Source organism: Pezoporus flaviventris, unplaced genomic scaffold (genome assembly GCF_033815535.1).
Source record: "Pezoporus flaviventris isolate CSIRO_AGI_PZ_B2104156 unplaced genomic scaffold, CSIRO_AGI_Pfla_v1 ptg000077l, whole genome shotgun sequence".
Classification (NCBI taxonomy): domain Eukaryota; kingdom Metazoa; phylum Chordata; class Aves; order Psittaciformes; family Psittacidae; genus Pezoporus; species Pezoporus flaviventris.
The window spans coordinates 842,210-914,298 of record NW_026892625.1 but is presented as its reverse complement, the minus strand read 5'-3'; the positions used below and the strand labels follow the sequence as shown (position 1 = coordinate 914,298).

The 72,089-nt window shown below is 43.3% G+C and overlaps 1 protein-coding gene across 1 annotated transcript; it reads right to left on the bottom strand.

The window, feature by feature from the left end:
* Positions 1-17,071: 17,071 nt before the first annotated feature.
* LOC133279432 (CKLF-like MARVEL transmembrane domain-containing protein 4) lies at positions 17,072-63,148 on the bottom strand. The gene is made up of 4 exons (XM_061473140.1): positions 63,143-63,148; positions 61,588-61,764; positions 18,842-18,940; positions 17,072-17,904 (listed from the first exon to the last, which is right to left on the bottom strand). The coding sequence occupies exons 1-4, from the start codon at positions 63,146-63,148 to the stop codon at positions 17,731-17,733; spliced, it is 456 nt and encodes a 151-aa protein (XP_061329124.1). The 3' UTR covers positions 17,072-17,730.
* Between the last annotated feature and the right edge of the window lie 8,941 nt (positions 63,149-72,089).

Below are 72,089 nucleotides of genomic sequence, written 5' to 3'. Positions count from 1 at the left end.
GGGACCCGGGATACAGGGCCCCGGTTTAACGGGGACCCGGGATACAGGGCCCCGGTCGACGGGGACCCGGAACGGCGAGTGAGCGGCGCCGGCGGCAGCGGCCGGGAAGCGCGGGCAATGCTGCTGCGGTGGCGTGACGGACCCGGGTGCTTCGACTAACCGAAAGAATCCGCCGCTGGGGCTAACCAGACACTGCTGCGTCGGGAGGCCGATCCGGAGACCGAGGTTACAGGACGACCCAGAAGAAGACGATCCGGAAAAGGCTGGCCATGAAAATGAACCGAGAGGTAGCCCTGGACTTATTACAGTGCTTCTTATAAAAGCGGGGAACTGAGCCCTGAACTTTTTACAGTGCTTTTTATAAAAGCGGGGAATTGAGCCTGAGACTCTAAAGCAGCTAGCAGGTCTAGTGGCTAGGGAAGGCTAAGAGATTTTTTTTGCAGATCCTAATACAATATTTGAGGAGAGTTAGTGGCGAAAGTTTGGTGGTGAACTATTTGACTCAGTGCTTAATGATTATAAAAAGGCAAAGAAACTCGGTAAACCACGGAGGGAAGTAATGAACTGTATAAAAAGATACAAGGCAGAAAAGAAAACTGTCGCGGTAGCAACGGAGAAACTAGGAACAGACGTCCCCGGTCGGTTGAAACCGGGGGAAGATTACAACTCGTTTCCCCCAACTCGCGGGAGCACAGGGTTTCCCGCACACCCCCCCCCCCCTTCCTTTTCTCCCCCTCCATCAGAAGGTGCCGCGGAGGAGGTGTAACCCCCTGCTCCCCCACCACCCCAGTTCCGAAAGTAGGGACTTTGAAAAGGACAGAGAAAGTATATTAGAAGGTATACGCATGATAAATGTCGAGAAATCCGAAAGAAAAAAGGCGGTGCCTCGGCGCCGGATCGATTGCGGCGCCATTGTGAAGCACGCAGTAGAAAATAGGGATCATGCGCGAGCGGGAGATTTAAAGGAACCGCGAGCCTTTCCAACCCACTATGCCTTAGAGTGAAAAAAATTTTAACTCAGTCACGGAGGAGCCAGGTCTGCAGATGGCTACATACCGAACGAGATACATCTGATAAGAAAGACACAGCTGCGAGCAACGGAGACCCCGAGTTCGGCGCAGGATCAGCCCCCGAATCCCCGGAATCCGAGCCAGATTTGTATCGTCTGCTTCCAGACCCTGACTCTTTTGTCTCCCGGGTGGGTCTGCTCAGACTTACTGGCCCTGGAGACGCTCAGTTGTAACAATGGGTAACCAAATATGTGATCATTACCGGGGAATTTTCTGCAATGGGCATCTTTGCATATCCTGTGTTTACTACACAGCAGGGGGCTAAAGAGTGGGAAGCTCTTGATCTCAAAATAGTTAAGGAGGCCTGACAAACAGTGACCACGTATGCGTTAAAATCCTCTTATACTCAAGCTGTATATGTTATGATTTTTTCTTGCAATTGACAGGGGGAGCCCATACAGTTTCTCTGTGATACTCATGTATTAGAAGTTGGTAAATATAAGTATGTCCAGGTTTCTATCAACCCTTGGAGACCTCTGTAGATACTGCTGGCCACTTCTTCCAGCACAGGCTGGCCACCTGTGTCGGAATGAGTGTGCATTTTGGTCAGTATAAAAGCCCAAGCCTCATGCGATGTGGGGGAGGCAGAGCCTCTGCGGGGATGCCTGCTAAGGTTGAGCCTGCCACCTCGCACTGCAATGATGCTTCTCGGAGCTGGTTTGCTGTTAGTCTCCACAAGGTCCTTGTGTCATGGTCTGTACGTGGCACTGTAGTGGGAGTAATGATGGCTTTTGCATAGACTTTAAAAAAAAAAAAAAAGAGGGAGAGAGAGTAATGATGTTACATTTAACTTTAACCTGTCTACTTCTCAAGAACTGATAACCTGGGGGAGGGGGTATATTTGTGTCCTCCTGCCTACAGGTCCATGGTGACTGTCTGCAAAGTTTGTGAAGCCCTGCCATGAGCTGGACAGACGAATGGATAAACCTGATGCCTCAGTTACAGGAGCTGACCGTGATTACCCCAAGCAGAATGAGATAGAGGAAGAGAAAGAACAAATAACTGCAAAACATCACTTGGGGACAACTGAAAAGTAACATCCTGAATATGTGTGCTTGTAAAGTAGCTATTTTAGAGGTTGTGATTTTGTGTATAAAACCACCTGTATTTACTAGCTAGTTGCTAATAAGAAACTGCATCTTGTATTGTATAGATTTGTCACTTGTAAAAGAGATGTTAGAGTATGGAAATTTGCAGTAGCTGCTAGAAAATGCTAAGGCAAAAGCTAGAAAAATTTTAATACAATGGTAGTGTTATAAAGCAGGTGATGGAACAAATTAAGAGGGGGGGAGAATTCCACTGGTAAGAAATTTCTTTGGCTAGTCCTTCACTGCCATCAGCATCTTCAACATGCTGCTGCACCCTGTAATAGTTACTCTGCTAATGTAAATGTGTGTGTGCCTTGCTGTAGTAGCGACTTGTTACTGGATAAAACAAAAGGGGAGAGATGTGGAGACAGTGTTCTCACAGGAGAATGCATAATTGGTACATAAACTTTGAATAGTCCTGAAAGATACAGCAAGGCTATGAGAGGCCTGAAGAAGCTTAAGCAAGCAAGATAAGAGGCTGGAATTCACCAAGTTAATGAGAACTGTGGACTGTTGGCAAGCTTTCAAGGTTGAGTTCTCACACCTGTGTTTAACCAATTATATGTTAGTCACTAAGGGTCTTCAAGACATGTATCCAATCATAATATGCCAAATCACTGTAAGTGCTTCAGCTGGGGCCTTGGCTCAACTAAGCAGACTGGGTTGCTGAGTTGCTAAGCATTCAGTTCTACATCGAAGGCAATTCCTGATTTGTTTTAATGTTGACTCTGTGAGACATGCAACACTGCAGAACCTTTTGTTGTTGGAACAGGGACATGGTTGTGAAGAGTTTGATGGAATGTGTTGATTAGTCTGATTATGCTAATTTGATGCACTCACAGCTGAGAACCCTGGCTCAGCTTACCCAGCAATAGTAAATGAGCAATATCCTAAGAATAACTAGATGGTTGTCTTCATGGGGCATTACAGGTTGAGTCAAACACTGTTGTTTGAAGTATTGCACTTATGTATCATTGTTAGATTAATCATCGTAGCTATTAGACTTGTTTATAGTTGTGTGATAAAACAGGTGAACAGAATAACCCATAATGCCTTGCTTGCACAAAGAAAAAGGGGGGAATTGTTGCAGAATGACTCTGAGAGCAGAACCATAGAGTTCTGGAGGACTGTGCAAGCAAGGCAGGGGGTGGCCCCCACAGGTGGCCGGAGACCGGACCTGGGAGGAGAATGTGGAGGAAGCTGTGGGGGCTAACCAATACTGTTATGCCAAGAAGGAGTGGCTGACTACCACTCCTATATATGTGTGAACTGCGTCACAAATAAAGTAGAAGTTGCTTATCACCCATATTGGGTTGGCCTGTCTGCTTCTCCTCGCCGCTTACAAGAGGTATCATTCCTTACTGCATGGACCAATCTTTATAAAGCTGCTGAGTTCATCCGGTCCATGAAGTTGGGCTCCACTTCTTGTAACAGTCTTTCAGAGCAGGAGAGAGTGTTGCCTGCTGATGACACCACGGAACTCGCCTGCTCACAGCTGAGCTCATCTGGTTTCATTAAAATTCATTTTTGTTGCAATAATGCTCGGAGGCAACACAGGGAGAGTCACTGGTAATCGGAAGCCATCAAGTTGGTGGGCTATAGAAGTGCTACATAGCAGGCAACAGCATATAATTGAGTTCATTGGCTGTTTTCCCCTAAAATCAACTACTCTTGAGGTACACATCAGACTTCCACATTTTCCTGCATGACCCACCAAGCATATCCCGCTCCCTGTGCAAAAGCAATCCTACAAGTGGGTTTGCCTTTGCCTGAAGCAGGAATAACCCAGACTGTCTTCCCCAGCAAATTCTTTATGTGCACCACAGGAACTTTATCCCCTTCTACAGTATGTAAAAGTTGTGACTGGGCTGGGCCAGTCCTGTTGGCAGATTCTCTGGTGTTGAACAACCAGGTGGCTTTTGGTCAATGTGTATCCCAATGTTTGAAAGTCCCACCACACGGTGCTCTCAGTGTAGTTTTTAACAGCCCGTTGTACTGTTCGATTTTCCCAGAGGCTGGTGCACGGTAGGTGATGTGATATACTCAGTGCCATGCTCTTTGGCCCAAGTGTCTATAAGGTTGCTCCAGAAATAAGTCCCATTGTCTAACTAGATTTCCTCTGCGGTGCCGCACCACAAAATCTGTTTCTTAAGGCCCAGGATAGTGTTCTGGGCAGTGGCGTGGTGCACAGCATATGTTGCTAGCCTTCCGGTGGTTGCTTCCACCATGGTAAGCACATAGCGCTTGCCTTGGCGGGTTGGTGGGAGTGTGATTGGTGGGAGTGATCATTCTGCCAGGCCTCCCCGTATTTTTACTTCAGCCATCGTCCTCCATACCAAAGAGGGTTTACACGTTTGGCTTGCTTAATTGCAGCACGTTTCACATTCATGAATAACATACATGGGCAATACTGTCCATTGTTAAATCCACCCCTCGATCACAGGCGCATCTGTACGTTGCATCTCTCCCCTGATGGCCTGAAGTGTCATGGGCTCAGTGGCCCAACTCTTGGGTACATGACCATCTACATGGTGTACCTTCACCACCAGGTTCTGCACCCAGGCAGCGATATCTTGCCACAGGGCAGCAGGCCAGACGGGTTTCCCTTTGCGTTGCCAGTTGCTCTGCTTCCATTGCTGCAACCACCCCATCAGGGCATCTGCCACCATCCATGAGTCAGGAGAGAGATAAAGTACTGGCCACTTCTCTCATTCAGCAATGTTCAAGGCCAGCTGGATGGCTTTCACCTCGGCAAACTGACTTGATACACCGGCTCCTTCAGCAGTTTCTGCAACTTGTCTTTGGGGACTCCATACAGCTGCCTTCCATCTCCAATGCTTTCCCACAATACGGCAAGAGCCATCAGTAAACAAGGCATACTGCTTTTCACTTTCTGACAGTTTATTATATGGTGGGGCCTCTTCAGCATGCATCACCTCCTCCTATGGTGACATTCCAAAATTTTTGCCATCTGGCCAGTCCATGATGATTTCTAGAATGCCTGGATGAATGGGATTTCCTATTCAAGCTCATTGTGTAATTAATGCAGCTCACTTACTCCATGTAGCATTGGTCGCATGATGTGTAGAGGACACGCTGAGTTTGAACATCCAGCCCAGCACAGGCAACCGGGCTGCCAGGAAGAGCTGTGCTTCAGTGCCAATCACTTCCAAAACAGCTCAAACACTGTCATAGGCTGCCAGTATGTCTTTCTCAGTTGGGGTATAGCTGGCCTCAGATCCTTTGTATCCCCAACTCCAAAAGCCAAGGGGTCGAACTCGAGTCTCCCCTGGAGCTTTCTGCCAGAGGCTCCAGGTAGGATCATTCTCCCCGGCTGCAGTGTAGAGTACACTTTTTACATCTGGCCCGGTCCGGACTGGTCCAAGGGCTACTGCATGAACTATCTCGCGTTTAATTTGCTCAAAGGCTTGTTGTTGCTCAGGGCCCCATTTAAAATCATTCTTCTTCCGGGTCACATGATAGAGAGGGCTTACAATCAGACTGTAATTTGTGATGTGCATTCTCCAGAACCCCACACTACCCAGGAAAGCTTGTGATTCTTTCTTATTGGTTATTGGAGACATTGCTGTTATCTTGTTGATCACATCTGTGGGGATCTGGTGACATCCATCTTGCCATTTTATTCCCAAAAATTGAATCTCCTGTGCAGGTCCCTTGACCTTACTCTGTTTTATGGCAAAACCAGCTTTCAGCGGGATTTAGATTATTTCCCTCCCTTTCTCAAAGACTTCCTCCGCTGTATCACCCCACACAATAATGTCATCAATGTATTGCAGGTGTTCTGGAGCTTGCCCCTGTTCCAGTGCAGTCTGGATCAGTCCATGGCAAATGGTAGGGCTGTGTTTCCACATCTGGGGCATTCAGTTCCAAGTGTAGTGGACACCCCTCCAAGTAGAAAAGAACTCTGCTGCCAAAGGAATTGAGAAAAATGCATTGGCAATATCAGTGGTGGCATATCACTTGTCTGCCTTTGACTCCAGTTCATACTGAAGTCATATCAGGTCCAGTATGGCAGCACTCAATGGTGGTATGACTTCATTCAGGCCACGATATTCTTCTGTAAGTATTCACTCTCCATTAGACTTTTGCAATGGTCATATGGGGCTATTAAAGGGTGAGCAGGCCCTACTGATCACTCCTTGGCTCTCCAGTCTACGGATCAGTTTATTAATGGGAATCAGGGAGTCCAGGTTGGTGCAATATTGCCACTGTTGTGGTCGTGATTGGCACTTGTTGTTCTTCGACCCTCAGCAACTCCACAACAGAAGGATCTTCTGAGAGACCAGGCAAGGTGGACAGCTGCTCAATTTCTTCTGTCTTCAAAACAGCAATACCAAAAGTCCATTGGTACCCTTTTGGGTCTTTGAAGCACCCTCTCCTGAGGTAGTCTATGCCAAGAATGCATGGAGCCTCTGGACCCGTCACAATGGGGTGCTTTTGCCATTTCTTCACAGTCAACTGATCTCAGCCTCCAGCACAGTCAACTCTTGGGATCCTCCTGTCATTTCAGAAATATAAATGGGTTCCACCCCTTGACAGCTTGATGGCATCAGGGTACACTGTGCACCGGTATCTACTAGAGCTTTATACTTCTGTGGGACTGATGTGCCAGGCCATCTGATCCACACAGTCCAGTAAATTCGATTGTCCCCTACCTCCACCGGGCTGGAGGTAGTGCCCCTCTAATAGTTGTCACAACGTCAGTCACTTACATCTTGTAAAAAGGGCTTATTTTCTTTATCACAGGAGCTGTAGTAAGATCAGCTCTACCACTCCTTCTGGGAACCTGCTCACCAGAGACTGAAGCCGCAGCTTTCATGGGATGGTCAACCTTGACCTTTGTTCTTCTCTTCAATTCACGCAACCGCTCCTCTAGATCTGAGGTAAGTTTTCCATCACACTTTGTCATGTCTTCTCCGTGATCCCACAGGTAAAACCATAGGGTGGCCTATGGTATGTACCTCCTGTACCTTCTCTCTTGGCCGGTAGGGCGCCTTTTGTTAGTAGCTGAGCTGTGGCTTGGTACATGTGGGGAGCTGGGTAGATCTGATAGATCATCTCTCTGTTGTTTGAACTACTGTGACAGCAGTTTTTCCACAGCTGAGATGATGGAAGGGGTGAGATTGTCTTCAAACTCCTGGAGTTGATGAACCACTTCATCCACTGTTGGTGGTACTATGTCATCCCAGGTTATCGCTGCCAATGAGTGGCCATATGATGATAGCAAGCTCCTCATATATTTCCACCATATGGGTCATGTACATTCAACTTCATCTGGAGCTATGGGTCCTTTCTCGGCATCTGGCCTGTGATAGATCATCTCTACAATGGCTGATTCCCTCAGAGACTGGATGCCTTTCTCTAGCGTAGTCCACTTGGCTGAATGACTCAGAACATCATCCTTGGATGGAAACCTTTCTTTCACAGCTGCCAAGAGCCGCCTCCAAAGCCTGAGGGACCATTTCTCTTTTGCAATTGATTTTTCAATTCCCCCTTCCCTAGCAAGTGATCCCAAATGCTTAGCTTCCTTACCTTCTAGTTCATGACCGTCGGTCCCATTGTCCCAGCATCGAAGCAACCAGGTGATGATGTGCTCCCCTGGTTGATGGGTAAAATCTTTTCGCATATTCCATAGCTTGGTTGAGGTACGGGATCGAGAAGTCACCTCTTCTTCCTCTTCTTCCTCTGATTCACATAATAATAACTCCTGATCAGATGCTGTCCAGTGCAGTAAGTGCATTGTTTGTTCATCTTTCTTCTCTGTACAGGTTGCTTTCTGTGCCTTTTTTGCTTTTCCCCTTTCGTACAGGGGCAACGGATACTGGCACAAATTGCTCCTCTGTTTTAGCTTCAGTGATTATCACTGTGGTTGGAGTGGCTGCAGTATCTGTTGTTGGGATTGGTGCAGCCACTGTGCTTGGGGCTTGAGTAGCACCAGAAGCTGCGCTGTTTGGGTAGCTGCTGTACTTGTCTCTGGTGTTGGTGTAGTTGCTGTGCTTGGAATTAGATTAGCTGCGTTGTCTGTTGTAGTCAGAGGTTGGATAGCTGCTGTATTTGTCACTGGGGCTTGTGTAGCTGCTGTGCTTGGAGAAGGAGTAGCTGCACTGTCTGTTGTGGTCGGAGTTTGAGTAGCTGCTGTACTTGTCACTAGGGTTGGTATAGCTGCTGTTTTTGGAGTTTGAGTAGCTGAGTTGTCTGTTACTTTGCCACCAGAGGCATTTTTCTCCTTTTGAAGGTGCTGGATAGTGTTGAACAAGGCCCTGTAGGAATAGGCCAAGCCCCAGCACGTTGCATGATTGGTCCTTCTCTGGTATGACCAGGATGACAACACACCGCATTTAAGTGTTTTACTATTTTTTCTGGATTTTGCACTTGTTCATTGGTGAAGTTCCAAAGCACTGGAGGGGCCCACTGGATTAGATACTTGCCCATACTATCCCACACACCCTGCCACTCATGTCTGTCCAGCCAAGGAAAAATCTCTTGGTCCTCCTATATCATCATCTAACCCTAGACAACACCCAAACCCATCTCTGCTTAACTTTCAAGATCAGATGAAATGGTTGCGGGTAAAACACACTCTGTATGGGCGCCAACATGATGTTCCCCATCACAATCAGCAGGCAGGTCTCAAGGGTATCCAAAGGCCATTCAAAACGTTCAGAACTCTCAAATAATGCTGTAAATAGTCTGGTGGGGGAGCTGGGAAGGTAAGGGAATGTCTCCTTCCCAGGCTGACCACCCGAGGAGGGGAAAAAAGATGTGTAATTGCTAAACACTTCCATTATATACCTCCCAAAGTATAGAGGTTATCACCATGCTGAGAATGCAAGCCAGACCAGTTTCATGATCAATGAGTATTGTATTACCAGTCATTACCATAAAGTACAGAGAAACAAGAACCTTAGCCCAAGCTTCTCAGCCGATAAACACTAAAACAGCAAATACCGGCTGTATGTAAGGTACAACATGCTGAGATCAAGATCAACAACTTTGAGAGCCAATAAATCAGCATTGTGATGAGTAACTATTAATCAAAAAAAAAAATGCTTATCACAAATGTGATTAGACACACTCTGGTCATATATGTCTTTATCTCAACCTTCTGTGCCCCACATTGGGTGCTACAAAGAACTGTCAGCCCCCTGTTGTGACTGGTCCAGAGTCTTCATGTATCCTTGGCATAGACTATCTCAGGAGAGGGTACTTCCAAGACCCAAAAGCTACACACGGTCTCTCCTGCTCTGAAGGACTGTTACAAGAGATGGAGCACATCATGGACTGGATGAACTCAGCAGCTTTATGAGGATGGGTCCACGGACTAAGAAATGATATCTATCTCTTTGTGTGTGTGTATCTATACTTATATATATATGAGATAAGAGTGATGGTATATTGAAAAATGTGGGATCTGAGCATGATGTGAATGGTATGGAATAAGGGGTGGATACTGTCCTGGGTTCAGCTGTAGCAGTCATTTTTCTCCTTAGTAGCTTGTGCAGTGCTGTGTTTTTGACTTTCAGCCTGGGAACAACGCTGATAACACCAATGTTTTTAGTTGTTGCTAAGTAATGTTTACTCTGACCAAGGACTTTCTCACTCTCATGATCTGCCAGGAAGGAGGGGAACCCGGGAGAAAGCAGAGACAGGACACCTGACCCAAACTAGCCAAAGCGGTATTCCATACCACAGCACGTCATGCCAATTATATAAACTGTGGGCAGTTACCTGGAAGGCCTGGATCACTGTTCAGGTTGGGCTGGGTATTGGTCAGTGGGTGGTGAGCGGTTGTATTCTCTTCCCTCGTCATTTCCCTTATCATTATTGGCATTGGTGGTAGCAGTAGTGGTTTTTGTGTTATACGTTAGTTACTGGGCTGTTCTTATCTCAACTCTTGGGAGTCACATCCTTTCGATTCTCCTCCCCATCCCTTCAGGAGCAGGGAGAGGAAAGGGGGGGGGGGTGGGGGTGTCAGGGAGGGAGCAAGCAGCTGTGTGGTTCTGAGTTACCAATGGGGCTTAAATCACTACAGATCTTTGTGAGTTTTGGGTATAGCTGCCTTGGAGACACAACAAATTAAGCAGTTGTCCACTTTGCCTGGTCTCTCAGAGGATCCTTCTTTTGTGGAGCTGCTGAAGGTCGAAGAACAACAAGTGCCAATCGCGACCACAACAGTGCACCGGTAGTAATATTGTAGCATCCATATTCCCATCCGTAAGGTGATCCGTACACTGGAGAGCCAAGGAAGAATCAGTAGAACCCACTCACCCTTCAATAGACCCATATGGCCATTGCAAAAGTCTAACCGAGAGTGGATACTTACAGTAGACTATCGTGGCCTGAATGAAGTCACACCACCATTGAGTGCTGCCGTACCAGACATGCTAGTACTTCAGTATGAACTGAAGTCAAAGGCAGACAAGTGGTAGGACAGGTGATATTGCCAATGCATTTTTCTTGATTCCTTTGGCAGCAGTGTGCGGGCCTCAATTTGCTTTTATTTGGAGAGGCATCCAGTACACTTGGAACCAAATGCGCCAGGGATGGAAAAACAGCCCTACCATCTGCCATGGGCTGATCCAGACTGCACTGGAACAGGGGCAAGCTCCTGAAAACTTGCAATACATTGATGACATTATTGTGTGGGGCGATACAGCGGAAGAAGTCTTTGAGAAAGGGAGGAAAATAATCTAAAACCTTCTGAAGGCTGGGTTTTCCAATAAAATGGAGTAAGGTCAAGGGACCAGCACAGGAGATTCTATTTCTGGGAATAAAATGGCAAGATGGATGTCACCAGATCACCACAGATGTGATCAGCAAGATAACAGCAATGTCTCCACCACATAATAAGAAGGAAACATGAGCTTTCTTAGGTGTTTTGGGGTTCTGGAGAATGCAAATCCCAAATTACAGTCTGATTGTAAGCCCTCCATCACATGGCCTGGAAGAACTATGATTTCAAATAGGACCCTGAGCAACAACAAGCCTTTGAAGAAATTAAACAAGAAACAGTTCTTGCAGTAGCCCTTGGACCAGTCCAGACCAGGCAAGATGTGACAGCTATACTACCACTGAGAAAGAGATACTGGCAGCCTATGAAGGGGTTCGAGATGCTTCAGAAGTGACTGGCACTGCAGCACAGCTCCTCCTGGCACCCCTGGCTGGATGTTCAAACTCAGCGTGTCCTCTACACATCATGCAACCAATGCTACATGGACTAAGTGGGCTGCATTAATTACACAACGAGCTTGAACAGGAAATCCCAGTCGTCCAGGAATTCTAGAAGTCATCATGGACTGGCCAGAGGGCAAAAATTTTGGAATGTCACCATAGGAGGAGGTGATGCGTGCTGAAGAAGCCCCGCTATATTATAAACTGTCAGAAAGTGAAAAGCAATATTCTTTGTTTACTGATGGGTCCTGCCGTATTGTGGGAAAGCATCAGAGATGGAAGGCAGCTGTATGGAGTCCTGGACGACAAGTTGCAGAAACTGCTGCAGGAGACGGTGTATCAAGTCAGTTTGCAGAGGTGAAAGCCATCCAACTGGGCTGCTGCAAAGCGGCAATATATTGCTGCCCTGGTGCAGAACCTGGTGGTGAAGGTACTCCACATAGATGCTCATGTACAGAAGAGTTGGGCCACTGAGAAACACCAGAACAACCAACAAGTGGATAAAGCTGCTAAGATTGAAGTGGCTCAAATGGACTTAGATTGGCAACATAAGAGTAAATTAGTTTTGGTCCAGTGGGCCCATGACACCTCAGGCAATCAAGGAAGAGATGCAACATACAGATGGGATCATGACTGAGGGGAGGACTTAACAATGGACGCTATCACCCATGTTATTCATGAATGTGAAACGTGCTGCAATTAAGCAAGCCAAGCGGTTAAAGACTCTTAGGACAATGGCTGAAGTACAAATACGGGGAGGCCTGTCAGATTGACTATATCACACTCCCACCAACATTTTCTTACCCTGGTAGAAGCAACCACCAAGATGGCTGGAAACATATGCTGTTCACCACGCCACTGCCCGGAATACTATCCTGGGCCTTGAGAAACAAGTCTTGTGGTGACATGGCACCCCAGAAAGAACTGTTTTGTACCTATTTTTTTAAATTTTTCCGTTTGTTGCCATTAAAATTCATACATGACATTTCTGTCTTCACAGGCATTCTGACCTTTGCTGGCCCTCTAAACGATCCATTATTTTATGCTGTAAACAGCAAGATCTAAGTACCCAGTTTTCAGAAGTGCTGTTTGATGCCTCTACTCATTTCATTGGGGCTGAGCAGAAATTAGGCTGAAACTGCACTTTCTTCTAGACACATAAAGCCCTTCTGGTGCAGCATTTGTTTCCTGCAGGTCTCTGTGAACCAACTATCACACTTCAGCTGAGCAGAAGTTATTTGATAATCACACCAATTTGTCAACATACCTCAGCTTTTAAGATACACCATTATCAACATTGGTGTAGAATCTCTCCAACCGTATTACACAGCCAGCACTGCTCCAGAGTTAAGAACAGAAACACTTCTACATATACGTTTACTACTGATTCAAGGCGAGTGTCTCTTCTCTACGAAGCGCAGAAGCAATCTCTCCTTCTGTGGTTGGGGATTATAAATGTTCCTGTATCATTATGAAAGCACTGGATTACTAATGATCAAATTTGGGTTTCTCTCTCCTTCCCACCTTTTCATCACATCAAATTTATGATCAGATTTTGCCTGCCTTTTTATTTACCTGAAATATCTGCTGAAAATATTTGGCTCCAGAGCCTTCAGCATAAACCCTGTTCTTTATGCTCTGATTTTCACATACAAAGCTGTTTAGTATCTCATCTGAGTAGGAGAGAGTATGTTATTTTCTACACTACTTGAACTCTTGAATTGCTTTTTGTTTTTTTGGTGTTTTTTTTTTTTATTATTATGCCCTCAAAACAGTATTCTTACTTATGTTGGATTGGTCTCCACCTCCCCAAAAAACCAACCAACCAAAAAAAAACCAACAACCAAGTAGGAATGTTTACAAAGTTGTCATGAGAGAAGAAAATAATACAGAACAAAGACTAAGGAAGAGGGGGGGGAGGAGGGTTATATTAATAAAATCACATATTAGATAAGCATTTGCTGTACTTGCACATTCCCAAAATGGCACGAGGGTGACAGTTATAAAATTTATTTAGGGACCTTAAAGTTAATGGAAAACTAGTGGTTAATTCACTCGTAACAGTCCACATGCAGCTTGTGGCAGATCAAATCTCCTGATGTGTTCCGCAGCACTTTATGAAGCAGTAAGTCTGCTTCATTAGGAAGAGGTGAACATCATATGGTACAAAATAATTCACAGTGAAGGAAGACTGAAAAACTTTCCCCATCTTTCCCCTCTTCTTTCTAGAATCAACAATGAAACGGATTAAAAAATTATAGATTGTATCATGAGATGCACAGTGAAACACATGCCAGAGACTATGAAGCAGCATCCCACCTTAGTGATTTTATTTAAGTGAACATGTAAGAGACATAAGCAGAAGATAAGAAGCTGCTTCCAAGGCACAGCTCATTGCTCATGCCATGCTTCTGAATACAAAGACCATGATGAACAGCACAGAGAGAAAAATAGGCATCAAATCTCTGAAGTCTGTACCTTCTTTTTCAAAAAAGGCAGAAGCAGACAATCTTTAATCCTCTCAATCTCTAAACATGAGGCTCCTACCCAAAAGCTCACAGAAGCACGTGCAGTATGCCAGCTAGCTTCCAAAGTCCCAGGAGAAAAAATAACATTTCTCCCAGCACATCCAGCCCAAACATCATAAGCTATCATAAAAGAGTTCTATAATCAAAAGGACAGAGTACTATCTTCCATCTGTTGAAGCAGACACTATGCAGATCAATGAAGGCTTAAAAAAAGAAATATTAAAACATAAGGTAGATGAGGCATGAATATACAAAATGAAAGGAACAAATGGAGAGAAAACAAAGGAATCAACTTCACGAAGAAGCAGTTAAAACTGTCAAATCAGTTAATTATGGGGTTTAGAAATTCCTATTGTAGGCACTTTGCACATCATTACAGGAACATATGATAAATTTGAACCAAGGCTGACAAAACTGATCATACACAGCATAAAGAGGAAGACATTTTCTTACAACACTATAAAAGAATTATTATGCTGTTGCTCCAATCATCTTATTGTTTAATCATTTGATGTCTGTGCATAGGTTGCACAATTTAGTTGTTTCTATGCACAGAAATACACAGAGATTGCATATCTGAGGGTTTAGTTTGAAGAGGACATATCAGAACCATTACAGTTTTGAGCATCCTGTTCCTACAAGTTTCAACTGTTTAGCTTTAATTTAGTTTTATTAACAGTGGGTTTTGAGTCCCTTTATGGAACTAAACAGCACTCTTAAGGACTGAAAGAAATTGTCTCTCTCTGTTCAGGAATTACAAGACAGACTAACTGGCTGGGAGAAGCAATTTAATGTCACTTTTCTAAGCAAGCTTCAAATGAAAAAAAAACACAAAAACAAAACCAAAACTTTCTACCCTATTTTCTTCCTTCAAAGTTTTTTTTATGATGACTGCAGTTTGTATAAGAGTCTTAAAATATTACCTCTTCAATACACCACGTAAAATCAAGTCTGGGGGAGGAACCAACTGAGTATATATCATATGATCTTAATGCTTCAAATTTAGTTGTCTCTCACAGCTATTTAATTTTCCCTTTTCTATAATCCAAACAGTAAACAATGTCTCCGTAGAGTAATAAATGCTTAACTTAGATTTATAGAAAGTACATACCATACAACACTAAAATCATCTTTGGTCCCCAAAATAAGGAAATTACAAATTTACATCTGTTTTTGGTTTACAAAGTATATCAGATAGCCTTTTCTTAATTAATATTCTCTGAATTCTCCCCAAAAGCTGTGATAAGCTCAGGTCATAATGCAAGTAATAAATAATGGCCTTCTGTTCTCAGCTCAAGGAAACATTTCACATGTAAAAGCACTCAGGGTCATTCAGGTACATTATATTACACAATGAAGTATTATACTGTATTAGAAGTATAACTATCACTCTGAATTTGTCATTCCAGCTAACAGGTAACAAAAGCTTTTCATGATCTCACTCCAGAAAAAGCTGGGTGAAGTTATCCTTTTGCTGGGTAAGGAAAGGTGTAAGGATTCGAAAGACAATAAATTCATAAGCTTATAGATGCATGAGACTTTCCACACCTCTGAAAAAAACCAGAATCAGCACAGGGAGTACAGGAAGGAAACAGGGCATCCTCTTACGTATGCACCATTTCAATCCTTGTTGTTAACCAGCAAACAGGATACACTCCTAATGAAAAGCCTTTGCTATGCATCACCTGACTTCTGGTTTTTGATTTCAGATGAGGATTCCACACTAAAAAGCATGGATCTTGTGGAGGACAACATTCTGAATGGTTCTTGTAAAACACTGACATTGTCCATGAACTCTCATTGCAAACTTTGCTGATATTAGGCAGAGTGCTTATAAACAGCAGGGCTGTAACATCTGTACTGCCAATAATAAACTTTGTTAATTCATACCACACTGAACATGCAACTGTCAATTACTTTTCTGTAGTGCATAGTATCTTGGTGAGACACCATCTCAGTAAAATGACTGTTCTAAACCCAACACCTGAGGTTGGCTTATACGGTTCCATCTTTTTTTAAACTGGTGTTCCCTTTGGCATTAACTTTCAAGAAGCAAAATAAAATGTTCCTATAATAACTGGTAAACCATTAGTCCTTAAGAAAATGTAAGCTTTCTTTAACCTCATTAGTAACTCCTTCTGAATTTTGATCTCTATCTTAGCCACTAAGGTGAAATGCACTATAGACATAAGTAAACTGAAAACGAGAAGACATCAGTTTTGTCACTGTTTTTTCACACATCAAAATAATTCCCTGTTGCTCAAACATTCGATTCAAACATTGTATCATTACGTTCACACCTGTTGCTATTCCAGTTCCCTCAGGTATTAAAAAGCCCAGGCACTTCTATTGACCTACTGTTTGGTATAACCTGTTTTTCATGTTTATAAATGACCCATCTGCCACATACTGCCATTTGTTCTTAAGACTCCAGTTAACTGCATTCATCCACTTAAGAATACAGATACACAAGAACACAATGCAAAAAGTGTTCAAGTCAAATGTGAGATAAATTCAGGCAGACAGGACACAGTTCTGCTAATCTTAGAGATTTCAGCAGCTTATACCAGAAAGGAATTCAGCTCTAGAGATCTTCTCTCCCACATATATTCTTCCTGTAACATGCCCACATGCATATACCAAATAACACACTACACAGATAAAAACACCTATCAAATAAAGCCCAGAAAAATATCAAGGGACATCTTTCTAATAATGTTATGATTTTGTCTGACTGCAGAATTTGAGTTTTGAGTAGACAAAATATCCTTCTCTTCACTGGAAGTACAATTAAAATAAGAAACCTACAGTTAGGTAAAACTACTTCTAAAGAAATCAATACAACCATATTATCCTCCAATTAACTATTTTTTCCAAAGAAGTATTAGGGGAAAAAATTGCAGAAACACACAATAAAAAAAAAAACAACAACCAAACAAAAACCCAAAAAATTTTAAAAATTCAGTTTTACCTACTACCAAGTTTTAATTTTAGAAGATGCACCCAACCTTCCAAAAAGAACAATATTTATCTTGCATGAATCACAATATTGCAACCTTAGGAACACTTTATAAGCCCATCATAATTTGTTGCTAGTTCTTGCTTACCACATACTTGCACTTGATGCATTATGGTGACCATTCAAGGGAACATGCATGAATTTGTGCAGTTAGCATGAACTGAATATGGCAATTCCAGAGTAACCCATAGAGTAACTACCTCAACACTACATCCATCAAACAAAAAATGGGAGACAGTTGTCCATTTCAGCTATATAAGTGCACCAACAGTGAAACTGCAGGAGATCTTGCAGACAAAAATTGACCTGTACTGCTGAGGCTGCATGAGGATAGACACAGAGAGTTTGTTGGACATAACAACATGGCTAAAGTTATTGCTATTTGCCCCTCACTTCCTTTTTGCATTTATTAAATTTCCTTTAGGTGCTTTTCTTATATTAACTGACCAATGCAGCACTGGTCTTAGTGTTTTCCAATAGGTGAAGAAACAGTGGCAGAACAAGTATATTCAGAACTTGCACTTGGGAGAGGAAAGTACTGTGCAGTTAATCCAAAACAATAACATACTTCAGAGCATATACATATATTATATAAGCTATATATGTGTATATATAGGTGGACATGTTAAACGGATCTTGCTTTTGAATGACCAACATTTACTGCCTTCATGACAACAGCTTCCGACTCAATACACCTCTGAACATATGCAGGGCTCGGCATTCTTTGCCACCATCTTATCTTCCTTTTCTTCCTCAAATAAAGACAAACCCCTTTATTCCATGAGGGAGTTAAGCATGTCTTTTCCCTTTGCAGTCCCATGTGAATGTCACTTTCATGCATCCAGACGCTGAATCTCAGGGTGATGATCCACTTCTCTGGACTCTGTCCGAGCACATATGGAATCACTGGTCTGCCCACTATTTTGTTGTCTGCTGTTCACTCGCCACTTTTTAATAGCTAAATATGTGTTCACAGCATACATTGCCATTGCCAAGAAACCAAATATCTACAAAAGTAGAAAGAATTGTCAAAGATAATTTTTGAAAACAAGAACAAGAGTAGTTTTGTGACAAATTCCTCAGAAGCCTAGTTTTCTACCTTATTTTCACTGACAAATCACCATGGTCTGTAAAAATTTATGTTTTTATTCAACAAACTAGAAAATCTTCAAAAATGACCAAGATCAATGATCCCAGAAAACAAAGCTCTTTGTCTACAAAAAGAAATATTCAACAATGTACAACAAATATACAAAGAACACAGCTCTTCATCTAACAGTTCATTCCACAGGGTGAACATAACAGTGAATGAATGACAAGAGAACAGACGACCAGTCCAGACCATCAGCCTGGAGAGGGAGCTAATTTGCAAATTTTTTTTTTTTTTTTTTTTTTTTGCAATTTTTCCTATACACTTTTGCAGGACTGTGGTGGGATTTTCAACATCCAGGTTTGAAAAGGGGTGGGGGTGGGGGGTGGGGAGAGGGAATAAAAATGTTGCCAACTCAAGCACAAAATTAATTTGCTTGAGCTTACTGGTCTAGATTTAAAATCTTGAAGTACTACTATACTCACTCCACAGAACACAAAAGGTCTGTAGTGAGCAAGAAGAATTCAGCAAATTGTGTGAAAGGAGCTCCAATTTCTTGTGAACTTTTGGCTCTATCTTTTCCATAGGCTTGCAATATAGAGCAGTATCATCTAAGCTAGCTATAAAGAAGGCAAGCTCAACCGCTAAAGTGTTCCCTACAAGTCATTTTTCTGTTTGTTCTTGCCTCAAGCCTTAAGACAAACAACTCAAAGGATGTCAGTACTTTTCAAATCAGAACTGTAAAATTAGAAGTAAATTGTGATGGCAAAGGCAACGGGTGTATTCAATGAACATGAGGAAGTTATTCTTAGTTTTAATAGATGAGTCATATATAAAGAAGTTCAAATTCTTACCACAGCAGCAATTTCTGCTCCAGTTTTATGGTTTAAAGTAGCAAGTACTACAGAGGCAATGAAAAAGAAGAAAGTGCTGAGTCCAGTGTTGACCAGATCCTAAAAAAATAAATTTATTAGCATTACTAAAGAATGATTATTTGCTTGCTTTTATTAGAAGTGATGAAACAGAAGGCAGTTAGAACAAGAACTATAGGAATATTTTCCCACTTTCTATGCAGTTTATCACTCACACAAAAGAAGGCAAAGATTATTACACAGGAAATGTAGCATGTGTGCACATTAGTCTGTGAATTGCAGTCATATAGCATGTACACATAAAGCACCAGTGCAGATTGTGGATGAGTTACCTCAATTTCTACTGGGTTTGTTAGAAAAGTACTGTGAGCATAAATGAGTAAAGCTGTTCTAACTCAGCTGACACTGAAGTAACCTCAATATCAAACTTCAGCACTCCAGGAACCCTTTGTTCTCATTCACATCACAATAGTGCTACATGCACTGCCCAGATAACCATCAGGAATTTTTCTACCGGGTCTTTGAGGCATTCATTGTAGAAGACTGCATGTCATACACCATTTCTATGAATAACAGATGCTCGGATTGTGAAAATACACAAATTTTTTACATATTTATTGCCTAAGATTAATGTTTCAAGCAGATATGTTAGAACATAAGCACAGCAACACCCCATGGCACCTATGCTCAGGGAAAATCTTTGCTTTGCTCCAAGGACAGAAAAATGACAGGCAACATCCAATTCAGCTATACATATGCTGCACATGTCAGTGTTCAGATGATTGCGCTGCTGTAGCTTACATAAAGCAGGGTCATTAACATATCACTGGAATATAAACAAAAATTCTGAGTGTCAGTGGTGCAACTTAAAGTTTTGAGTTAAAGAAGAAAAAAAAAAACCCACAACAAAACCACACTGAACATGCCAACTCCCACCATTAAAAACAAAATCCCATCACAACTCTACTTAGAATTCAAGGATAAATTTAGTCTACTTGATTCTCTTCTTTCACATGCAAGCCAGGCTCACTTCCTGTTCCTGCTCCTCCACTTACTACAAGCAGGATTTATTTTCCTGTTTTATTTTATTTTTCCTCAAAGTGCATCTTGTAAAGCTCTGTAAGAAGTGAGGCTCAGAAAATTGAAGATACAAACTTAAACTTATTCCCTGGGTATGAATCCTATGATTATGTTCCAGCTACACAGCACAAAAACTTTGAAAGACCACTGTCATCTAGCCACCCCCAAAACATCTGATTTTTGTGCCATGACTGTATAATGCTTGTCCTGGGTTCAGCAGTAGCAGTCATGTTTCTCCTCCTTGGTAGCTGGTGCAGTGCAGTGTTTTGACTTTCGGCTCGGGAACAGAGCTGATAGAGATGTTTTGGTTTGGCCAAGGACTTTGTGAGCCTCATGCTCTGCCAGGGAGGAGGGGAAGCCGGGAGGAAGCAGAGACAGGACACCTGACCCAAACTGACCAAAGAGCTATTCCATACCACAGCACGTCATGCCCAGGATGTAACTGGGAGTTAGCCGGAAGGGCTGGGAGACGGCAGGGTTGGAGGAGGTATCGGTCAGAGCTTGGTCGGGCTTGGGGGGCGAGTTATTGGTCGGCTGGTGCTGAGGTGTTGTATTCTCTTCCCTTGTTATTTCCTTTATCATTATTATCATTGGTGGTAGCAGTAGTGATTTGTGTTATACCTTAGTTACTAAACTGTTCTTATCTCAACCCGTGGGAGTTGCATTCTTTTGATTCTCCTCTCCGTCCTTCCGAGAGCAGGGGGGAGGGCAAGAAAGGGGGGGGAAGTGAGCGAACGAATTACCTGACTGGGTTTAAACCACGACAGTTCTTTTTGGCGCCCAACGTGGGGCACGAAGGGTTGAGATAACGGCAGATCTGACCGGATTAATAGTCATTCGTCACAATGCTGATTTATTGGGTATCAGAGTTGTTCTTGATCTCACAGCTTCAGACCGTTGTAACTTACGTAGAGCCGGTATTTGCTGTGATAGTGTTTATCAAGTGTGGGGCCTGGGCTAAGGTTCTCGTCTCACTGTGCTTTATGGCAATGGCTTGTAATACGGGCGGGCTCCAGCAGCAGGGTGGGACGGACGTGGCCGTGGACTTGTACCTGGCCGTCCGGCTGCTCTTCACCGTCCTGGCCCTCACCCTACTCTCCATCTTCGTGAGGCTGCGGGGAGCCGAGGGGGAGCGGCCCCGGGAGCCGGCGGCTGCCGAAGCGGCCCGGGAGAGCGGCCCCCGGGGCCAAGCGGCGGCGGGAGCGGGGCCGGAGGCCGTGCGGGGACGGCTGCCGGTGGAGGAGGTCGGGGAGGTCGAGGAGCAGAAGGAAGCGGCTGCCGAGCAGCGGGATAAGGCGGCGGAGGAGCCGAGCCCCGCGGAGGAGCCGAGCCCCGCGGAAGAGCCGAGCCCCGCGACGGCCGAGAGCATCCCCCGGAAGCCGCCTGCCGAGCCCCAGGAGGATGCAGGAGACCACGCAGCATTTCCCAGCAAGGCAGAGGAGGAAGAGCTGGGCTCAGGAAAAGAGAAGCTGGCGGTGGGAGAACCGGCAAGCACAGCAGCTACACCAGCCCCAGTGACAAGTACAGCAGCATCAACTGAGAGTTCTGAAGGCTCTGAATGGCCTTTGGGTATCCTTGGGACCTGCCTGCTGATTGTGATGGGGATCAGCATGTTGGCACACACACAGGCTGTGTTCTACCCACAACCATTTTGTCTGATCTCAAAAGTTAAGCAGAGTCAGGTTTGGGTCTTGTCCGGGGTTAGACGACAATATAGGGGGACCAAGAGGTTTTCTCCAAGGCTGGACAGTCATGAGTGGCAGGGTGTGTGTGACAGTATGGGCAAGTATCTAGTCCACTGGGCCCCTCCAGTGCTTTGGAAGCGTCGGAGATGGAAGGCAGATGTATGGAGTCCCCAGCAACAAGCTGCAGAAACTGCTTAAGGGGACAGTGAATTATTTTAAGCCTGGTGGGCCCATGGCACTTCAGGCCATCAGAGCAGAGATGCAACACAGAGATGGACTCATGATCGAGGGGTGGACTTAACAATGGACACTATTGCCCAGGTTATTCACGAGTGTGAACACTGCACACAGTCTCTCCTGCTCTGGAAGACTGTTACAAGAGATGGAGCCTGACATGGACCAGATGGACGCAGTAGCTTTATAGGGACTGGTCCATGCACTAAGATAAGAGTGCACCGAGATAAGAGTGATGGTATATTGAAAATGTGGGATCTGAGCATGACGTGAATGGTATGGAATAAGGGGTGGATAATGTCCTGGGTTCAGCAGTAGCAGTCATGTTTCTCCTCCTTGGTAGCTGGTGCAGTGCAGTGTTTTGACTTTCAGCTCGGGAACAGAGCTGATAGAGATGTTTTGGTTTGGCCAAGGACTTTGTGAGCCTCATGCTCTGCCAGGGAGGAGGGGAAGCCGGGAGGAAGCAGAGACAGGACACCTGACCCAAACTGACCAAAGAGCTATTCCATACCACAGCACGTCATGCCCAGGATGTAACTGGGAGTTAGCCGGAAGGGCTGGGAGACGGCAGGGTTGGAGGAGGTATCGGTCAGAGCTTGGTCGGGCTTGGGGGGCGAGTTATTGGTCGGCTGGTGCTGAGGTGTTGTATTCTCTTCCCTTGTTATTTCCTTTATCATTATTATCATTGGTGGTAGCAGTAGTGATTTGTGTTATACCTTAGTTACTAAACTGTTCTTATCTCAACCCGTGGGAGTTGCATTCTTTTGATTCTCCTCTCCGTCCTTCCGAGAGCAGGGGGGAGGGCAAGAAAGGGGGGGGAAGTGAGCGAACGAATTACCTGACTGGGTTTAAACCACGACAATGCTTTAGAAAGTAATTGTAAAAACTGAGTTTCTGGCGCTGCATTATTCAGAGGAAAAGCGATCTATTTTGAGGGTACTGACAGCTAGTTTATCAAAATTAAGTGCACCTGGCAATGAACTGTATGTATCACTGTGGCCTAATCCTCATCTAAAAGGGGGGCCTTTTCAAGAAATCTGAGAGGCTTCCATTGCTCATTGCTATTTCCACAGACATGTTCAGATTTCATGATGCCAATAATACCCAAACTGTCTTACCAAATAGTAAGGAAACAAAAGCAAATGGTGGGTCTCAAACTCCTATCATCTTTCCACCTGCCAGTGTATAATATGAGAAATCTTTTTTCTCTCTGTTCAAGGTTACCAAGATAGATATTATCTGGTACTTACAGCATTAAAAAAAAAAAAAAGGAATTTTATTAAATAGCTATAGCAGTTTTAACTATATAACTTCTTGTTTTGCAGAGATAAAGTTAAGGAATAGAGACATCAGAAAATAAATGGCATTTTACAATTTCTCCAACTATCCTTTCCAACTCTGAGTTTAACAGCTCTAACTGTGCCTCTGGGTTTGCCAACAAGAGCTGTGGTTCTCATCTGTGCAAACCTTTCCTCACTAAAGGGGAAGTCTCACTATGTATGACAACAGCCACCAGACTCAATAGTATTCAACATTATCATCAAGTCTCTAAACATATGTATATCACAAAGAATGCTGAAACTAAATAGTGAGGGCAGCTGCGCTCTTGAATAACTAAACCAAAGTAGTTCAACCCAAGGTCAAGTAATATATTGTAATACCAGAGTACATCTGTAACCTACAGGAAAGGCCTACAGAATGAAGACAACATTGTAGAAGAAAAAAATCATAACTTAGTAATTACAGTAGGTAAGCATCTCAAGATGTGATGCCATGACCAAAAAAAAAGGAAGAAAAAGCACTTATACATTCCTTTGGACATATGGACACGACAGACATAAGGTTGTAATCTTACCTGTGGCAAGAGAAACTTCAATGCCATGTCCTGTTCCAGTATCTACATGTTTAAAAATATGTTGAAAAATTGAACAGGGTACAGAGAAGAACCACAGAAGTTATTTAACAGGAGGAGGCAGTTTCTCACAGTGTGAATCAAAGAACCTAAACTGCTTTGAAAATTAATAAAATTAAGCTGTGTACACAAAGACTCCAGTGTTCAAATAAAAAAAACTAGTTGTTTTCAAAGTTCAACACAGAAAATCATAACAAAATTAACAGTATAGCAAAATTAACAGCTGCAGAGTTAAGACAAGTCATATTCAAAATTAAGTAAGTTTTAATTGTAAAGGAGCTAACCAGTAGAACAAAAATTTGCTTACTATTCCACCTTTTCACTTCTTATAATCCAGACTGGTTTTTCAGACACGCATTCTGAACTTCCTTAGTACCATACTTAAAGACTAAGTAGTTGACACACAATACTCTGTCCTGGGTTTATTTTTATTTTTCTCCTTCTTAGTAGCTGGTGCAGTGCTGTGTTTTGGCTTTAGCCTTAGAACAATGCTAACAACACACAGATTCTTTAGTTCTTGCTAAGTAATGCTTACCCTAATCAAGGACTTTTAGTCTCTTATGCTCTGCCAATGAGGAGGGGCACAAGAAGCTGAGAGGAAGCAGAGATAAGACATGTGACCCAAAGTAGCCAAAGGGGTATTCCATACCACAGCACATCATGCACAGAATATAAAATATGGGTAGTCACCCAGAAGGCCCAGACAGCCACTTGGGTCAGGCAAGGTATTAGTCAACATGTGGTGAGCAATTGCATTGTGCATCACATGCATTTATTGAGGGGGGGTTCCCACTTCCCTTTTTAGTTTTATATTCTCTCTCCTTGTTATTACCTTTACCGTTATTAGTAGTAGTAGTAATAGTAGTTTTACATTATACTTTAGTTACTGGACTGTTATCTCAAGCCATGAGGTTTACATTCTTTCAATTCTCCTTCCCATCCTGCCAGGAGAGGGGGGAGAAGGGAGTAGTGAGAAAGTGGCTGTGTGGTTCTGAGTTACCGGATGGGCTTAAACCACGACAGCTCTATGATTTATGGGGTCAGAGGTGCTTATTAATTAATTCTGCTGAGCTCTGACTTTCTAAATCCATCAGCTTGACCACCTTGCCAGAGAACAGTAGAAGCAAGACAGCATGACCTACCAACAACATGATAGACATTATCACCTATCCCCATGCTATGAATCGACTCAAAGTCTTCTTGAAAGAAGTTTGAGATACCACCAAATAGGAAATACTGCTGAAATTAGACTGCTGGTGCCTTTGTCATGATTATTCCAGGAAACCAAAGATGCAAGTACATTAGAAACTTTGTCATAATCACCTGGAATTTTATTTTGTTGTAATCTTTACAAAGAAAATTAAGTTTGTCCTTGCAAAGAAGCCAACAATTCAAAACTGAAGAACTGCAATTCCATTTTCCCTGTTTAGATCAAACCTTTTTAATGCAATTAATGATTCACATTCATACAATAAGGCTCACTTCTTAAAAAGCTACAACTAACACAAACTTTCATATCCACAGAGCTTACAACACTTATCAATAACACAGTCATACAGATATATAATGGTAAGAACAGAGACAAAATATCAGTGGAGGTTTTTAACCTGAAATTTGGTACTTTCTACTAAGAGCAGAAAGATAAGAAAAAAATACAGTGGTTTTGAACAAAGTAAGAGAAAAACAAAAAAGAGTGAACAACAGTAAGAATTCAAGAAGTAAATGACACTCCCTAAAATAATGTAGCTTTTTTTCTACATAAGAGAAAATTAATAATTGTGACAATAAAAAGAATAGACTAATTGAAAAAAGATGAGCCATTTCAAATCTGGCCACAATGTAGCCGAAGTTCAATTATATTTATAGACAAAGTAAAAACCACATCACACAGAAGAATTTCTGCTGAAATTATAACCACCTCATGAGACATTATGCTGTGCCATAAAATACTGTAAAAAGCTACCATCCATAACAGAATAAAATCTATGAGCTGAAGCAAATCCACTCTAGACTGCTGCTGCTCCCTTTCTCCTTTCCAAAAAGATTTTAAATGAAAGACTTGACTTCTGATCACTTGCTAGTTATTTGTGAGTCTTTCTATTCACTCACTAACATAGAATCATAGAATAGCTAGTGTTGGAAAGGACCTTAAGATCATCAAGTTCCAAACCCGCTGCCATGGGCAGGGACACCTCACACTAAACCGTATCACCCAAGGCCTCGTCCAACCTGGTCTTGAACACTGCCAGGGATGGAGCATTCACAACCTCCCTGGGCAACCTATTCCAGTGCCTCACCACCCTAACAGGAAAGAATTTCCTCCTTATATCCAATCTAAACTTCCCTTGTTTAAGTTTTAACCCGTTACCCCTTGACCTATCACTACAGTCTCTAATGAAGAGTCCCTCCCCAGCATCCCTATAGGCCCCCTTCAGATCCTGGAAGGCTGCTTTGAGGTCTCCATGCAGCCTTCTCTTCTCCAGGCTGAACAGCCCCACCTTTCTCAGCCTATCTTCATACGGGAGGTGTTCCAGTCCCCGATCATCCTCGTGGCCCTCCTCTGGACTTGTTCCAACAGTTCCATGTCCTTTTTACGTTGAGGACACCAGAACTGTACACAGTACTCCAAGTGAGGTCTCACGAGAGCAGAGTAGAGGGGCAAGATCACCTCCTTCGACCTTCTGGTCATGCTCCTTTTGATGCAGCCCCGGACTTTCTGGGCTTCAAGAACACACTGCTGGCTCATGTTCATTTTCTCATCAACCAACACCCCCAAGTCCTCCACAGGGCTGCTCTGGATCTCTTCCCTGCCAAACCTGTAGCTGTGCCTGCTGTTGCTCCGACTCAGGTGTAGGACCTTGCACTTGGCATGGTTAAACTTCATAAGGTTGGCATCAGCCCACCTCACAAGTGTGTCGAGGTCCCTCTGGATGGCATCCCTTCCCTCCAGCGTATCAACCGAACCACACAGCCTGGTGTCATCGGCAAACTTGCTGAGGGTGCACTCAATCCCACTGTCCATGTCACTGGCAAAGATGTTGAACGAGACTGGTCCCAACACCAATCCCTGAGAAACTCCACTCGTTACTGGTCTCCAGCTGGACATTGAGCCATTGACCCCAACTCTTTGCGTGCGGCCATCCAGCCAGTTCTTTATCCACCGAGTGGTCTATCCATCAAATTGATGTCTCTCCAATTTAGAGACAAAGATGTCATGTGGGACAATGTCAAATGCTTTGGTCAAGTCCAGGTAGATGACGTCAGCTGCTCTAACCCTGTCCATCAGTTCCATAGCCCTATCATAGATGGTCACCAAATTGGTCAAATTTGACCTCCTTTTCTACAAACTGTATCTTTATTTTTGAAACGCGCAAGCCTTGTTTTCCCAAAAAATTTCATAAAGCATCTGAGGTTTCCCTGACCTCCTTTTCTTCTACTCCAGATACTAACAGGTCATCCACATATTGTAATATTTGGGTTCCATAAGGTGCCTGGAAGTGTAACATAATTTCTTCCAAAGCTTGTCCAAATAGATTTGGGGATTCTGTAAATCCTTGGGGTAATTTTGTCCACCTTAACTGCTGTTTTCGACCTGTCTTCAGATCCTCCCTCTCAGAGGCAAATAAGTCTCTACTTTCTTCTGCCAGCGGGCAAGCTCAAAATGCATCTTTAAGATCTATGACACTAAACCACTCGTGATTGTGAGGAATTTTACTCAGTAGGGTATATGGATTTGGTACCACTGGATAATTTTAAATTTATGAAGGGCTCTTCTTTTATTTCTTCCCCCAGGAGGTAGAACCCCTGACACCCCTAGTCCTCTTGCTCATTCTGCTGGGTTTCTCTGAACACCAACATATCCCTAGCCCGCTGTGGGCATTCCCTTTTGAAATATCCTTTTCTTCCACAATAATAGCAATTCCCTGGATTTTGTGGGTTTCCTCTAGGACCTTCTCTTTTATAAAGTGGGGTTTTTGGTCCCAGATGAGGTTTTGGGGAGATTCTTGGCTGATTTCTTACAGTCTCCTGCATGGCCACCATAATCTTAGCTTTTGTTCTAGCTTTTTCCTCATCCCTTCTAACATACACCTTCTGAGCTTCCCTCAAGAGTTCATTCAAACTCCTAGCATGCCAGTCTTCCAACTTTTCTAGTTTCTTTCTTATATCTGGCCATGAGTGAGTCACAAAATTAACCTTTAATAACTCCTGTCCTGCCACACTTGCAGGATCTATTCCTGAATATTGTTGAATGCTGTGTCTCAGCCTCTCCAACCGCTTGGTTGGGGTTTCTTCTTTACCTTGCTGATTATTAAAGGCCTTACTTATATTCTGTCCCCTTGGGGCTGCCTCTCTGATTCACCCAACTATCAGTGACCTATAATCACCCATACTCCCCCTTCCTGCTTCAGTGTTTTGATTCCACTGGGGTCGGGTAGCTGGGAGCTTTTGATCTGCCACTACCCCTCCCTGATTTTCACGTTTCCGTATTCTCATTCCTGAAGCTCTAATCATCTGCCTCTCCTCAGGAAAGAGGATTCCTATAACTGACTGCATCTCTTCCCAGGTGTAAATGTTTGGTGCCAGAAACTGATCAAACTGTTCTGATAGTTCCACTGGATCTTCTAATAGCTTCCTCATTTCCTTCTTAAATCCCCTTACTTCTACGCTCGTAAGGGGAGCATTCACAAATCCAACCCCTCCCTGAATCCCAGGCATGGGGACTTCCTATAAGGGATAAAGTTTAGTCCCTCTGCTTTCCTCCCCCTCTTCAATGCAGATGGCAATATTTCAAATATTTCAAATGCAGATGGCAATATTTTGACATCGCATGGTTCTTGACTGCCTGCTAGCCATGGAAGGGGGATTTTGTGGCAAAGTAAATAATTCTAATTTTTGTTTGAGAATTGATGATAATGGCAAAATAGCAAAATAAATCACATCTGGAAATCGAAAATTGGCTCATGTTCCTGTCCAAACCTGGAAAGGATGTGAGTTTGACCCTTTTCCCTGTCCATCAGTTCCATAGCCCCATCATAGAAGTCCACCAAATTGGTCAGGCCGGATTTCCCCTTAGTGAAGCTATGCTGGCTGTCACCAAGCACCTTGTTGTTTTTCATGTGCCTTAGCATGCCTTCCAGGAGAATCTGCTCCAAGATTTTGCCAGGCACAGAGGTGAGACTGACTGGTCTGTAGTTCCCCAGGTCATCCATTTTCCCCTTCTTGAAAATGGGGGTTATATTTTCCTTTTTCCAGTCTTCGGGAACTTCGCCTGACTGCCATGATTTTTCAAATATGATGGACAGTGGCTTAGGAACTTTGTTTGCCAGCTCCTTCAGGACCCGCAGATGGATTTCATCAGGTCCCATGGACTTGTGCACATTCAGGTTCTTAAGGTGGTCTCGAAGCAGATCCTCTCCTACAGTGGGCCTAGGGTCTTCATTCTCAGCATAGAGTCTTCATTCTCAAAACAGTCCCATTAGTCCAAAACAGAGTATCCAGGACAGTTATTTACTACTGCCATCACCAGCTGTCTGTTCTACTCAGAAGGAGTATAAAGCAGAGGAAACAGCTTGTGGATGAAGATAAGTTTATGCCAAGACAGCATTTTATACTAAAAAAGGGCAAGGCTCTTCTACTGATTCTGCTGTAAAGGTGGGAAACACTAGCAAAGTGGACAGCATCCTACAGTCTTTTGTTTTAAGGGTCTGATATGGCTCATAAATTAGGAACTATAAAAAAAACAACCAACAAACAAAAAAAGCAAAAAACAGAAAACCCCAACAACATCCCCCCCCAAATAACCAACAAACAACAAAAACCCCAAACAACTGAATTGGTGCTATAAATGAGAGGTCTGTTAACAGACCTGAAAACTCCCATAAAGTCACTCCTGAAAGCTGCCAGGCACATCAGCTTTGAAAGCTTGTTTAATCCTCTAGATCAGTACATTACCAGGAGTTAGCTCTGTTGCTCAAGAGGCATCAGTAATATCCATGTGCCTTTATCTCCATGACAACTGCAGATTTCTGACATTCAATCAAAAGCCATGCTCTGCCTTTTTATCCTGTATTTTGTGGTGAAGTTAGAAACTGCACAAATGACTATTTAAAAGGGAAACATCGCCATATTGCAATTGTAATTTGTATTAACAAAAATATGACAAACAAGTAGTTGCTTTGGTCATGTGCTTTCTGAGATCCAAGAGTTTACATTTATAGGGAGTTTAAAGTAGCTAAATTTATCTAAGCTGGAAAAGAAACCTTCACATTTCAAAAACTTGACTTTGTCACAGAAGGTGGAAAAGGTTAGTGGCCTGCTGCTGTCCAGGTTATTTTCTACAAAAGTAACATTTCCTTTCATGACTTCGGGTTTCAGAGGTTAATTTTGCAGTTGGAAGGTAAAGGGAGGGGGAAGTGTGGTTAATGACTATTGTGGTTTAAGCCCAGCCAGTAACTCAGAACCACATAGCCCCTCACTCACTCCCGCCTTCTTCCCCCCCCCCACCCCCGAGGGACAGGGAAGAGAATCAATAGAATGTAAATCCCATGGGCTGAGATGAGAACAGCCCAGTAACTAAGGTATAAAACGAAACCACTACTACCACCACCAATAATAATAAAAATAAGGGAAATAACAAGGGGAGAGAATACAATTGCTAACCACCCGCCAACCAATACCCAGCCTGACCTAAGCAGCGATCTGCACCTTCCGGGTAACTCCCCCAGTTTTTTTACTGGGCATGATGTGCTGTGGTATGGAATACCCTGAAGAATGGGGTTGATTGAAGAATGGGGTTCTAAATAAGCAACATCAAGGACTTTAAGGTTTGTTAGCAACTACAGAGAAAAGGAAATGACAGATAAGCTTTTACAGAACTGGTTGACAATGATCCTAAAACATACGACAACGATCCTAAAATGAAGTGATGAAGAAATAACTACCAGCGGTCCAAAGCCCACTACCACATTTTAGCGTGCATGCGGGAGGGATTCTCTAGAAGTATGATGTAAAGTACATAATCTAATGAATATGTATGTTTAAGGACAATATAATCACAACCTGGTTGATGCTCGGATAAGACACACTAGGGGGAGCTATCCCCTGTGTCTCCCGGTGCCACAATAAAGAATACCTGCGTGTCAACTTAAACTTTGTTGACGAGTTCCTGGAGATTTCTCCGAATCAACCCCCTTGGCTACTTTGGTTCACGTGTCTGGTCTCTGCTTCCTCTGGGCTTCTTGTGCCTCTCCTCACTGGCAGAGCATGAGACTGAAAAGTCCTTGATCGGAGTAAACATTACTTAGCAACAACCAAAAACATTGGTGTGTTATCAGCGTTGTTCCCAGGCTGAAAGTCAAAAATACAGCACTGCACCAGCTCCAGCAACTAAGGAGAAAAATAACTGCTGAACCCAGGAAAATGATTTTTCTTTTTTTTTTCTTTTTTTTTTTTTTTTTACAATGCTCTTCATTTTCCATCCAACCTATACTTTATTTGCAAGGTTTGGGAACCTTTCCCCTTATTTCTATATGAAGCTATTAATTTGAAGTTTACAAACATACCAGTCAGTCCTCTACAACCAAGCACCTCTGGTCAAACTCCCATAATTTTACTCTGTAATCATATTATTAAACATTGTATGAGTATTTTGAACCACAATTAAAAATGGAAACATGGTCTCTCAAGCAAAAGTAAGTTCTATGTAGAAAGAGTCAAATTAACTGTATGAGCACTGATTCCCATCTCTTTTTCTCATTTATTTAGGCTTACACAGATACAGGAGCTTTGTGCAGAGACATCTGAGTGCCCATCTCACAGTGTAGGACTCTAGCGCCTGGACCCTATGCAAGCCTGAAGGACCCCGTGGGTCCCATGGTGCAGGCAGCAGCCCCCAAAGGTCTCTCTGCAGGTGCTCCTGTTCAGGCACTTCGATCCTGTCCCCAAGTGTCTGGCACTTGCTGAAATCAGTTCTATTGATGCAAAGGGTTAACCAATGTACGGGGGGGTAGGTCAAGCTGCTTGCTTAACTGTAGCGGCATGCTTAAGTGTCACTGCTTGCTCATGCATATCGTACTTGCAATGTACAAGGCGGTAGATCAACTTAATAATGCTTAATAATGTTACTACTCGTTCATGCTTATTGTACTCACCATATATGCTAGAACAAGATATAAGGATGAGGCTATTCTTAAGAGGTAGAGACCATGACTTGATACTCATCCTTTGGACGCCTAGGCCAGCTGAAACTGGCTCTGGCTTTGGACAATGACCAAGCCTCCAGGGAGCATGCGTAAAGACTAGAGAAAATAGAGGTTCAGGCTCAAGGAAGACTCGTTTACTTCATCTTGAGACCCTCGCCCACGACCACTAGGAGGCACTGCGCAAGCGTAAAGGACTCCTTAGCTCATTATAATGCAAAGCGGGGATAGAACATGAATGTGTACAGGCGTGTTCTGCAACATCATGCATATGTATAACTATAGGGGATAAATAAAGGCGAAATGATGCTAAGGTGTGCATGCTTTTGGAGGAGCTATCCCCCATGCACCTCAGTGCTGAATAAAAAGCATACCTACTTAACAACTTTAACAAGTTGTGGAGTCTATCCGCATATCACTATTTCCAGTGATTCGGAGAAAACTCCAGGAACAAGCTTGCCAACAAAGTTTTCAAGATGACAAGCAGGTATTCTTTATTGAGGCGCCGGGAGACACGGGGATAGCTCCTCCTAACATGTGCCCTGTATTGCTACACAAGCTGTCCTTATATAGTCCCTGGCCATACATACATATTCATGAGGCTACATATGGATTACATCATTTTCCAGAAAGTTCCCCGCATGCGTACAGAATTGTGGTGGTGGTCTCTGAGGGTCGTTTACTTCTTCCAGCAATCTTCATCACTTCTGGCCACCACTACTGTGGAGCACGCGCAGTAGATGCTTATACCAGCTTAACTGGTTCATTAGCACCAGAGACATAATAATCCTCCTGTCCTCCTACTTATCAGTTAGTTTAACTGTAGCCCATCCTGGACACCTGCCATTCCCAGGTACTCCTTATCCCTGTGTCCTGTTCTTCTAGATTGTTTTTCTTAAAACTATGTCAACTATAACGATTTATCTTGTACAAGAATTCTCAGTATGTTCTCTAGCTGTAGTCTACTTTTTTTTCTGTGTATCATGCACCTCAGTAATTTTCCATTGCTACTGTTACAAAGCCATCAAACTTAACATTACTTAAAACTGATTCTAATCAGGTTTATATATTCCCTTTTGTAATTTTGTGCTCCCCCTTGTCTCAAATCCCCCCTTTTCCCATCCTTTTGCAAATTCCTTTGCAACACTTTATATACTACCATTGCTGTCTAAAGTATTTTTGAAATAATTTCCCATTTCTACTTGATGCTTGATTTTGTTTCTCTTCCAATCTTCATAATTTATCATAGACCATTTACAACACCAGAGGGAACATTGTATCATACCACAAGTAATTAATATTAAAATAGTTAACATCAATATTCCTGCAACCAGTTGCCTCAACCAGGAGAGATTGGGTAACCATGAAGTTAACTTTTTCCATATTTCTTCAAAACCCCAGGAGGTGCCATCCATGGCCATTTCATGAAATATCTTAGTTTGTTTCCAAATTTCCTCAGGATCTGTTTCAAATCTGCCACTTTAGTCTGCATAGGAACAACAACTTTCATTGATTATGGAACAAACCCCTCTTTGCGCTGCCAATAACGTGTCTAGAGCCATTCAGTTTTGTCATATCACCTTAGATAGGCTAGGTATCTCTTGTTGTTCTGCCTGGATTATATCAATGTTTTTACTTTCCATTTCCTCTATGGTTGCTGAGATATTTACAATTGCCTTCTCTAATTCACTTACTCCCAAAGATGGAATTAGCCCTCTTACAAAACCATGAAATGTGCTGTGCCGTTCCATAATAGAGTTAAACCCTTGCTTAATCAGTTTAGCAAAACTTCTAATCCAAGTCCCGGAAGAATACCTGTTGATAATAGTAAAATTGGGTATTACAGCACCTAAGGTGCATGCCCCCTTCCAGTTGGGGGGTAGAGTCTTATAAACATTTTCTCCACATAACCAATACCATCCTTTCCCTTTAGGAATGGGCCACCACTGGACTACAATACAGTATGATTGCAATTTGAATGGTGACCTACATATGTGGCATTTAAACAAGCATGATCTCCTACCCTGGTTCCTGGTGTAATACATCTTTGTGCACAGGTGTAATACTTATTTCCGGGATTAGGATTAACTATCCCAAATTTTAACCTTTCCCTCGGACGTAGACTGCTAGTGTTCACCCACAAATTTGTCCATGAGATAGTGTTAGGAATTGGAGCTCCAGTTAATGGAAGGTCTGGATTTTCTCCTGATTTAGGCAACTGTGCACACACCCAACAGTCACTATGATTAAAACCTTAGTAACATTCTGCACTAATTTCAGGTAAAAGTTCTGGTCCCAAGCTTGTGCGCCAGTTATCATGAGTCCAAATTATGACCGACTCAATTTCATACATGAGGGTCCTGAAGGTTCGATCCGCCATGTCTTCTCTGGCTCTGGTACTTTCTTTATTCTTGAATAATGTATCCAAGCAGGTTGTTCCTTAATCTTCACTGCTGTAAAGGTGGTCAGTAATATCTGGTACGGTCTGCTCCACTTCTCCTGAAGAGGATCTCCTGAAAAATTCTTAACATAAACCCAGTCTCCAGATCTGAAAGAGTGAATCAGATAATCCAAACCTCTTGCTCTTGTCCCTACTATTCTCTTATTTATCTCCTCCAATAGTTTTCCCAGATTGATCAGAAACTGTCAGAGATAGCCTTCTCCCTCTTCCCTTTAAACTGGGACTGATATGCTCTTCCATACAAAATTTCAAATGGGCTAACCTCTTCTTTCAACCGAGGTTTGGTTCGAATTCTTAATAGAGCCAGTGGTAAACCTTGGTAGCAATATAAATTCATTTCCTGACATATTTTACTAATCTGTTGTTTAATAACGGGGGAAAGCTCCTCCTAACGTGTGTCTCCGTATTGCTACACAAGCTGTCCTCATATAGTCCCTGGCCATACATACATATTCATGAGGCTACATATGGATTACATCATTTTCCAGAAAGTTCCCCGCATGCGTACAGAATTGTGGTGGTGGTCTCTGAGGGTCGTTTACTTCTTCCAGCAATCTTCATCACTTCTGGCCACCACTACTGTGGAGCACGCGCAGTAGATGCTTATACCAGCTTAACTGGTTCATTAGCACCAGAGACATAATAATCCTCCTGTCCTCCTACTTATCAGTTAGTTTAACTGTAGCCCATCCTGGACACCTGCCATTCCCAGGTACTCCCTATCCCTGTGTCCTGTTCTTCTAGACTGTTTTTCTTAAAACTATGTCAACTATAACGATTTATCTTGTACAAGAATTCTCAGTATGTTCTCTAGCTGTAGTCTACTTTTTTTTTTCTGTGTATCATGCACCTCAGTAATTTTCCATTGCTACTGTTACAAAGCCATCAAACTTAACATTACTTAAAACTTATTCTAAAGGTTTATATATTCCATTTTGTAATTTCGTGCTCCCCCTTGTCTCACCAGCAGCAAAGTGTGTAAAACCCCCTGAATTAACACAAGTGACTTCCAAATACCTTAGCTCTCCAAAAGGTCAGGGACAAGCCACAAGTTTGAAGAAATGGAAGAAGTGGCCTCACAACCAATATTCATATGACTTGATTCTTATATTTAACTACTTTTGAGTTGGAATACAAGCTCTGTTAGACAAAGTTACTCTGCTGTAAATGACAAAACATTCTTGAATGAGTGAATGCTTCTACAACCCCCATTTCATTTTGTGTTCTTGTATATTTCCCTCTTGATTCTTTTTTAGCTGTTTCTCACTGCTTTTCCTGCATATTTTTCCAATGAGAAGTCCTGCACATAAACAGGGCCAGCAGTTATTGTCAGAAAGCAATACACCTTACTAGCAGTAACTACCAAACCATGTAATATTTCTTGGATTTAAAACTTACTTAATTTCTCATTCAACAGCTAAGCAAGCCAAAGAAAACTAGGATGTTCTATCAAAACAGAAGGGGAAAAAAAAACCACAACAAAAAAACATAACAAGATCGTCCTGCGAAGGCTTTTAACTACAGCGTTGTAATTACACTCTTTAGAGCCAAGGCTGGCATAAGACAGTTGGCCATTGTGGCACTACATCAAATTTGCTGCCAGTTACTTCAAGTGTCAGTTGCTCACACACAAAGGTTTCATCCCTGCAACAACTGAGGAAAAAAAGAAAAGAAAACAAAATAAAATACCAACCCTGCAAAGATGAAATAAGTTTTCAGGCAGAACAAGATATAAACACTGATCTATGTGTTCTAAAAGACACACCTGAGTCCTCAAAGTTTCCTCCCTGTAGCAGTGCTTCCCTGGGACTGAGCCCAGGATAATAAGCCCAGCAGAACCCTAATTGCTGTGCTTAGTTCTGTGCTTCATCTTTGAGGCTGCTCTAGGCTGGAAAACCTGCATTCAGCACTGCATGCACACAAAATACACTACCAGTGCTCCAGTGGATGTTTAAAAATATTTTGGTTTTTTTTTTTTTAAATCAATGTTTGAAATCTACTGGAAGATTATTTTCTTACACAGACATAAAAAGTCCATTCTATTGGCTGATTATACAATGATTTACATCTATATTGACTCTGATGTCTCCCATCATACAAACTGTTAACACTGTCAAATTCCAGTATTCTCAGGTATTTGCCATCACTTCTCACCCTCCCCAAGGCATCTCAGTTGTCAGCCCTGGAAAGAGGTACCACAGCATCATGGTGGATCTACTCTGCAGGGACAGTAATTGTCAGAAAGCCTGGCAAACCACACACAAATTCACTACAAAGTTACTACAAACACTTCTGTTAACTTTCCTACCCCATCCCTATTTCTAGAGGGCACATAGTTTGGATGAAAGTTCTTAAGTTTTTCCTAGAGATCACATGAGATTCAAATCATGAAAATAATAATAATAAAGATAAGTTAGTCAAACACAATATTATAGCAAACATTCAGTTATTAGTTAGCTCTGAAAACAAACATTTCAAAGCAGCAGCTCATCAGTGAAGCAGGAATCTCTGCTGTAGTATACTGTCCACTCTCCCATGCCACTTGCTAGTCTCCTTGCAGAATAGGCTCTCTCTGAGCTGTGAAGCATAAAGGAAATGGAAATTTCCACTGACAGGTTCCCCAGCTTTTGCATTTCTGCATAATATTGATAGCACTGCACAACACAGACAAGTGACCGTTCTTTCATCTTACTGTAATAGACCTGACTCTTTCCCCAACACACCCAAGCAAGGTTCTTTCCTGGCCTCAGCAACTCCATTTCTTTCATGTTTACCTCAGGAAGATGTGAAAATGGTTGACAAGACAATAATTAGGAACAAAATAAACCTCTTCTCCACAAATAGCTAAAAATATATATAAAACCCCCTTAGTAAATTTGTGTATCTGTTAGATACTAGTATATACTGATCTACATTTTCATTCCAACCAGGGGTAGCGGACACCAAACATCCACAATTCATTAGAAAGTTTAATTTTAATAAAGTACTAAAGTAAACAATCCTGTGTTGGACAACAGCAGTTGATGGCCTGGTACTTTCTAATACATAGGATCATTTGAAAACAAACAGATTCAGCACTGTAACAGCCTCTTCTTCTCACACAGCTTCGAAAAGCAAAGTTTGAGACTTTTCACAAGGTAAATGCCAATTATAGTCATACATATTTTTTAAAGTATGCATATTACTGAATTTATACGTAAGCAGGAATTAATTCCTCCTAAAGCATTCAGGAGTGTCAAAATCTGTTCAGAAAGCAACTCCTGTGATAACTATGTCATATACAGAGGCTGCAAAATTACCAAAATAACCATCAAAACACAGAGAAGCACTACTGAAAGAGGCAAATAATGTATGAATATAAATCTAAATAGTAAAGTGCCAAAATAAGCCCCCCCCAAAAAAAAAATTCAGCCACAACTCCACATTCTTAAATTTTCTCACAACTTTGCGAGAGTAATCTCCCATAGGTGTTTTATCAGCAGCCTTCAATCTCCCACTCTGTACATACAACAGCAGACTACAGCTAAGAGAATAATGAAGATACTCCCACATCCCTCTCAGAGTAACATTCAGATCAGACTAATGATTTTAACAATCAGTAAGAAATACCAGGAGGAAAGATGGTCTCATCAGTTAATGGAAGTCAGAAGCTTCCAGTTTTCTCCTCACTTCTGTTAGAGATCTCTGGTATAATGATGGAAGAAGCATTTAACCTTTAGTATATAAAAGAATGAGACTTGCGGGATCATGACAATTTACTTCTACCTCTGTTGACATGGCAATATGGACTGAAGCAAAAACATTTCCAGTTGCCTTTCAGGTCAAACTCCAACCATGTCATGTTACTCCAAGTTGCTTAGGTAAAAGGGTTCAGAGTGTGACCTTTGCCCTAAACCCCAAAACACTTAAATTTAAAAACCAAACAACCACCAAACAAAACACCCATAACATAAGTGGTTGGATTTTTAAGCCCTTTTTTCTCTAAATATCTCTAACCATGTCTTAAGCAGAGACAAGTAATGCTGCAAAGTAGCAATTCTTGTCACACAAATACCATAAGAAGAGTGGCTGAAAGGACCTGCCAGTTACACACTGATATCTACTACATTATTTGGGGGGAAAGCAGAGAGCTGCATTTAGGATTCTGTACTTGTATGTTCAATATATTGTGAAAGTGTTCTGACAGGCAATAAAAGCATGCCACGAGGCTCAACAACAGAACAAGAGGTGCAGACATGCAGAACTAAGAGTATGCAAAGTCATTAAATTGACTCTTCCAGCAGCTCAACTCGGCTCAGTCATATGGACACAGTGCATACCACTCTCTAGCCTCTTGATAAGTAGTCTTGGTCTAATTTACTTTGAACATGAGCTAGAACTACTATTCACTGTGAAAACACTCACATCACACCAGCAAAACCATCATTTATTTTATGCTGATGCTCTTATACACACTTGTCATGCTCTCGCACATCTCACTAAAATAGCACGCACAGAACTGTGTGGCATAAAAAGATGGTCTTCAAATGCTGTTATCAGGTGTCAGGTTGCTGTGATACCATCAGGGTTCAACTGAAGAAAACCCCAGTGCCAGACCCATCTTGTTTGTGATCCCAAGAGTGAAATTAAGACACAAACAAGGTCAAGTACTACAACAGATTGGTTGGTTTATTACAAAAAGACAATTATTATGAAAAAAGGAAATTATTATTAAAAAAAAGACATAGTGATAGGACAGATAGGAAAAAAATAGGAAAGAAGCAAGAATTCGGGGTGCAGAGGCATAGTCACCACTGTGGATCCAGTGGTGTCCTGGGGGTCTGTAGTTGTCGTCCTTGGTGGTGGAAGTACTCCAGGGTCCATAGTCTGCATTGGAGGAGAGCGTCCCCAAGGGTACATAGTAGTCAGAGGTGGTGGGAGTCCTCCTGGGTCCATAGTTGGTATGGGAGGAGAGTGTCCCCAGGGTCCAGCTGTCATCGGAGGTGGGTGTCCCCGTGGAGTTGCCCTCATGGAGGGTGTCCTGTGGAGGTGTCCTCCCTGGCGATTACCTTTTCCTCCTTTTATTATGAGTTGGGGGTAGTACCTCTGTTCTTAATGTCACATATAATGACATTATCTGTCATTATGTCAAGATAATGGACAAAAGAGTCTTATCTCAGCTCTTTGCACCCATCTCTCAGGCAATGGATGGTGGAGTGCCATTTCAGCTCCTCACAGGAATCCGTGAGACAATGGACAGTGGAGTTTGACTTCAGTTCTGTCTCTCACACCACCCTATGTCTCAAAGTCTGTTCTGGATCCAGGTAGTTTTAGAAAAGGGATAGTGGAAAAGAGGCCAAGAAATGAAAAGAGCAGTGGTTTAAACTATTTTTACAACTGACAGTTTCTGTGGACTTATTAATCTGATTTGTTTAGCTCCATCGGGAGAGGCAGTAGTTATAAACTGCATGTTTGTTACAACACTCCAAATTAACTGAATGAGACAAGGAATAATACAAGGCAAAAATAAAAACATAGCAAAGCCACATAACAAATAAAAGTTTGTTTAACCCACCAGCTTCCAGGCAGCCAGGGAAAAGGGTCAAACTCACATCCTTTCCAGGTTTGGACAGGAACATGAGCCAATTTTCGATTTCCAGATGTGATTTATTTTGCTATTTTACCATTATCATCAATTCTCAAACAAAAATTAGAATTATTTACTTTGCCACAAAATCCCCCTTCCATGGCTAGCAGGCAGTCAAGAACCATGCGATGTCAAAATATTGCCATCTGCATTTGAAATATTTGAAATATTGCCATCTGCATTGAAGAGGGGGAGGAAAGCAGAGGGACTAAACTTTATCCCTTATAGGAAGTCCCCATGCCTGGGATTCAGGGAGGGGTTGGATTTGTGAATGCTCCCCTTACGAGCGTAGAAGTAAGGGGATTTAAGAAGGAAATGAGGAAGCTATTAGAAGATCCAGTGGAACTATCAGAACAGTTTGATCAGTTTCTGGCACCAAACATTTACACCTGGGAAGAGATGCAGTCAGTTATAGGAATCCTCTTTCCTGAGGAGAGGCAGATGATTAGAGCTTCAGGAATGAGAATACGGAAACGTGAAAATCAGGGAGGGGTAGTGGCAGATCAAAAGCTCCCAGCTACCCAACCCCAGTGGAATCAAAACTCCTCGGAAGAGGAGAGTTTACAGGTCATGGAAGGAGGGGCTGGCCACTTGGGAGGAATATAAGGCTGCTGCTAGAGGATGTAGGAAGGCAGCTAGGAGGACTAAGGCCTCCTTAGAATTAAACCTGGCAAGAAGGGTCAAGGACAGCAAAAAGAGCTTTTTTAAATACATGGCAGACAAAACTAACACCAGAGGCAATGTAGGCCCACTGATGAACGGGATGGGTGCCCTGGTGACAGAAGATAAAGAGATGGCAGAGTTACTGAATGCCTTCTTTGTCTCTGTCTACTCTGCTGTGGGCAGTCCTGAAGAGCCCTGTACCCCTGAGACCTTAGATGAAGTCAGGTCAACGGAGCGGTTTGCCTTAGTCGATGAGGAATGGGTTAGAGACCAGTTGAGCAATCTGGACATCCATAAATCCATGGGTCCAGATGGGATGCACCAGCGGGTGCTGAGGGAACTGGCGGAAGTCATTGCTAGACCACTCTCCATCATCTTTACCAAGTCTTGGGAAACGGGAGAGGTGCCTGAGGACTGGAGGAAAGCAAATGTCACTCCAGTCTTCAAAAAGGGCAAGAAGGAGGACCCGGGTAACTATAGACTGGTCAGCCTCACCTCCATCCCTGGGAAAGTGATGGAACACCTTATCCTTGGTACCATCTTAAGGCATATCAAGGATAAGAAGGTTATGAGGGGCAGTCAACATGGCTTCACCAGGGGGAAATCATGTTTGACCAATCTCTTAGCCTTTTATGAGGAAATAACACGGTGGATGGATGATGGCAGAGGGGTGGATGTGGTCTACCTTGACCTCAGCAAAGCATTTGACACAGTCTCCCACAGCATCCTCACGGCTAAAATGAGGAAGTGTGGACTGGATGATCAGGTAGTGAGGTGGACTGTGAACTGGCTGAAGGAGAGAAGCCAGAGAGTTGTAGTCTATGGGGCTGAGTCTAGTTGGAGGCCTGTAACTAGTGGAGTGCCTCAAGGGTCAGTACTGGGACCGGTATTATTTAATATATTCATCAATGATTTAGATGAGGGAATTGAGTGTACTATCAGCAAGTTTGCTGATGACACTAAGCTGGGAGGAGTGGCTGATACGCCAGAAGGCTGTGCTGCCATCCAGCGAGACCTGGATAGGCTGGAGAGTTGGGCAGGGAGTAACTTGATGAAATATAACAAGGGAAAGTGTAGAGTCCTGCATCTGGGCAGGAACAACCCCAGGTTCCAGTATAGGTTGGGGAACGACCTGTTAGAGAGCAGTGTAGGGGAGAGGGACCTGGGGGTCCTAGTGGACAACAGGATGACCATGAGCCAACACTGTGCCCTTGTGGCTAAGAAGGCCAATGGCATCCTGGGGTGTATTAGAAGGGCGGTGGTTAGTAGGTCGAGAGAGGTCCTCCTTCCCCTCTACTCTGCCCTGGTGAGACCGCATCTGGAGTATTGTGTCCAGTTCTGGGCCCCTCAGTTCAAGAAGGACAGGGAGCTGCTGGAGAGAGTCCAGCGCAGGGCAACGAAGATGATTAAGGGAGTGGAACATCTCCCTTATGAGGAAAGACTGAGGGAGCTGGGTCTCTATAGTTTGGAGAAGAGGAGACTGAGGGGTGACCTTATCAGTGTCTATAAATGTATAAAGGGGGAGTGTCACGAGGACGGAGCCAGTCTCTACTCAGTGGCAAACAATGATAGGACAAGGGGTAATGGGTACAAACTGGAACACAAGAGGTTCCACTTAAACTTGAGAAGAAACTTCTTCTCAGTAAGGGTGACGGAACACTGGAACAGGCTGCCCAGGGAGGTTGTGGAGTCTCCTTCCCTGGAGACATTCAAAACCCTTCCTGGACGCATTCCTGTGTAACATTATCTAGGTGTTCCTGCTCCGGCAGGGGGATTGGACTAGATGATCTTTCGAGGTCCCTTCCAATCTCTAACATACTGTGATACTGTGATACTGTGAAAACACTGAAGCAGGAAGGGGGAGTATTGGTGATTATAGGTCACTGATAGTTGGGTGAATCAGAGAGGCAGCCCCAAGGGGACAGAATATAAGTAAGGCCTTTAATAATCAGCAAGGTAAAGAAGAAACCCCAACCAAGCGGTTGGAGAGGCTGAGACACAGCATTCAACAATATTCAGGAATAGATCCTGCAAGTGTGGCAGGACAGGAGTTATTAAAGGTTAATTTTGTGACTCACTCATGGCCAGATATAAGAAAGAAACTAGAAAAGTTGGAAGACTGGCATGCTAGGAGTTTGAATGAACTCTTGAGGGAAGCTCAGAAGGTGTATGTTAGAAGGGATGAGGAAAAAGCTAGAACAAAAGCTAAGATTATGGTGGCCATGCAGGAGACTGTAAGAAATCAGCCAAGAATCTCCCCAAAACCTCATCTGGGACCAAAAACCCCACTTTATAAAAGAGAAGGTCCTAGAGGAAACCCACAAAATCCAGGGAATTGCTATTATTGTGGAAGAAAAGGATATTTCAAAAGGGAATGCCCACAGCGGGCTAGGGATATGTTGGTGTTCAGAGAAACCCAGCAGAATGAGCAAGAGGACTAGGGGTGTCAGGGGTTCTACCTCCTGGGGGAAGAAATAAAAGAAGAGCCCTTCATAAATTTAAAATTATCCAGTGGTACCAAATCCATATACCCTACTGAGTAAAATTCCTCACAATCACGAGTGGTTTAGTGTCATAGATCTTAAAGATGCATTTTGAGCTTGCCCGCTGGCAGAAGAAAGTAGAGACTTATTTGCCTCTGAGAGGGAGGATCTGAAGACAGGTCGAAAACAGCAGTTAAGGTGGACAAAATTACCCCAAGGATTTACAGAATCCCCAAATCTATTTGGACAAGCTTTGGAAGAAATTATGTTACACTTCCAGGCACCTTATGGAACCCAAATATTACAATATGTGGATGACCTGTTAGTATCTGGAGTAGAAGAAAAGGAGGTCAGGGAAACCTCAGATGCTTTATGAAATTTTTTGGGAAAACAAGGCTTGCGCGTTTCAAAAATAAAGATACAGTTTGTAGAAAAGGAGGTCAAATTTGACCAATTTGGTGACCATCTATGATAGGGCTATGGAACTGATGGACAGGGTTAGAGCAGCTGACATCATCTACCTGGACTTGACCAAAGCATTTGACATTGTCCCACATGACATCTTTGTCTCTAAATTGGAGAGACATCAATTTGATGGATAGACCACTCGGTGGATAAAGAACTGGCTGGATGGCCGCACGCAAAGAGTTGGGGTCAATGGCTCAATGTCCAGCTGGAGACCAGTAACGAGTGGAGTTTCTCAGGGATTGGTGTTGGGACCAGTCTCGTTCAACATCTTTGCCAGTGACATGGACAGTGGGATTGAGTGCACCCTCAGCAAGTTTGCCGATGACACCAGGCTGTGTGGTTCGGTTGATACGCTGGAGGGAAGGGATGCCATCCAGAGGGACCTCGACACACTTGTGAGGTGGGCTGATGCCAACCTTATGAAGTTTAACCATGCCAAGTGCAAGGTCCTACACCTGAGTCGGAGCAACAGCAGGCACAGCTACAGGTTTGGCAGGGAAGAGATCCAGAGCAGCCCTGTGGAGGACTTGGGGGTGTTGGTTGATGAGAAAATGAACATGAGCCAGCAGTGTGTTCTTGAAGCCCAGAAAGTCCGGGGCTGCATCAAAAGGAGCATGACCAGAAGGTCGAAGGAGGTGATCTTGCCCCTCTACTCTGCTCTCGTGAGACCTCACTTGGAGTACTGTGTACAGTTCTGGTGTCCTCAACGTAAAAAGGACATGGAACTGTTGGAACAAGTCCAGAGGAGGGCCACGAGGATGATCGGGGACTGGAACACCTCCCGTATGAAGATAGGCTGAGAAAGGTGGGGCTGTTCAGCCTGGAGAAGAGAAGGCTGCATGGAGACCTCAAAGCAGCCTTCCAGGATCTGAAGGGGGCCTATAGGGATGCTGGGGAGGGACTCTTCATTAGAGACTGTAGTGATAGGTCAAGGGGTAACGGGTTAAAACTTAAACAAGGGAAGTTTAGATTGGATATAAGGAGGAAATTCTTTCCTGTTAGGGTGGTGAGGCACTGGAATAGGTTGCCCAGGGAGGTTGTGAATGCTCCATCCCTGGCAGTGTTCAAGACCAGGTTGGACGAGGCCTTGGGTGATACGGTTTAGTGTGAGGTGTCCCTGCCCATGGCAGGGGGCTTGGAACTAGATGATCTTAAGGTCCTTTCCAACAGTAAGTATTCTATGATTCTAAATATCTAGGACATTTGATTAGCACTGGGAGATGAAAAATCCTGAAGGAATTACAGGAATAATCTCCTTGCCTCCACCAAAGACGAAGCGAGAGATCCGAAAACTGTTAGGGTTATTAGGCTATTGTAGGCTATGGATAGAGGGTTATACACAATCTGTCAATTTTTTTGCATGAGAAGCTGTTAGAAGAAGGACTCGTTTATTGGAAGTGTGATGAGAAAAACAGGTTAGAGGATCTGAAAAGGAAGTTAATTACTGCCCCCGTATTAGAGCTCCCTTCCTTAAAGAAACCATTTTATTTATTTGTGAATGTGGAGAACGGAATAGCACATGGGGTCTTGGCTCAGTCATGGGGTGGACAAAAGAAGCCTGTGGCTTATTTATCTAAAATGCTAGACCCTGTGAGCCAAGATTGGCCCACCTGCATACAGGCAGTGGCAGCCACAGCAATTTTGGTTGAAGAAAGCCAAAAATTGACTTTTGGAGGATCATTGATAGTACACAACCCACATGCAGTAAGAAGTATACTAAATAAAAAAGTGGGGAGATGGTTAAGAGATGGTCAAGAATATTAAAGTATGAGGCAATCTTAATGGGTCTAACGGACCTCACCCTTGTAACTGACATACATATTAACCCATCACAATTCCTATATGGGACAGGAGAAGAGACAGGGGAACTAGGACATGATTGCATTGATTTGATTAATTACCAAACTAAGGTCCGAGAGGATTTACTTGATGAGCCTTTACCATATGAGGAACAATTGTTTATTGATGGCTCTTCAAAGTGTGTTGAAGGGAAAAGAATGTCGGGATATGCTGTGGTGGACAGTAAAAGGATGGTTGCAATCGAAAAAGGAAGGTTACCTGCAAACTGGTCCGCGCAGACCTGTGAGATTTATGCCCTAAAACAGGCATTGTTATATCTTAAAGACAAAGAAGGAACTATATAAACAGACTCAAAGTATGCATTTGGGGTAGTACATACTTTTGGAAAAATCTGGGAGGAAAGAGGTCTGATTAATATAAAAGGAAAAGAACTAGTCTATGAACAATTGATTAAGGAGATTCTGGAAGCATTAAGACTTCCCTTGAAGATAGCAATAGTACATATAAAAGGCCATCAAAAGGGGAATTTCAAGAGAAATCAGAGAGAACAATATAGCTGACCAAATGGCCAGGGAAGCAGCCATGAATTCACATTTAGCAATATTGGTAATTATGACTCTGAGAAAGTGTGAGTTCGTGTCGTGGTTTATACCCTAGCCAGACAGCTTGTTCAATCACTCCCAGTGAGTGGTGCCCGGCTGAGAGCAATCAGTCCACCCCCCCCGGGGCTCTCCCCTTCCCCGCTACCATGAGGGATGGGAAGGAGGATTGAACGAGTGCAACTCCCACGAGTTGAGAAAAGAACAGTCCAGCAACCAATGTACAACACAAATCACCACCGCTACCACCAACCACAACAATGATAAGAGAAAATAACAAGGGAAAAGAATACTATCCCACACACCCTGCCACTCATGACTGTCCAGCCTCAGGGAAAATCTCTCGGTCCACCCTACATTGTCGTTTGACCCCAGACAAGACCCAAACCTGACTCTGCTTAACTCTTGAAATCAGTCGTGGGCAAAACACACTCTGTGTGCGTGCCAGCATGGTGATCCCCATCACGATCAGCAAACAAGTCTCAACAGCATTAAAAGGCCATTCAAAAACTTCAAAACTCTCAAATGTAAATGGTCTGGGGGGAGGACTGGGAGGGTAAAAGAATGTCTCCTTCACAGGTTGAGCACCTGAGAAGGAGAAAAAAGATGTGTAATTGCTAAGCACTTCTATTATATACCTCCCAAAGTATAAAGGTGGTGACCACACTGGGAACATAAGCCAGATCAGTTTCATGATCAATGATTCTATTGTATTACAAGTCATTACCATAAAGAACAATGAGACAGAAACCTTAGCCCAAGCCCCACACTTGAAAAACACTAATACAGCAAATACCAGATGGAAGTAAGTTACTATATACTGAAACTGTGAGATCAAGAGGAACAACCTTGAGAGCCAATAAATCAGCATTGTGACGAGTGACTATTAATCCAGACAGATCTGTCGTTATCTCAATCCCTCGTGCCTCATGTTGGGCACCAAAAAGAAACTGTCGTGGTTTAAACCCTAGCCAGACAGCTTGTCCACTCACTCCCAGTGAGTGGTGCCGGGCTGAGACCAATCGAGCCCCTCCCCCCCCCGGGGCTCTCCCCTTCCTCACTCCCGTGAGGGATGGGGAGGAGGATCGAACGAGTGCAACTCCCACGGGTTGAGACAAGAACAGTCCAGCAACCAATGTACAACATAAATCACCACCGCTACCACCAACCACAACAATGATAAGAGAAAATAACAAGGGAAAAGAATACAATACCACTCGCCAAGAAACAAGTCCGACCCAGAAGCCCCTGTCCTTCCGGGTAACTCCCAGTTACCCCCCACCCCAGGCATGACGTGCTGTGGTATGGAATAGCTCTTTGGTTAGCCTGGGTCAGGTGCCCCGTCTCTGCTTCCTCCCGGCTTCCTCTCCTCCCTGGCAGAGCATGAGCCTCACAAAGTCCTTGGTCAGGGTAAACATCACTTAGCAACAACCGAAAATATCGGTATCACCAGCACTGTTCCCAGGCTGGAAGTCAAAACACAGCACTGCACCAGCTACCACGAAGGAGAAAAATGACTGCTACTGCTGAACCCAGGACAGTTTGCAAATCCCAAATTTCAGAAGTTGAAGAAAAGGAGCTGATTAAAATTGGGGCAAAAAGGGATGTGGAAGGAAAATGGAAATTACCAGACGGTAGGCAAATATTAAATAAAGCTTTATCTCGAGAAGTGCTATCACAACTTCATCAAAAGACTCATTGGGGAGTACAGGCTCTGTGTGATCACTTTTTAAGACAACACAGGTGTATAGGGATATATACAATAGCAAAACAATTAGTGAATGTCCAGTTTGTCAGAAGGTGAACAAAAAAGTAATGAGGTGTCCACCAACAGGGGGACAGCATTTGGCTGTCCAACACTTCCAAAGCATACAGGTGGATTTTACTGAGTTACCACAGGTACAAAGATGGAAATATGTTCTAGTATTCGTGGACCATTTAACACACTGGATAGAAGCATTTCCAGTATCAAGGGCAACGGCAACTACAGTATCTAAAATCTTGTTAGAACATATAATTCCCCAATATGGGATAATGGAAAAAAATGATTCTGATAGGGGTACCCATTTTACTTCAAAAATTATACAACAATTGTCCCAAAGTTTGGGGGTAGAATGGGAATTCCATACTCTCTGGCACCCCCAGAGTTTGGGAAGAGTGGAAAGAAGGAACCAAACTCTAAAACATTATCAGAACTAATGACTGAAACCCAAATGTCCTGGATTAAATGTTTACCATTGGCATTAATGCGTATTCGAACTAAACAATGAAAAGATATGGGTATCTCTCCTTATGAAATGATGTTTGGGTTACCCTATCAGAACCAGGATAGGAATATGGTAGTCCCTGAGGAAGGAGATCAGTATGTCCATAAATATGAGACCACCATTGCCAAGACACTTACGGAATTATGAGAAAAGGGACTCCTACTTCAGACCACCCCTTTAGACTTTAAAATTCATAAGGTTAAACCAGGAGATTGGGTATTGATAAAAGCTTGGAAAGATCATTCGCTAACCCCTGACTGGGAAGGTCCATTTCAGGTACTACTCACCACTGAGACTGCGATCCGAACAAAAGAAAAAGGGTGGACCCATGCTTTTCGAGTAAAAGGACCAATAGAAGAACCTGTTACATAGACTGTAACGTCATCAGATGACCCACTGAAAGTAACTCTTAAAAGGACTAAATAATCATCAAGGGAGGGGAACATATGTCTTTGCACAGGTGGTTTGGGCTAGGCCAATTTGAGGGCCTAGAAAAGAAAACATTGGGTGTATTACAGGAAGGGACACGTTCGGAACCAATAACAAACAATATTGAAAAGGCAGGAGTATACAAGGCAGAATATAGTTGGAAACCTATGGCTATTGATTGGGAACTACCTAAAGCACAGAACTTTGCCTTAGACTCAAGGAAACCCCGAGTAATACCTTGTCTAGAGTGCCTTGATAAATTCCATCCAAGTTGGGTTTTGTGTGAATGTCTACAGTGTAAACAAAGGTGGTTTTGTTCCTCCCATAAAAGGTCAGGACTCTGCAGGAAGTGCGACTGAGGGACATACCCGAGGCTAACATTGTTACTCTTGTGTGTGGAAAAACAAGGTTTATCCCTGAACATTGGAAAATACCAGAAGGAGAGTGGGAAAACATTGTGAAAAAGTGTCAGAGGAGATTTGCCCCGAAAGTTGAAAAAAACTTATAAAGTACCTAAATAAGTAAAAGGATAATAGAGGACAAGACCAGATTGACCTCTGTACTCGCTGTCGCGAAGATCACATATACCTGCTGTGGGTAGCAACCCCATAGGCATGGGAGGTGGGAGTATAAGTCATACCGGACCTCTGTTAGTCCTCTTATGGTATTTCCCTCTGGGAATACAGACAACATAGAATCATAGAATCGTTAGGGTTGGAAAGGACCTTAAGATCATCTAGTTCCAACCCCCCTGCCGTGGGCAGGGACACCTTATGCTAAATCATATCACCCAAGGCCTCGTCCTGCAATAAGTGCTGGCAACACCTATATCTTAAGAGGCAGACAGAGTAATTACCTCATTACACACACACACATATCAATAAGGCCTGTTATGATTCAAAAAAAACCAGAAACCTGCACCATGGGAAAACAACAATTTAGGGTAGCTAAGAATTTGGGATAAGGGGGAATAAGATTGGGAATAGGTTGTCCATGAGGGGAAGAATGGATATGTTTTACTAAAGCAGGGCACTGGGACATTTCAGATGGAGGAGGGGTACAAGATACGATAAAAGAAGTAATAGTTAAAAGCGTGTCCAAAAGATTATGACAGCAGGAAGTAGAAAAGATACCTACCTATAATCTATATACTAAATTAATACAATGTCTGGAAAAGGATATAGGATACCCAATGTTTGGACAAAATTTATTTGTAGATCTGGAAGAAAGGATAAGAATTGAATGTAACTAACTGCTGGATCTGTGGAGGGGCTCTAATGACTGAGGAATGGCCATGGAAAGGCAGTAGTTTAGGTCCAATAGAACTACTCAAATGGAATCGTACTGAAATAGAAAGATCAAATAGACCAGAGGGGTGGATTTTGAGTTCTATAGTCATCGGACAAGAGTGTATTCAGTGTAAGGGGAATAAATTTTCTAATAGAGTAGGAGATACCCCATGTAAAAGGTCTAAAATCTATAGTGGAACCTCCACCTGGTGTCCTGGGTTCAGCAGTAGCAGTCATTTCTTGGTAGCTGGTGCAGTGCAGTGTTTTGACTTTCGGCTCGGGAACAGAGCTGATAACAAGGATGTTTTGGTTTGGCCAAGGACTTTGTGAGCCTCATGCTCTGCCAGAGACGAGGGGAAGCTGGGAGGAAGCAGAGACAGGACACCTGACCCAAGCTAGCCAAAGAGGTATTCCATACCACAGCACATCATGCCCAGGATGTAACTGGGAGTTACCCAGAAGGGCTGGTAGACTGCAGGGTTGGAGGAGGTATCGGTTGGTGCTTGGTCGGGCTGGGGGGGGGTGAGTTATCAGTTGGCTGGTGGTGAGGTGATGTATTCTCTTCCCTTGTTATTTCCTTTAGCATTATTATTATTGGTGGTAGCAGTAGTGATTTGTGTTATACCTTAGTTACTAAACTGTTCTTACCTCAACCCGTGGGAGTTGCATTCTTTTCGATTCTCCTCTCCGTCCCCCCGGGAGTAGGGGGAGGGAAAGAAGGGGGGGAGTGAGTGAATGAGTTACCTGACTGGGTTTAAACCACGACAGTTCCGGAAGAACGAAAATCTTACTGGGCACTAAATGATACTGTATGTAAGTATGATAATGATACTGAGCTTTTCTTATGTAATAAAACAGGTACTAACCCCTATTTTGGTGTACCTGAGATATCAAAATTCTGGGAAAACATAGGTGTACAAACAAAAATTATTGGAAAGCACCAGACGGACTATTTTGGATACGTGGAAAAAGGGCTTATCAAGAACTCCCTAAGAGATTGAAAGAAAGTTGTACTCTGGGAATAATACAACCTGGATTTTTCTTAATACCAGCCAAAGAAGGTGATGATTTGGGGGTACCAGTATATGAGAATTTAAAGAGAAACAAGCAATCAATAGTTGAAGGATCCCAAAGATGGGGAGAGGATGAATGGCCCCCAGAGTGGATAATAAACACCTATGGGCCAGCCACCTGGGCACAAGATGGAAGCTGGGGATATATAACTCCAATATATACATTAAATCGGATAATAAGACTCCAGGCTGTGGTAGAAATCATTACCAATAAGACCACTTCTGCTTTAGAACTGATCACAAAACAACAATTACAAACTAGGGCAGTGGTCTACCAGAATAGATTAGCCTTAGATTACCTGCTTGCCGAAGAAGGAGGTGTTTGTGGAAAATTTAACACTTCACACTGTTGCTTACAAATAGACGATAACAGGGATGCCGTACTAGATATAGCCAAGGAAATTCGGAAAACAGCTCATGTACCAGTACAAAAATGGGAATCCATGATGAAAGCTCGCTGGTGGGACAATTTATTGGGAGTGGCCTGGTGGAAGAAAGTAGGTTTCTTCCTCTTATGTGCAGGTGCCGACCTGATGTTTGTTCCTTGCCTAATACCTCATTTTATTCGGTTAATCACCAGTGAGGTCCAAGGCATGCAAGTAGTCACAATGCCAACGGAGACAAGGAGGCACAAAAGTACAAAATGTAATCAGTTCTAAGTAATGTTAAGTTTGATGGCTTTGCAATGGAAAATAACTGCAGTGCTTGAAGGTAGTTGACATAGTTTCAGGCCCTCAGGACCTTAGCACAAAAGGTGCAAGAAAAGCAGAATAGAAAAACAGGACCTGGGGATGGGGAGTATCTGGGACTAGCAGATATCCAGGATGGGAGCAGTTAAACTAACTGATAAGTAGAAGGACAGGATGATTGCTATGTCTGTAATGTTAATTAAGCTTGTTGGGAAAAGTAAACGACCATTAAAGACCACCATCACATTTTTGTATGCATGCCAGAAACTTCTTGGAAAATGATGTAATATGCCCAGTGACCATATAAGGATGGCCTGCATGGCAATACAGGGACACACGTTAGGAGGAGCTATCCCCCGTGTCTCCCGGAGCCACAATAAAGAATACCTGCTTGTCAACTTGAAACTCTGTTGGCGAGTTTGCTCCTGGAGTTTTCTCAGAATCACAATAGACCCTAAAATGGCTACATCTAGTACGACTCAGAAAATCATGTTATTAAGAAAGAAGTCAATAAATGAAAAAGACTCCTTAGAAGAAGCTAGGCTGATTATGGAAAGGATGGAGAGAATAAATAAGACTCATAACTATGGCTCAAGCAAAATATAAAGGCAAAAGAAAAAGGGTGGATTGTGAGAGGTAATAAAGGGCTAATGAAATTTTGCTTTCGCCAAACATATGTGGCCTGCACAAGATAAAAGCTTATCAGACCTGACCATCCTGTAATGTAACACCAGTGAGAGAAACTGAAAGAACTAACACCCACAGGACTGGTCAGAACTGGCTCAAGACCCAGGGTGAAAAGTTCACCTTAGAGGAAGACGTCTTACTTCATCCCCAAAGACCCCCGAGATGACCACCAGGAGGCAGAGAACATGTGCCAAAAGGAGACCAGGGCGGACTTATGGAAATCCTTTCGGAGAAGCAATTGTAATAATTCCTCCCTGTTCTCGGGATAACTATGAATATGTATTCGGCTGATGCAATATAGAATGGATAAAAAGCTTGTGTACGGGTATAACGGTGCACTTCGGGCTATGATCATGCACGCTGTTTTCTTTGATCCAATGACTTTGTCCCTAATAAATTTTTTTTAGAAGTGAGCACGTTTCTCACAATATTCAGATTCCGATTCCTTTAGAGTATGACCAAATTCCTTTTTAAGTTTAGCTAATTCCGTAGCAGTATATGGAACTTCCTTCGTGGGATTCCTCACTTTGGGAATTCATCCTCTTCCCCTTCGTAAGTATATTCTGCTTCTATCACAGGTCAGAGAGACATGGCAGGGATATTTACATTTTTCTAATCTGTCTTGCCTCTTCCAGGTCACCAAGGGGGTATTCAGTCATTTTCTTGGACCACAGAGAGGAGTTTTTCTCTGCAAGGAGTTGCTCTTTCAGGGCTAATTGCAAGTAGCCTGATTTTTATCTTTGTCTAACTGTTCTTTAAAGTTAACTACCTGATCCTGCAGGGATTGGAATAGGTCTTGTAAAGTTTGTACAAACTGAGATTCAGCTGTTTGCTGTTCTCTAGCCTATACTGCAGCAGCCAAGCTGGTGCCCAGCACGACACAGATAATTGATTTACCCTTTCCGGGCTGCGGTTTTGCCTCCTTCTGCAGGGCGCTTATTCAGTCTGTTACACTTTGCAAATTATGCCATTTTTTTTTTTGCCCACTCCACCCCTGGCAGAGAGGGGCAAGCCTCATGTTTCTCTAAAACACCAACCCTGCCCAGAGGCCCATCTTCACAGATATTCATTTCTGAATGGGGCAATCCTCTCAGGGAGGGAACACAAATTTTGTTTCTACAAAATCTACTGCTTACGTTGGGAGAAGTACACACGTAATACCTTACACTTTACATGATATTACGGTACTTTTCATTGCAAGGGATCCTATCTGTGACACCAATTTAATGTCAAGGTCCAAATGGAGAAAACCCCAGTGCTGGACCCGTCTCATTTGTGATCCCAAGAGTGAAAATAAGACAAAAACAAGATCAAGTATCACAATAGCTTTATTATTAAAAAGACAATTATTATAAAAAAGGAAATTATTATAAAAAAGAGAAAGTGATAGGACAGACTGGAAAAAAGATAGCAATGAAGCAAGAATTCAGGGTGCAGAGAGATAGTCACCACTGTGGATCCAGCGGCGTCTGGGGGTCTGTAGTCATCACCCTTGGTGGTAGAACTCCTCCAGGGTCCGTAGTCAGCATCGGAGGAGAGCGCCCCCAAGGGTACATAGTAGTCATCGGAGGTGGGTGTGCCCATGGAGTTGTCCTCATGGAGAGTGTCCTCACTGGCAGTTACCTTTTCCCCCTTTTATTATGAGTTGGGGGGAGTATATCTGTTCTTAATATCACACCTTTCTGGTGGACCAGTTTCACTGGTCTTGTAGGCAGCTCTTCAACTGCACCTCTGCAGAAATTCATAGGATAATGGGCAGCAATTACTCACACCAATCCTCAGATAATGGACAAAAGAGTCTTATCTCAGCTCTTCCCACCCATCTCTCAGGATGCTGGAGTCCAATTTCAGTTCCTCACACCAATCCTTGCGACAATGGACTGAGACAAAGCCATTAGGCCTTAGTTGAAATTACTTTTTAGCATGAGTACAAGGCAGGAGGCAGCACTTAAAAGGTGACTGCACTCACTTAGTGGAGGCCCCACCCTTCTGGTGAAGCATGATAAGAAATGCCTTAGAACTCCGCCAGGCCCACAGAAAGCCTTGCATCTGCTTCTGTAAGTTGCTTCTAAGCAGGGACATCTCTAATGGCAAGATAGGATGATAAAAGTTTGAAGGAAGAATTAAGCACGTAGCTAACAAGTATTAGCAGTTCAGCAATAATATTAAGCTAAAAGGTAAACAGCTGAGAGAATCATAGAATCATAGAATAATTAGGGTTGGAAAGGACCTTAAGATCATCTAGTTACAACCCCCTGCCACGGGCAGGGACACCCTACGCTAAATCATATCACCCAAGGCCTCGTCCAACCTGGTCCTGAACACTGCCAGGGATGGAGCATTCACAACCTCCCTGGGCAACCTATTCCAGTGCCTCACCACCCTAACAGGAAAGAATTCCCTCCTTATATCCAATCTAAACTTCCCCTGTTTAAGTTTTAATCCCTTACCCCTTGTCCTATCACTACAGTCCCTAATGAAGAGTCCCCCCCCAGCATCCTTATAGGCCCCCTTCAGATACTGGAAGGCTGCTATGAGGTCTCCATGCAGCCTTCTCTACTCCAGGCTGAACAGCCCCAGCTTTCCCAGCCTGTCTTCATACGGGAGGTGTTCCAGTCCCCTGATCAACCTCGTGGCCCTCCTCTGGACTTTCTCCAACAGTACACAGTACACAGTATGCTAGAGATTGGAAGGGACCTCAAAAGCTCATCCAGTCCAATCCCCCTGCCAAAGCAGGAACACCTAGATAATGTTACACAGGAATGTGTCCAGGCAAGTTTTGAATGTCTCCTGGGAAGGAGACTCCGCAACCTCCCTGGGCAGCCTGTTCCAGTGTTCTGTCACCCTCACTGAGAAGAAGTTTCTTCTCAAGTTTAAGCGGAACCTCTTGTGTTCCAGTTTGTACCCATTACCCCTTGTCCTATCATTGTTTGCCACTGAGTAGAGCCTGGCTCCATCCTCGTGACACTCCCTCTTTATATATTTATATACACTAATAAGGTCACCCCTCAGTCTCCTCTTCTCTAAACTATAGAGACCCAGCTCCCTTAGTCTTTCCTCGTAAGGAAGATGCTCCACTCCCTTAATCATCTTAGTTGCCCTGCGCTGGAAACTCTCCAGCAGGTCCCTGTCTTTCTTGAACTGAGGGGCCCAGAACTGGACACAATATTCCAGATGCAGTCTCACCAGGGCAGGGTAGAGGGGAAGGAGGACCTCTCTCGACCTACTAACCACCCCCCTTCTAATACACCCCAGGATGCCATTGGCCTTCTTGACCACAAGGGCACAGTGTTGGCTCATGGTCATCCTGTTGTCCACTAGGACCCCCAGGTCCTTCTCCCCTACACTGCTCTCTAACAGGTCGTTCCCCAACCTATACTGGAACCTGGGGTTGTTCCTGCCCAGATGCAGGACTCTACACTTTCCCTTGTTATATTTCATCAAGTTATTCCCTGCCCAACTCTCCAGCCTGTCCAGGTCTCGCTGGATGGCAGCACAGCCTTCTGGCGTGTCAGCCACTCCTCCCAGCTTAGTGTCATCAGCAAACTTGCTGATAGTACACTCAATTCCCTCATCTAAATCATTGATGAATATATTAAATAATACCGGTCCCAGTACTGACCCTTGAGGCACTCCACTAGTTACAGGCCTCCAACTAGACTCAGCCCCATAGACTACAACTCTCTGGCTTCTCTCCTTCAGCCAGTTCACAGTCCACCTCACTACCTGATCATCCAGACCACGCTTCCTCAATTTAGCTGTGAGGATGCTGTGGGAGACTGTGTCAAATGCTTTGCTGAAGTCAAGGTAGACCACATCCACCGCTCTGCCATCATCCATCCACCGTGTTATTTCCTCATAAAAGGCTAAGAGATTGGTCAAGCATGATTTCCCCCTGGTGAAGCCATGTTGACTGCCCCTCATAACCCTCTTATCGTTGATATGCCTTAAGATGGCACCAAGGATAAGGTGTTCCATCACTTTCCCAGGGATGGAGGTGAGGCTGACCAGTCTATAGTTACCTGGGTCCTCCTTCTTGCCCTTTTTGAAGACTGGAGTGACATTTGCTTTCCTCCAGGCCTCAGGCACCTCTCCCGTTTCCCAAGACTTGGTAAAGATGATGGAGAGCGGTCTAGCAATGACTTCCGCCAGTTCCCTCAGCACCCGCTGGTGCATCCATCTGGACCCATGGATTTATGGATGTCCAGATTGCTCAACTGGTCTCTAACCCATTCCTCATCCACTAAGGCAAACCGCTCCGTTGACCTGACTTCATCTAAGGTCTCAGGGGTACAGGGCTCTTCAGGACTGCCTGCAGCAGAGTAGACAGAGACAAAGAAGGCATTCAGTAACTCTGCCATCTCTGTATCTTCTGTCACCAGGGCACCCATCCCGCTCATCAGTGGGCCTACATTGCCTCTGGTGTTAGTTTTATCTGCCATGTATTTGAAAAAGCTCTTTTTGCTGTCCTTGACCCTTCTCGCCAGGTTTAATTCTAAGGAGGCCTTAGTCATCCTAGCTGCCTTCCTACATCCTCTAGCAGCAGCCTTATATTCCTCCAAAGTGGCCAGCCCCTCCTTCCATGACCTCTAAACTCTCCTCTTTCACTTCAGCATACCCAGCAATTCCCTATTTAGCCACGCAGGTCTCCTGGCCCTCTTCCTTGACTTCCTACGTGTCGGGATGCTCTGATCTTGAGCTCTGAAAAAGCAATCCTTGAATGCCAACCAACTATCTTGGGCCCCTTTACCTTCAAACAGCCTTGCCCATGGGATTTCCCCTAGCAATTGCTTGAAAAGGCCAAAGTTTGCCCTGCTAATGTCCAGGGTTGCAATTCTACTTGCTATTCTACTGGTCCTACCACACAAGATCCTGAATTCCACCATCTCGTGGTCGCTGCAACCAAGGCAGCCCTCAACCCTTACTGCTTCGACCAGACCCTCCTTGTTAGTGAGGATGAGATTCAGCAGCACTCCTCTCCTGGTTGGCTCATCCACCATTTGCAGGAGGAAGTTATCATCCATACACTGGAGGAACCTCCTGGACTGTGGCTGGGTTGCTGAGTGGTCCTTCCAGCAAACATCAGGGAAGTTAAAATCCCCCACGACGACCACGGCCTGTGATTGTGAGGCCGCTCTCAGCTGCCTGTAGAAGGCCTCGTCAACTTGCTCACCCTGATCTGGTGGCCTGTAACAAGACACCCTCAACAGTATCCCCCCTGCCAGCCTGCCCCTTAATTCTCACCCACAGACTCTCAACTCGCTTGTCATCTGTCCCTGGACAGAACTCAGTGCATTGTAGTTGCTCCCGCACATAAAGAGCAACCCCACCACCCCGCCTGGCTGGCCTGTCTTTCCTGAAAAGGACATAGCCCTCCATGACTATATTCCAGTCATGTGAGCTGTCCCACCACGTCTCTGTAATTGCCACCAGATCATAATCTCCTGACTAAACACAGGCTTCCAACTCCTCCTGCTTATTTCCCATGCTGCGCACATTGGTGTACAGACATTCCAGGGAGCGAGCTGAGCACACCGATTTCACCCTAGGATTATAGGAGGCCTCCCAGTCTTCATTAATTCTGGAGTGCTGCCCCACTGGGGCAAGCCCAGCTACAACCCCATCCCCCTTCGAATCTAGTTTAAAGCTCTCCAAATGAGCCCTGCTAATTTGTGCCCCAGCATCCTTTTGCCTCTGTGACATAAACCTTTCTCACATGCCATTGTCCAGACTGGTGCCCTATAAAACCAGCTGTTATCAAAGAATCCAAAGCCCTGCCTGCAGCACCAGTCTCGAAGCCAATTGTTTATGGACTGAATTTTCCCATTCCGTCCCACATCATCAGTGGAAGATGGAAGGAGTGAGAAGATCACTTGAGCCCCAGACTCTTTCACCATCCACCCCAAGGCCCTGTAGTCTTTCTTCATCCCCCTCAGACTGCAGGAAGCAGCTTCCCCCTCACCTGTCTGGAAGACCAGCAGCAGGTAGTAGTCTGTCGGGTGCACCAGGTCGGGGAGCGCCCTAGTGATATCCCTGATCTGGGCTCCAGGCAGACTACACACTTCCCTATGATGAGGGTCAACTCTGCATATTGGGCCCTCTGTTCCTCTCAGAAGGGAATCTCCTACTACAATGACCCTTCTTTCCTTTCTTATCAGAGGCAGTCTTGAGGTGCAAAGTCGACTGCCTTTTCCTATGTGGCCTTGTAGGCTGGCCTTGCACCACATTCTCACCTACCTCTCCTTCAAGATCCAGGGCCTTGAACCTATTACGAAGGGACACCTGGGGAAGCAGGGCAGGAAGGCGGGAGGGTTTCCCACGACGTCGAACTGGAACTCGCTTCCAACCCTTGTCGTCTTTTTGGTCCCCTACCTCTGCGCAACAGCTACAGGGCAGGGGGTGTCTCGGGCCATCCCCCTCTGTGTGAGAAGGCAGGGGGTCCTTCCCCTTTTGGGGGGTATCTCCCTGGAACCGTTCCAACTGGCACGCCAGGGAGTTACTCCACCAGTCAATCTCCCTTTCACACTCCCTGATGGTCCTCAGCGTCTCAACCTCCTTAAGTTTTGCCACCAGGTTAAGCACATCTTCTACCTGCTCACACCTCATGCAGGTGGAATGCTGTCCTCCCTCCCCCGGCAGCAGCAGGCTCTGGCACTCCCTGCATCCAGAGACTTGAACAGCCACAGTTTGGGACGGGGTCTCTGCCCGAGTTGCTACAGTCTTCTTACTGCAAGCTCTCTTTCTGGAGGCGACCATATTGGTCCGCAGTCGGACACCAGCAACAGGGTCAGCAACACGACCTGCTTGTTCCTCCCTGCGCCTGGTGGGCAGCGACATGTCGCTGCCCTCTCGGAGGCTCTTTCAGCCTATGCCCTTCTTATGTTGAGGACTCCAGAACTGTAAACAGTACTCCAGGTGAGGTCGCATGAGAGCAGAGTAGCAGGATCACCTCCTTCGACCTGCTGGTCACACTCCTTTTGATGCAGCCCAGGATATGGTTGGCTTTCTGGGCTGTGAGCACACACTGCTGGCTAGTGTTCAGTTTCTCATCGACCAACACTCCCAAGTCCTTCTCTGCAGGGCTGCTCTGAATCTCTTCTTTGCCCAACCTGTAGCTGCGCCTGGGATTGCCCTGACCCAGGTGTAGGACACTGCACTTGGCTTGGTTGAATTTCATGAGGTTGGCATCAACCCACCTCACAGGAGTGCCAAGGTCCCTCTGGATGGTGTTCCTTCCCTCCAGCATATCAACCGAATCACACAGCTTGGTTTCATCAGCAAACTTGCTGAGGGTGCATTCAATCCCACTGTCCATGTCACCTACGAAGATGTTGAACGAGACCAGTCCCAACACTGATCCCTGAGGGACACCACTCGTTACTTGTTTCCAACTGGACATCTAGCCGTTGACCGCAACTCTTTGCATGTGACTACCCTGCCAATTCTTCATCCACCGAGTGGTCCATCCATCAAAATGATATCTCTCCAATTTAGAGACAAGGATGTTGTGCGGGACAATGTTGAACGCTTTGCACAAGTCCAGGTAGATGACATCAACTGCTTTGCCCCATCCATCTTTTCAGTAGCCCCATCATAGATGGTCACCAAATGATCAGGCAGGATTTCCCCTTAGTGCAGCTATGTTGGCTGTCACCAACCACCTTGTTGTTTTTCATGTGCCTGTTCTTTGGACATGTGTATGGAGGTTTGAACCCCCACGTGCTTCCAGTGCCAATAAAGGTCTGTGCTTTACTGTACAGTGTGTACTGTGGAGTGATCCCTTTGAATCAGGACAGTGGAATCCCATCTTAGCTTCTCATACCAATCTTTGAGACAATGGGCAGTGGAGTCTGATTTCAGTTCAGTCTCTCATAGATGCCTGTTAAAAAAAACAAGCTGGCAAGAGAAACACAGTCTACCTTCTCTCTGCAGCTGCTGCTTTTCAGCTTTCCAAGATAAGTAGTAACAATACTGGCAGAATGGAGACAAAAGCAGCAGATCCAAGACAGCCCAGTAACATTCCAGTGGTTTTATTTTGCAAGCCACCTGGATCTTCCCCACCTACCATTACCAGTCACAGCTCTCAGTTCATCTAATCTATCTACCAAGTACTCTTAGGAAATGTTCCTCAATAGATCATGCATCCCCAGGGTACAAATGATGATCAAATTCCATATTCCAGGCTCATTTTAGACAAGTCATTTAGGCTTATAAACAACATTAATTGCAACATTAATAAATTAAATTAGAAACAAATAAAAAATAAAAAAATCACACAGAAGCCTAAATACCTTTGGGACTGGTCTCCAACAGTACTTACAAAATTACTGTTATAAAATAAAACAGAACATGGGCATATATGTATCTGTACTGCCCAAAGAAGTTGATATAAATATTGTCCTTGAAGCTGACAGATCTTTTGCCAGAGTGACTTAAGATGTTGATTTTGTGACCTGTGTTTATGCAACCCAATCTGAAAGTTTTAACTCATAATACAGCATGGAAATAGAGACCTGTACAAAAGGAATATGCGCTGCCAGCAGTTCTCTTCCTAAAACTCCTCGTATTTGAGAATGCATTAAGCATTACCAGTCAATGTTTAATAGTTACGCATGTAAGCAATTCAAAACACACGATTTTCACAGAAAGCACATAATTTTTTACTCTATTATGCAATGACCGTATTAATCTAAGAAAATACGCAGCACAGCTGTCCTAATATAAAAAGACTAGCTTAAAAGAGAACAGCAGGCTACTGTAAATACAGCATCTGTCAGTTAAATAACTACAGCCTGCATTTTTATCCACTTCATCCGCAAGGAGTAATTACTGGCATTAGCAGGAGGTTTTTCCTTCCAAAGAGAGTCTACCAGAAGACAATTTTAGCTCTATTTAATGTAGTTTAATCTTGCTACATTTCAGAGCTCATTCTGCTGTTAACATTCAAATTAAAATGTCTACTTTATTCAGCATAAAGAACACCCATACACAATCTTAAGCAACAGTAGAAAGTAAAGTTCAAAGACCAAACTTAAAAAAAGATTTGCAGCTATTTTTAACAGAGTAAGAATCTGAATGCACTTACAGTAAGATTCCAGTTGATCTGCGGTATTCTTATGTGAAGATTTAGACTGAACATAAGCAACAGAACTCCAGTAACCACCAACACACTGCAGCTCACAAACTCAAAGAAATAAAGGCCTTTGCAAGGGGAGCATTCCATGATGGTCTCTATGCAAATGAATGCAATCAGTGCCAAAACCTAGGAAGAAAAACAAGTGGAGAAAAAAAAAATAAAAATATTTCCACATTTTGAAAGTAGCCACAAGTATTCCTGATATTTCCATTGTGAAAATGATCAATTTACACTCAGGAATGTGTGATTTTAGTTTATAACAAGGCACTGTCTAAAGAGCAAAACCAAAAGTAAATTTATGCAAGACTTTCTGGATATCTCCCGTTCAACAAAGTATATTTTAGCAAAATTAAAAGCAGTCTAACATCAAAACGACTGAGACACCTAGAAAAGCATGAAACCCCTGCAGGGCATTGGCTTAATATGCAAATGGCACCTCAAACATTTTATTTCATTTTTCACTCATGATATGCTGTTCCAAAACTTGGAATGCATTTGTCTATTGGGCCAACCTCAAGCTCAACTACATAATATTAATATAGTGTGATTGTGAAAGACATTTCAATAAAGCTATTATTTAAAGCTCACTACCAAATTGAGATCTAAATAAATTCAAAATAAAATAAATTCAGGATCTCTACCAGCCTTCAAAAATGCCTTTGCATGTTTATCATCAATATACTATATTTAACATTAAAACATATTTTATCATTCCCTTTTAAGACAATAAAATGAGCAGCTAACAGATGAAGGAAAAACTCCTGGTGAGCAAACACATACATATAAATGGGATAACTGTTAGTCACACTAAATTCAGAAGAATCTTGGTAGTTAACAAATGCAGACTTTTGAAAGAAAAGAGTTTAATTTACTATTTAGGATAAAACAGTGAATCTCATTATACTTAAAAATAATCTGCCCAATGGACAAAACTAGAATATATAAAAACCATAGAGCAAGATTAGCTACCACTAACAGCTACCACTAATTAGCTACCACACAGTATACAATGTACGTATCTAAGCCTACATTTCAAACTCATTCCTCTTTAATTATAACTGGTAAAAGAAAAACAGTTGCATAGACAGTTTTATTGGGTATTTTTAATTTTCCATGCCAAGCAAGGAAGGCTTTAAGAGTGTTTTGCTTTGATTTTCATGACAACCACCCCCCCTTACATTTTTCAGAAGGAATTCACTTTTTTGCTCTGCCACAAAATTCTACTGAGACTGTAACAAGATGCTAAATATTCCCCAATTTAAGGCTTTGCACAAACAAAACCTAATTTTAAGATTGACAGAAGCCACAATACAAAAAAATTTCTAAATCCTTCTTTGCCAATTTCAATAATGTTTTGCACATAAAAATCCTTCCAGCACTTTTTATGCTTCATCTATTAATTTGTCTCTGCCTCCTACAACAGAACTAGCAAAATGAAGAAAAAGGATTTTGAAAGATGTTACCATTCTGACACTAATATCGGCAGCAATTCTAAGGACAATACCCGCATGCTTCATTTGCAATGGATTTCAGAATACAGCAGCTAATTTAAGTTTAAAATAAAATTAAAACAAACCAAAAAAGTTTTTATCAAAAATACTCACACTTGTATAGAGAGTCTCTCACAGTTCACTTTGCACACTCTCTTTAAGAAAGCCCATGAGTAATCGTTTTTTAGAGTAAAGCTCAAAAAAAAAAAATCTTAGCCATTTTAAGCAGGATCAATATCACGTATTAACACCAAATGATAACTGGCAAAAAACTTTAACTTTTAGATGTTCCAAAACAATAAATTCTCCACTGTTCTTGCAACAATTTTTGATAAATTATGAGACTTCTAAAATTTTTATTCTTTTAAAAGCAATGGTTCTGCACTATTCTCTAAAAATACTGTGGCACAAGCCCAAAGAATATTAGGTTCATTTTCTGAAAATACACATAGCTCTGAACTGTGGCACCAACATTAGGCTGAAGGAGCCAAAAACTCCTGAAAGGTACATGATGTTCTAGAAGACAGAGTGCTGCCTCTATTATGAATTAAATTGCTTTCAATTTCCCTATAAAAACATTGTCAAAGACAGTAATGGCCTTAGTTGATTAGATATGTTCTAAACAATCGTATGCATTCTCCTATCTAGAACAGAGTGAAGGCAGGGAACCCTACTTCTTTACCTACTGCGCAGGCAAATCTTAGAATTTACAAGAATTTTCTTGTAAATATAGAAGATTTTTTTTAAGTTGTAAAGAATACGAGAATGATTCGTGTCAAGAACTTAGAAATCATTGTTACCAATGCACCTGTGACCGGTGTACTATGTGTGGAATGTATAAAAACGACCTTGATTATAATAAATGTTGCTGTCAATGTAATGATGGGAAAGAAGAAGAAAGAAGGGAATAAGCTAGTCCCCTCTTTAATCATTTAGACTGTTAAAACAATAAGGAACGCTTTTAGCTTTGTTTAGCTGCTTGAATGCTTTAAGGGGGTTAAGTAACCAAGGAGACACATCCTGTTAAATATACAGGTCTAAGATTGTGGTTAAGCTTGTGATAGACATCTTTCGGTTAATGTATTACCGAGAAGTTTCAGTATGTTTCTTTACCTGGAGAGAAGACCTCAGCAACGGGACAGAAACAAATGAAAAGGAGCCACATTGAGTTTCGGGCAAAGAAGACAACAGGATTGGCTGGAACTCAAAACCAGGAACTGAAACCCTGGACCGAGAAGTATAAGAGACTGTACCCCAGAAACCCCGGTGTGCGTTGTTGGTGGAGCGGAGACTCCCCGCACACCCAGCACTGCTTGCTTATTGCCTCTTGATATTAATCAATTGTAATAAAATAATTAAATCAGATCATGGCCAAGGCTAAATTTTTATAACAAAGTCTAGAAGTTCATGCAAAGAAAAACAATCCCCCACAGAAAACACTAAGTGAAGTTGTGTGAAATACCATGGTCTACATTTTAGACATTTTAAATGCCTACAAAGATCATTTTAGCACGTTTACTTGCTGTCCTGGGTTCACCTGTAACAGTCGTTTTTCTCCTTCTTAGTAGCTGGTGCAGTGCTGTGCTTTCAACTTTAGTCTGAGGACAATGCTGATAACGCACCAATGTTTTTAGATGCTGCTAAGTAATGTTTATGCCGATCAAGGACTTTTTCAGTCTCATGCTCTGAAAGTGAGGAGGGGCATGGGAAGCTGAGAGGAAGCACAGACAGGACACCAGAGAAAAAAATAGCCAAAGGGGGATTCCATACCGCAGCCCATCATGCCCAGTATATAAAAGGGGAGAACATAGCCGCAAGGCCCAGATCGCTGCTCGGGTCAGGCTGGGTACTGGTCAGCAGGTGATGAGTAATTGTATTGTGCATCACTTTTATTTAATGTTTTGTTCTTTCCTTTTCCCTTTTAGTTTTATATTCTCTCCCCATGATATTTCCCTTATCATCATAATTATCAGGGGTAGTAGTAGTTGCTTTGAATTATACTTTAATTACTGGACAGTTCTTATACCAACTCGTGGGATTTACATACTTTCAAATCTCCTCCCCATCCCTCCGGGAGCAGGAGAGGTAAGAAAGGGAGGGACCAAGCGAGCATGTGCGGGGTTCCAAGTTACCGGCTGGTCTTAAACCACGATAATTGCAGAGAGGATACTGCTGCAAATAAGACTATCTATCACCAAGACATAGAATAATAGAATAGTTAGGGTTGGAAAGGGCCTTAAGTTCATCTAGTTTCAATCCCCCCTGGTATGGGCAGGGTCACCTCCCACAAAAACATGTCACCCAAGACTCCATCAAACCTGGCCTTGAACCCTGCCACAGAAGGAGCATTCACAACTTCCTTGGTCAACCCATTCCAGTGCCTCACCACCTTCACAGTAAAGAACTTCCCCTGTTTAAATTTTATCCCGTTACCCCTTGTCCTATCACTACAGTCCCTGATAAAGACTCCCTCCCCAGCATACTTGTAGGCCCCCTTCAGATACTGGAAGGCTGCTACGAGGTCTTCAAACAGCATTCTCTTTTCCAGGCTGAACAGTCCCAACTTTCTCAATCCCCTGATCATCCTTGTGGCCCTCCTCTGGACCTGTTCCAACACCTCCATGTTCTTTTTATGTTGAAGACACCAGAACTGTACACAGTCTCACAAGAGCAGAGAAGAGGGGCAGGATAACCTCCTTAGACCTGCTGGTCATGCTTCAGTCCAGTATACAGCTGGCTTTCTGGGCTGCAAGCGCACACTGCTGGCTAGTGTTCAGTTTCTCATCGACCAACACCCCCAAGTCCTTCTCCACAGGACTGCTCTGAATCTCTTCTCTGCCAAACCTGTAGCTGTGCCTGGGATTGCTCCAACCCAGGAGTAGGATACTGCACTTGGCTTGGTTGAATTTCATAAGGCTGGCAGTGGCCCACCTCACAAGCTGGATGGCATGCCTTCCCTCCAGCATATCAAACGAACCACATGGCTTGGTGTCATCAGCAAACTTGCTGAGGGCACACTCAATCCCACTGGCCATGTCACCAACAAAGATGTTGAACAAGACCAGTCCCAACATCGACCCCTGAAGGACACCACTCATTACTGATCTCAAACTGGACTTAATCCATTGACCACAACTCTTTGAGTGCGGCCATCCAGCCATTTTTTTACCCACCGAGTGGCCCATCTATCAAATTGATGTCCCTCCAGTTTAGAGACAAGGATGTCATGCAGGACAGTGTCGAATGCTTTGCACAAGTCCAGGTAGATGACGTCAACTGCTCTGCCCCTGTCCATCAGTTCTGTAGCCCCATCATAGAAGGCCACCAAATTGGTCAGGCAGGATTTCCCCTTAGTGAACAGATGCTGGCTATCACCAACCACCTTGTTGATTTTCATGCACCTCAGCATGCTTTCCAAGAGAATCTGCTCCAAGATTTTGCCAGGCACAGAGGTGAGATTAACTGGTCTGTAGTTTCCTGGGTCCTCCATTCTCCCCTTCTTGAAAATGGGGGTTATATTTCCCTTTTTCCAGTCATCGTGAACTTCACCTGAATGCCATGCTTTTTCAAATATGATAGACAGTGGCTTAGCAACTTCATTTACCAGCTCCTTCAGAACCTGCGGATGGATTTCATCAGGTCCCATGGCCTTGTGCACGTTCAGGTTCATAAGATGGTCTCCAACCTGATCCGCTCCTACAGTGGGCCTAAGGTCTTCAATCTCACAGTCCCTGCGTCTGCCCTCCAAGACTTGGGTGGTGTGGTCAGAGCATTTGCCAGTGAAGACTGAAGCAAAGAAGACATTGAGAATCTCAGCCTTCTCCAAATCCAGGGTAGCCAATTCTCCTGAGAGCTTCCGGAGAGGGCGCACAGCTTTTCAAACACTAATGTTACAAGCCCTTACCTTCTCAGGAAAGTTTCATCTTATACTGGCTGAATATAAGTCATGAGCACATCAGCTGACAAGAAACAGGCATATTCAGCTGAAGGTCAGACAGTTATTCTGTTCTGAAAGTCAGGGAATGATGTGAGCTGCCAACTTGATACAGCCAAGAAAAGCCAACTACAATCTTGAGATCACTCAGGAGAAGTGTTTCCAGCAGAGAAATAGAACTGCTGTACCAGACACTACAATGAGATATATCTGGAGTGCTGCATGCAATTCTATCACTCATGTTCAAGAAAAGATAAGCCAATGATGAGAACTAATTACAAAGAAACTAATAGGGAAAACAGAGCTCAACCTCTAAGAGACAAGAAGAGAACTTGTCTAATTTAGTCTAGCAAAACAAGAAACTTAAGAAAGGATCTATGAGTGCTGTGTCTAGATGTTTCAGGAGAGCAATAATCTATTTAAATTAGAAGTCAATGCTGACACAAGAAAAAAAAAGCACACACAGCCATTTGAGAAACTCCTGAAAGGCACATGATGTTCTAGAAGACAGAGAGCAAAGAATATAGCCCATTACAGACCAGTTAGTTTTTACTCTACTGTTTTTTTCCAGAAATTGCAATTATGTTTTAGGTGCTTACTAACAGCCTACCAGCACAACAAGCAACAGGGATCTGTTACCAACAAGTTGTGTCAAGCCAACCAAATTTCTTTCTATGATAGCATAACAGGTCCTGTGGAGAAGTGATCAACATCACATCTCGCATGACCCTCATATAAATAATTGAGACAAAACCCAGTCTTGATATTTCAGAAAAATGAATGTATTGTAATTCATGAAATCACCCATTAGTTATCCATAGTACTAGTCAATATTTTTATTCAGTATGCTACCCTGTCCAGCTATTGAAGATATCAGATATGTAGGAAAGCATGCATGAAGGGAATACAAAGGATTTTGAAAGACAGGTTTGGTTGTGAAAAAGTTAACAGATAAAAATTAGCATCACACTCAGACATTTAAACAAAAGCACAATACATAACATAGATTAAGTAACCCCTACTTAGGGCAGACAAAGCCTTGTTTGATGGACTGCATTCACTTCTGAGCACCAAAAGGAACAGCTCATGTGAGTATACAGTCCAAAGGAGACCAATAAGAATTAAGAGCCATAAACACACATCCTATGAGGAAAGGCCAACAGGAATGCATTTTTGTAGTCCAGACAAAAGTCACAGGCAAAAGGGTAATAGCTTTCAAATATGCAAGAGACTGCTGCAAAGACAGCTACACTCATCTCTGCCTCCACTTGAGCAAGATAAATAGTATTAGGATTAAGAAATACCGACTGTACAAGAGAAAAAAATAACTAAGAAATCAAGTATTAGAATAGGCTTCCTGGTGAGATGACATAACATCTTCTATTTCAGTTTGGTTTTAACCACTACCCAGGAACACATAACTGACTCTGTTTAGATACAGAACATGAGTGAAATAATCCTTAAAATTATTTCTAGTCCTATTTTTATTAAAAAAGTTAATTTGACACTGTGGTCAGTAACAGCACGAGGTGGCACTTGATGAAGCAGGGGACACCTTTCAGTATTTAACTGAAGAGGGCATTTTGGATTATTAATTAAGTATTTTTATAATGTAAATACAATATTACTATGTAAACACAATTCTTTTATCACCTTTATAATAAATAATCTTTATAAAGATAAATTACAGATATCATAATGATAAACAAAACCACACACCCAACAACAAACTACTGTGTCCTGGGTTCAGCTGTAGCAGTCATTTTTCTCCTTCTTAGTAGCTGGTGCAGTGCTGTGGTTGTGACTTTCAGCCTGGGAAGAACACTGATAAGACCGATTTTTTTAGTTGCTGCTAAGTAATGATTACTCCAGTCAAGGACTTTCTCAACCAAATGCTCTGCCAGGGAGGAGGGGAAGCTAGGAGGAAGCAGAGACAGGACACCTGACCCAAACTAGCCAAAGAGGCATTCCACACCACAGTACATCATGCCCAGTAAACCGAGGGCAGTTACCCGGAAGGGCTAGATCACTGCTCAGGTAGGGCTGGGTATTGGTCAGCAGGTAGCGAGTGGTTGTATTCTCTTCCCTTGTTATTTCCCTTATCATTATTATTATTGGTGGAAGCAGTAGTGACTTTGTATTATACCTTAGTTACTGGACTATTCCTTGGTCAACCTGCGGGAGTTACATTCTTCCGATTCTCCTCCCCATCTCTCCGGGAGCAAATAGCTGCATGGTTCTGAGTTACTAGCTGGGCTTAAACCACAACAGTTCTTTGTGGCGCTCAACGTGGGGCACAAACGGTTGAGATAACGACATTTATGACCAGAGCGCGTCTAATCACATTTGTGATAAGCATTCACTGTTTTGGATTAATAGTTACTTGTCACAATGTTGACTTATTGGCTCTCAAAATTGTTACTCTTGATCTCAGAGTTTCAGCATGTCATACCTGACTTAAGAGACGGTATTTGTTGTTTTAGTGTTTATCAGCTGGGGGGCCTGGGATAAGGTTCTTGTTTCACTGTACTTTATGGTAATGACTAGTAATGCAATACACTCATTGGTCATGAAACTGGCTTGCGTTCCCAGTATGGTCATCAACTCTATACTTTGGGAAATATATAATGGTACTGTTTAGCACATCCTTTTTTCCCTCCTCAGGTGGTCAACCTATGAAGGAGACATTCCCTTATGTCCCCAGCCCCCCCACCAGAATATTTACAGCATCATTTCAGAGTTCTGAAGGTTTTGAATGGCCTTTGAATACCCTTGAGACCTGATTGTGATGGGGATTGCCATGTTGGCACACATACAGCGTGTTTTACCCACGACCACTTCATCACACCTTGAAAAATAAGCAGTTGGGTTTGGGTCTTGTCTAGAGTTAGATGACGATATAGGAGAACCAAGAGATTTTCCCTGAGGCTGGGCAGTCATGAGTAGCAGGGTGTGTGGGATAGTATGCGCAAGTACCCAGGAGAGTGGGCCCCTCCAGTGATTTGGAACTTCACCACTGAACAAGCACAAAATCCAGAAAAAAAAGTAAAACACTTAAATGAGGTGTGTTGTCATTCTGGTCATACCAGAGAGGGACAAATCATGGCAACGTGCTGGGGCCTGGCCTACGCCTACAGAGCTGTTCAACACTATCCAGCACCTTCAAAGGGAAAAAGATGTCTCTGGATCTGATGGCAAAGCAACAGATAGTGTCCCGACTCCAACTCAAAGTACAGCAGCTTCACCAACCCCAGTGACAAGTACAGCAGCTACTGAAACCCCAACAGCAACAGACAACACAGCTGCTGGTGCTACTCAACCCCCAAGCACAGCAGCTGCACCAACACTAACAACAGATACTGCAGCCACTCCAGCCCTAGTGGCAGACACTGTAGCCAGTCCAACCACAGTGATAGTCACTACAGCTAAATCAAATGACCAATTTGAGCCAATATTGGTTGCCCCTGTAAGCAAGGGGAAAAGCAAACAAGAGGAACAAAGATCAAACCCGTACAATGAAGAAAGATGAAGAACCAATGCACTTACTAGCTGGGATGGCGTCTGAACAACAGTTATTATTACATGGACCAGAGAAAGAAGAAGAAGGGGTGACTTTTTGACCCCAGACCTCAACTGAGCTATGGAATATGCAAAAAGATTTAACCCATCATCCAGAGGAGCAACCCATGCCTCAGCTATTAACAAAAGGCATCCCACTGCTCGAAAAAGAAGATATAGGAGGTACATGCCACAGGCCACACTACGGTTTTACCTGCGGGAACACAGAGAAGACATGAGGAAGTGGGACGGAAAAAATACCTCGGCTCCAGAGGAATGGATGCATGAAGAGTAGAACAAAGGTCAGTATCTGAAGGGGGCCTATAGGGATGCTGGGGAGGGACTCTTCATTAGGGACTGTAGTGATAGGATAAGGGGTAACGAGTTAAAACTTAAACAAGGGAAGTTTAGACTGGATATAAGGAGGAAATTCTTTCCTGTTAGGAGGAAATTCTTTCCTGTTAGGGTGGTGAGGCACTGGAATAGGTTGCCCAGGGAGGTTGTGAATGCTCCATCCCTGGCAGTGTTCAAGACCAGGTTGGACAAGGCCTTGGGTGATATGGTTTAGTGTGAGGTGTCCCTGCCCATGGCAGGGGGGTTGGAACTAGATGATCTTAAGGTCCTTTCCAACCATAACTATTGTATGATTCTATGCTTATCCCATGAAATACTTGGACAGTATTACCTCACGGGTTTAAAAAAATCTGGCAATTGACACTCTGGGCAACTGTTACTTGGCATAGAATCTCTGTTGTTCTGCTGATAAAAATCTTACACTGACTTTTCTCCATGTTAGAAACTTAAAAACTTTTCTTGTAAAGGCTCAGGTTAGAGGCAACAGTGAAGCAGCGATTAATTAATATTTTTGCAAAAACGGGTGTCCTAGCAATAAGGCACCCCTAGTTACAAGGCTTCTCCTTTTTATCTCCTATTCCCGACAGCAAAGTCCTTCCCTTGTTTCCCTATTGGCTAGGTTCTCCAAGGTTTACAGCCTACCCGAAGTGCCCTAGTTACCTGCGCAAAATCCATCCCTGGCTATATCTCCTACTATTTTACTTTAAGCGCCCCTTAACCTTACTTACACATTCCCTACTAAGGTGTAGTCACATAACTCATCACTCATTCCCCCCTTGGGGAGCTAGGTTTCAAGTATCAAGCCTTGCTCTAGCCCTTTTATCACTCTGACTACAATGAGTTCAGGCTGAAACCCCCTGCCTGTTTACCAACTTCCTCTATCTTCTGTTATCACCTTAGCTATTCTTTCAAGACTGCAAAAGCAACACAGTGATGTTTCTTACATCCATAACAGAAAACATTGCTTCTTCAAGGCTAATCTACCCATCTTAGCAGTCAAAGCTCAAAACATATGGAAGATTTTATTGCATACAGGATTAGAAATAAATTATGTGCTGAAGAAGACTTGGAGCAATGAATTCTAATCATCACATGTTATTTATATACTCCCAAGC

Excerpts from the sequence above, each read along its gene's own strand:
- LOC133279432 (XM_061473140.1), bottom strand. Across the intron at positions 18,941-61,587 it reads AGATCAACTGGAATCTTACT|GATCTGGTCAACACTGGACT; the intron begins GTAAGTGCATTC and ends TTATTTTTTTAG. Across the intron at positions 17,905-18,841 it reads GAGCAGAAATTGCTGCTGTG|ATATTTGGTTTCTTGGCAAT; the intron begins GTAAGAATTTGA and ends CTACTTTTGTAG.